Source organism: Fundulus heteroclitus, unplaced genomic scaffold (assembly GCF_011125445.2).
Source record: "Fundulus heteroclitus isolate FHET01 unplaced genomic scaffold, MU-UCD_Fhet_4.1 scaffold_78, whole genome shotgun sequence".
Taxonomy (NCBI): Eukaryota; Metazoa; Chordata; class Actinopteri; order Cyprinodontiformes; family Fundulidae; genus Fundulus; species Fundulus heteroclitus.
In genome coordinates, this window is record NW_023397230.1 from 649374 (window position 1) to 708936 (window position 59563).

The following is a 59563-nucleotide window of genomic DNA, read 5'->3' on the forward strand; positions in this document are numbered from 1 at the left end:
TACCGTTTTCTGCGTAGGCCTAAGACGTTTGTTCAGTGGCATTAGAGAACAAACACCATCATGAAGACCAGGGAACACAGCAGACAGGTCAGATATAAAATGATGTGAAGCTTAAAGCATGCTTAAAGAAACAAACATCCCAAGCTTTGTGAATTTCACAGAGCATTGTCCAATCAGTTTGACACACCTGCAAACCTACCATTTTGACATGAGTAGGTACCTACACTGGCAAGCTGGGTGGTTGGCGAAGCCGCCAAGAGGCCTATATATATAGTAACTCCCAATAAGATGGAGAGACCCACAGCTCAGGTGGGAGAATCTACAGGAAAACTATTAGTAATACAGTTCACTAATCTGAGAAAGTGGTAAAACTTGTTTGCCACAGGCCATAAAAGGGGAAACCGCAAACATGTGGAAGAAGGTACACTGGTCAGACAAGAAATGTAAAAAAAGAGTGGTGGGAGCATCGTGGTGTAATGATGCTGTGCATCAGCAGTGATTGGGAAGTTGGTCAGCGTGGGCGCTAAAAGGCAGTCCTGAAAGAAAACCTGCTAGCAGCTGCTAAAGACTGGAGAATGGACAACAGGTCTAAATATTCAGCCAAAGTTAGAAAGTCATGGTTGGGGTTAGGCCCAGACCTAAATCCAATGAAAAATAAGTGGCAAGACTTGTAATTTGAGCTGTTTTGCACTGCTCTACTCTTAAAATCAAAATCAAATATATTGAGGTTCAAGGTTATAAAGCCACAAAATATTAAAAAAAGAAAAGTTTTAGGAGTATGAACACTTTGTCAAGGGACTATAATGTGCTTCATTTTAAAAACAGGGACACATTTTATGATGAACAAATAAATCAGCAATTTCTAACAATGAATTATTGCCACCACAAATGAGCCAACAAGTTAAACATTTATTTTTAGATATAGTTTTCATAATATACAAAAACACTTGATAGTCACAAAAGAAGGTGATACAGTGAAAACAACTGAAGAGGAGCAATTAGAAGATGCTCGCATGATACATTCAGCCACATAGGAAAAAACGTTGAGCCACATATCATTGCTTTAAGTGATTAAATCAACATAGTTAGGCATAACAATCAAAACGATCACTATCAAAACAACTAAGAAAAAAAATGTGGTCATGCTTCACAGTAAAAACTTTTAGCTGTAATTATGGCACTGTACTTTTCCCCTTGTGTCTGTTAACATTCAAAGGAAAAGTGTTTCACAGAGTGAGAGTGAAGATCCACACAACATTTCACAGTTGACCCCCGCAAAAAATACTCCTTCTAGCTTATTTACTGCCCTCATGCAGTCATGACATCTGCTTCAACACCAGAGAACATCTCCGATTCTCCTCCTTTAAAAAAAAAAAAGACGTTCTCACAAAATCGCATGCATCTGCCTTTCCGAGTACTGGGAAATTACAGGAGGCTTTTTTTATATATGTGTAACACGATCACCATTTAAGAAATAATAATAATAAAATCATGAGAACAATCAGCATAAAATCTTTAGATGGCAGCTATTCACAGACACTCAATTTACATTTACAAGGTACAATGTTTGCAGCTCGTTTCTGTTTTGCACATTTAAACTGCGGTTTTTGTTTAAGTCACAACTGTTGGCTACAGAAGACTTCACCCAACTACTTCATACTTCAGAGCAAGTTCAAATAATAGATACAGTGTAATAATAGCATCTCCTTTGTCTGACATCAACATAGTACCGGCAATATAAGGCTCCAACTCCTTTTATTCAACAAGCAAAGGAAATAAAGCGCTTGGGATTGTCTTTGATGTTTGTGTTGAGTGTTGAACTGAGCCGGAGCTGAGGTGACGTGTGATTGTCCAGCCCTTTGCCCAGATCGAACGGGTCCCTCTTACGGCTGCAGCGGGATCTGTGCTGCTATTACTGCAGCTGAGTGAACGCACAGCACATGACGGTACGGTTTCTGAGCGCTCTCGCTTTTGATGCATGAAGAGGATGGCTGTGGGAATTACACTGACAGGTGCTTAGAGGTGAATGTCTAAAATAATTAATTTCTGTCAGGTTAAAGAATGTAACGATGTTGAAATACATCTGTTTTGGTCTGTTTTGTCATTTTTAGGCTCCAAACGAAAACGCCATTTAGTCTAAAAATTAGCCAAAATATGTATACTGAATACCTAAAACAATCCAATTCAAAACACAGTCATTATCAGACATAAATACATATTAGTAATAAAAACGTCACAATATATCTACTGAATATATGATGTATTTTAACATTTAGAGTTCATTACAGCTCCTGAAAAAGCAGAAATGTCCAGTGAAATGTTTACATATGATAAAGGGAATAATGTGTCTATGTGTAATTGTACAACAAAGCACTGCTTTAGCAAAAAACAATTAAATAGTCGTATTTTTTGACTCATCCTAGAAGATTATTAAAGTACTCTGAAGGCCTCCTTGTTTAAAATACAGGATTTTTTTGCCACAAGCAACACAAAATTGTGTATTAACCCCTTGTTTTACTTTGCAGTTCTGTTTTGAAAGAAAAAAGTAAACTCTTAAATAGTCAACAGAAGTCAGAATACTGGTTTTGTGCTTGAAGGCACTTCTGGAGACACAAAGCAGTGTCGAGCGTTGAGATTCAGAGGACGGAAGGACACATCTGCAGTGAGGGCAGCAGCAAAAACAATCAAACAACTCATTTTTGGAAATAGAGTATTATAGCAGAGTTAAATAAAAAAAAAACATGTTTTAAAATCATGGTAAAAAGGAAAGTACACCCTATATAATTTTGAGATGTTTTATTTGTCAGGTAGCACTAGAGGTGATTGCTCATGTCTGCACCGAGCAAAAAGAAACAGGACCTTTCACATCCAGGGCATAATCTGTTTGAGTTGCTCTCATCAGGAAGGTGCTGCTCCTCCACATGTTTTAAAGTTTTTAACCAAGTGCCATTTAACTTAGCCAAAAATAATATACATGCAATCAGGCATACCTATAGGATAGCACACTGTGCATTATGTAGCACCTCCTGTGTACTATTTTTGAACTTCTAAAAGGTTTTTTATTTTTTACAATATCTGTTTGATCCTTTTGTGTGGATTTTTATTCTGCACATTTACATTGACAAGGGAGGCTTTGAATTGAATTCAAGTTGAATAAAAAGCATAAACTATTTTTAACCGTGTCATAAAAAAATATGTTGCTGCCACATCAGGTGTCAAAAAACACAACAGATGTACCACAAAGTAATTTATCACATAAAGATGAAAAAAAGGAAAAGTGCACATGTTCAGTTTTTAATATAAGCTGGAGTTTCTGCTATTTAAACCCCCTGATCAAATAATCAAGTGTGACCAAATCTATCAAAGCAACATTTTGGCCGTTTGCTCGTAAAAAGCCTGCAGGCGCAGGTTAACACAATGGCAGGGCGGAAAAGCTTTAGCAATAACCCTAAAAAAGCAATTGCTGCGGTCAATCAATCTGGAAAGGTTAGTAGAGCCATTTGGAAAGTATCTGAAGATGAAATCGGTTTTGCTTGTTTGGAGAAAGCCTCTTCTCTCTAAAAAGAACATGACAGCACGTTTCAGTTTTGCGAACCTGCATTTAAACTGTCGAGCACACTGCCAAAAACGTACAACAGAATGGCTGAAAGAGAAAAGAATTAAGGCATTCAAAGGGCTAGCTAAAGTCTAGACATCAATGTAATTGAAAGCCAGTGCAGGAACAAATATTTCCAACCATGCCTAAGTTTATTAGGATTTGCAGATAAGAGTTACCAAAATTTCTCTTTAATTATATGAAAGACTAATCCGGTCGGACAGCAAACGACTAGTGAGAGGAATTGCCGCTAAACTTTGTTCCACAAGCAGCTGATTTATGGGGCGTAGTTAGTTTTTCACACACAGGGTCTCCTTTTTTCTCCATTAATAAATTCTGAAATAATCAAAACATTTTTGTGTTTTTTTTTTTATTTGAGGTTAGATTTAAAATATTTTAGAACCTGGTTAAAGCCAGATCATTTTATTATGTCCTGGTATGTAACGAATTATAGTAGGGTGTACTTTTTTTTAAACCATGACTAAATAAAAACCTTCATCAGGCAAAAAGACACCAAATACCTCAAGAGACAGAAACTGCAAAGTGATTGAGGTTTCTGAGGATCTAGACCTTTTATCTAAGACCTGCAAAATATCTCTGCTAGAGAGCGGCGACCAAAGAATCTTTATTACAACGCTCCGTCTCCACAGCAGCCCGTTCAACAATAAAATAAACAGAGCATCCAGTTGAGGCACTGAATTCTCACAAAAAAAGAAAAGAAGAACTGCATAACAACATGCAGTTCGTTAATGTAAATAAACAAAGTCATTGACATTTTCTGTACTAGGGGCTGTTTTCTGTGCGGCGCTGAGATTTTTGAAGAGAGGAGTTTGTGGTCGTATACAACAAAACCTCAGCGTGGCACAAACATCTTTCAAGTCAGAATCTAAACCTTGTGTCTGTTTTGGCTTTTCACATAACTGTAAAAAACAAAAAAAAAATGTTTTTTCCAAAATACACTGGTTATTTTTCTCCCCCGACATTCCTCTGTCTGCATGAATTTAACACTCATGTTCCTTATAGATCAGTCACAGCTTAAACAGTAGATAATAATACTTCGCTTCATTTACAGTCACTTTATATCATATGGGTTGCAGAGATTTGTCCGCACAAGTATGTGCACAAATACTGCAACCAGCCATAGCCCCTCAGTCACTAAACCAATAAGAGTCTTCAGTTCTCTGCTTCTTTGTCCTTTAAAGGGTCCCTAAAGCATTTAGTCTTGCAGCTTCACGTCGCTATAGAAACCGGTGTTGGAAATCGGTGCAACACGGCCAGATTTATCCTGAACGTCGATGATGAGTATGGAGCGAGCTCTTTTAAACCACACTTACTACATTTCCCTTTATGCAACACCAATAGAATGTTTTCACTCCTCACTAAAGTTTCAGGCATGTCTGCGACACAGGATTTGGGTTAAATTGTACAAGATATGCCGACAGTTACAAAAACATTGTCTGCGAAGCCACTGAAGCTGTCATACAAGGTTTGTTTGTTTTTTTTTGCAGGAAAAACAAGGAGAACGCATAAAGAACAATAATCTCCCGCTTTCGTAATGTATTTACAGCTGGGTCATTAGTGTCTGTCTGCAGCTAGGGCCTAAACAGGAATGCTGAGAGACATTTGGACCGACTGGAATCAACAACTCGAGGACGCGCCTAACTAATGAGCTAGCCACGTCAAGTTGCTCAGCAGCACCAGACAACTTTTAAAACTAACACAATATGCAGAGACAGACGCTGAAACTTCGTAACGTTTCAGCCAGGAAACAGCAGAGTCCAGACTGAAACAGGATCAGCTGCTCCCGGATCGGCGAGTCCTTATTTGGCACGTTCAGGTTCACACAAGAGGCTGTTTGGGGTCACTGGAGTTCAGGTGGGTTTCCATGATGGATTCATCAGGGTCCGTGTTGAAGAAAGGGTCGGCGAGGTTGGTCATTGGGACGAGGGTGGCCGGGTTGGGGTTGGCGGTGGCCGGTCCGGTCGAGGCATCCCCACGGGTGTCACTCAGGTGGCCGGGGTCTCGGCCTGGAGGCTGGACATCCGGATCTGCGAGCTGCTCTTGCTGAGGATGGACAGCTGCGTCCCGCCGTTCACCCCACTGCTCGCCAGCGAAGGATGCCGGTGCTTCAGGTCCACAGCAAAGTACCTGTTCACCGTCCAGCTGCGCCATTTCCTCTTGATCTCCGATTGCACCTTGAGGGATATACTTCACAAGGTCATTATTAATGGACCACGCTGGAAAGAGACGCGCTCGCTACCCCTCACGCTCTACAACTGACCAGGAACAAATATGTGACGAATACAATATCTGCTGCTACAAAAAACGTTTGCATACCAACTTAAATCATGGTAATGTTAGTGGGCTAAAAAGTGTATGAAGTAAACTAAAACAGTAAAGTTTTTTAAAAAAATTAAGATAAAAAACTATTTATTGGTTAGGTCTCTAAATATTTTATTTTCAATTAAAGAAAAGCATTTTTAGACATGTTTGACCATGCAACAAAAGTAATCAATTATTGCATAATATATCATATAACAGACCTAAATACAAAATGTAGACTAATAGGACAGACAAAAACAATATTAAAACAAACGTGTAAAAACTGCAAAATAGTGTAAAAAAACCTCTCCAATAAATAAGTTAGCTAACCCAAGTGTTGATCGAGAAAATGTGGCATTAATTCATATTTCTAATTTAATTTCTGACTAACATTTCCAGTAAATGATTCCCTATTGGTTATTTTTATTTTGCATATGTCGTAATTAGTGGTGCTTGTTGCTGGATCCAGATTACAGAGGCAGAGAGAAGTTATTGGAGGATTTAATGAAAATAACAACTGGAGGATGCAGGAGCCAGAGCAAAAAACAAAACATAGCTCTGGGAAGCAAATGAGTAGGAGATCGGGCAAAAGGTGAGAGGAAAATGAGAGGAGTTTAAATACTGGGAGGATGAGAGCTGGAACAATGGCAGTGGTTGATTGACTAATTGATAGCAGGTGTGGAGAAGGAGCTGGAGGAAAAACTGAGGAGAGAGAGCAAGTGGCAACAGGGGACAAGATAGAGAGAGCAACGAGGAAGATAGTAAATGTAACAGAGGATAAATGGACATAGGGAATAAACTATAATAAACAGAAGGGACATGAAACAAGGCTGATCTAATAAATATAAGAAAACAGGACAACCAGGGGAAAACCTTAATGTAAGGAAAATAACCAGGATAAATAAGAAAAAACTATCAAGGACTAAAACATAATCTAAAGATACTGAAATGCTAAAAGAGGACAAAAACTGAAAACTGTGCAGACCGTGACAGCATAAACTTTTAATTAATCAGCTGAGGTATTTTATTATTAGTTTCATTTTTTATACAATTTATTTTATGTATTTTCTAAATATTTTACCTATCTATTTCTGTGTATATTTGCATTTTATGGCCTCACTATGTATTTCCTTTTATTTTCCAAAGATAATTTCCTCAAACATTATACTTCTGTTTTGTTGTTGTTATGCAACTGCAGATTAAGACATTTAGACATTCAGTTATTTTTTTTCTCTGTAAAACAAGATATTTCTGAAGGGCAGTTTATTCATTAAAAAAAAAGAAATTTTAAGAATTAAGATCCTCATTGGAATACTCTTTACAAACTAATTTCAGCTTTGTGATTTATTTGTCTGGAGTCCTACATTAATTTTTCATTAAATAGTTGGTTACTTTGTCACTAATTGAGATATTGTAGGATGTTTAAGTTGAGACTTACCTCTCCATTCAAGAAGCAGTAGAGGACAGCCACCACAAAGCCCTGCAGGAACAGAGGAGATCACTTGAAAGTCCAACAGATTTCGGTTTAGAAATATGGCGGTGAAGAGACCATACCATCTAAAGAGGTTCTTAGTAGAAACACCCTGACCCCCAGCCTCCAGTTTTAGGGGTGGGGCTTTTAAATGAGCTTTGACCCAGCCAAGTTTGTATCACTTCCAGTTGTGAGAATATATATATATATATATATATATATATATATACTTCAAATTGAAATAAGGATTTTTCTAAAATTTTTGGTGTGACTTTAAACTACTGCAATAAAAAAAAAGTGTAACACGAGCATGTTAATAAAGAAGGACAATAATTCTGCAGGCCAATGTAAATGCATGTCAACACACAGGTCAAAAACAAGAGAATGTAACACATGTAAATATAGATATTTGCAAATGTGTTGTTTCCAAATTAGAAATAATCAAGATAATTGGCTTATTTAAAGCAGAAAAAATCCATTGTTCTATTTAGTCGTTAATTTAGGAAGCCTCTTCACTGACTTGTATTTGTTCAGCTTTTGCAGAACTTTGTAGAACTGAGAGCAATGTGGTGCTGAAGTCAAATATAAAAAAAAATATTTCTTAGACAAAAGCAAATATTTTTGTTTAAAAGGCCAATATATGTAGTCCTAGTTTTGATGTCTTTGGTTTTGGTGCATACATACACAGAAGAAGAAAAACAGTAAAAGCAACAGAGAAGAAAATCTACACCTATGAGTAGGATAAAGAAGAATAAAGTCTGTGATGAAACTTAAAATAAATCTCTACTGACAGACAAAAAAGAAACATATAATGAATGATAAACAAGCAAAGGTGTAATTATTCTCACCACCAATAGGGGGCTACAAAGGTAAGTGCTTTTTAACGTTTTAAAGGTATATAGCCACGTTATATGCTTAAAGCGAGACAAAAAAAACAGTTTAATCATGATAAAATAAGTCTACATACGCCAAGCCTCCGTCCTGATAATGTTTTGATTTGACGTTTTGTGGATCGGGTGTGATTAGCAGATTTAAACAGACGTAACGCCATCTATTGACAGTATAGTAGAACTATCATAATGACAGTTTGGTTAATTAATAAATCAAAATTAAATAATGCCGTATTTTATTTTATTTTTTGCTTTTTTTCCCCATTAGATCACGGAACATTCTTCATTGTTTCGCCTTGAGATGCTAATAGCCGTTTACGGCTTCCCTGTTTTAACCCCTGCTGCTCATGCACAGTACGTACCTCCCGAACACAAAAGGCTTTATTTACTAACAAAAACAAACCATAAAACACCAAAATGACAACTATTACACCAGCAGGATGTGATAAGCTTTTTATAAAAACTTTGTATCTAACCAGAGTGAGGTACTGACGTATAAACAAAATAAAAGTCAAACAATGTGGCTATGCACCTTTAATAAAATTAGCCCATATTCGCTGATTCAGTAAGTCAAAGATTCAAGTCAAGCCTTTCTTTATATAAAAGCTATATGTGCAAATAAGTTAAAACGACATTGTTTGTGAAGTGGGAGGGGTCACCTGAAAAGATCCGAGACCAAGCTCAAAGACAAGGCGTTCTCTCTTGCTGACGTTTTCTGGGGAGAAGGCGAACACGGTGTAGTGGATCCCAAAGAGGGGGATCAGCAGCAGGGTGGAACGAGCCAACCTCCTGCAAATCAACACGCCAACATATCCATACATTAGCGATTCTGCCGTCATAATTTTATGACGCATCTAAAATTAAACACAAGCAAGGGTAAAAGGTTCATTTCACTGTAGGCTGTTGTGGGGTAGTCATGTTTGTATCCCCCAAAAAACTGATTTCTCAGATACGAACAAAAGGTTGGACGTACCAGAGGGTAGTAATTCCCATCTGAATTAAAGTGGCAAAGGCATAATGCCACTCCTGTTTTAATTTCTTCTCAAAAATGTTAGATTTTGAAAAAATGATCACTGACAAGGTTAAATAATAAAGAAATATGTGTCACTATCAACACAAAAGCAAAAATATGTCAAAATAATTTTGTTAATTTTGATTTACATGGCATTACACGGCAGTCTGTAACAAGATTAATCCTACAGTAAGTGGGCAAAATGTGATGATTCCAAAATGTTAATGTCTTTCAGTCTATGGAGGAGATCCTCAGATTAGGTGGCTCCAGACCCACTCTTCCATGATATTCGTCTTTGCACAGGCATATTGACATACACTTAGGAGTAGTGAAAAACCTTCACTACTTCGGTCTCGGAAGGGCAAACCTCCAAAATGTTTTCAGATCAGACAGAAAATGTGAAACAGAAATAACTCACAGGTAAATGCTGGACTCATTCCCACCGATATCTGGGGACTGCAGCTTCTGGACGAGGATCACAATGATACCAATAAAGAGCACAAAGTTGATCTGCAAACAAACACACATAAATTTAAATAAACTTTGTCACTGATTATTGCAGGATTTATAAAACAAAAAATGCTTTGAAGTAATTTGTTCAAGTCAAATCTAAAATATTTAAAAAAAACAAGATTCTTGTAGAATGAATGTGATCTATACTGCCTAAAATGCTCAGTTTAAATCATTATCAGGAGCAAAGTGCAAGTTCCAGGACTTTTTGCAGATGTCTACCCCCTCGGGCGACAAGTTAAAATGACACAATGACACCAGTGTCATGCACACATGGGAGAACATGAAAAGCATCTGCCGCAGTGATTGCACAGGTCTTTTGTTTAGATGCTTGATGTCTTCTGAGGCAAGAAAGCTATGAAAATTGAAGTCAGCCCGTGTTCTCTCACTAAGGCATCGATTATGGCGGAGACTCAACAAAGTGAACGAGAGTATGCAGCACATCACACCAGGCGCACGCCCAGAGGATTCGGCCCAAATCACTCTCTCATGAACTGACTAATGGGGCTTATAGAGGCAACTGTGGTAAATAGAGAATAACTAATTTTATACGTCGGGTAATTGTAAGGGCGTGTAGGGAAAGAAAATAAATTATATTTATCTTCAAAACCCGGACTATGCACCTTTAGGCCTAGTGAAAAATCAATGTCTTCATCTTATTCATAATGCAGCTCAGCTTTTGTAAAAAAAAAAAACTGCTGTAAATAATTTCAAAATTATATTTACTCCATTAGAAATATGTGTTTTTATTTAAGTTCAAAGAAAAATAATGTAAAAACACATGTTAATGTCAAAGTTCTACACTAATTAAACAATATCATGACCCTAGCTCAACTGTGAGAGAGTAAGATATAGGAGATAAGTTTGGTTTACTTTATTTTGAAAAGACTTTAAGTCACTTAAGGTAGTTTATTTTATTTTTTTATTCTTATTTTTTTATTTAATGTATAATGTTTTTTAATTTTTTAATTTTTAATCTTATTTAATGTAGAGTTTAATTCAGGAGATATTATCATAATGTTAAAGCAATCATAAACAGGTTGTTATGAGCCCTTCTAGGTTAACGAGTCAAATTAAGGCTTGAAGGATTTTAGCAAAAGAACAATTACTCAACGGGCAGAGTAGCAATCTTGCAATCCAAACGTTGTAGGTTTAGTTCCAGCTTTCTTGTGACACATGGAACTTCACCCCATGTTGCACATTGGTGTAGGAATACCTTCTCGTGACAATACGTTTGGCGTTTTTGTCATCAATTCTTACCATAATCGAAGCCAGAACGGGTCCCTTTATCACCCACCAGATGGCAGCGTTGTCGTTCATGTCCCAACATCTGAGAGAGCAGTAAATATTCATGACATGCACTGAACGACCTCAGCAAAAATATTTTTCTCATCATATAAAGAACCAACCCTATGTCATCATACTGCAGCCTCAGGACCACCCAGATAGTCACACACACCGTCGGTGTTCCTGTTGAAACACAAACCCTGATGTAACCAGCACAGTGAGGGTTTGACCGGCTAATTCAGACTAGATTTTGAAGATCTCACCCCAGCCGATGACGATGTACCAGTAGAAGTATCTCTTCTCAGGGAAGAAGGTCTCCACCAGCAAAGTGAAGAGGTACAGACCCTCGATGAAGAGCCAGAAGTAGTTGGAGAGGACGCAGTAGTGGAAGAATATCATCACAGCTCGACACTCCAGCTGCAGATGGGATGGAAAGCAGAGAGTGAGGCATCTCTACTAAGAGGAAAAGACCTACATGTGCGTTTGGGTGGCTTACAATGTGTATGAAGCAGTGATCGCTGTCCTCCTCTGCATAAAGCACGCTGTCTTTGATGAAGACAGAAATGGCCCTCAGGATGAACGACACAAAGAGGTTCATGTGGATGAAGTTTCTGGTGCAGTGAAGCTTCCTGTATAGAAACCAAAGGAGACCTTCGCATGCTGAAGATGTTCATAGTTATAGCTTCTCTGCTGAAAAAAAATCTCATCAACAGGTAGAAAACAAACCTTTAGAAGCTGAGAAACAGCTCGGAGAGAAGGTCGGTTTACAAACATAAAAAAGCCTAATACCCTACAAACCTTTTCACAGTTTTTCACGCTGCAACCTCAACCTTCAATATATTTTAACTGTATGTCATGTCATAGCATAATTGTTGAGTGGAAAGAAAATTACATTTAATGTTTTTGTTAAATAAAATCGGAAAAGCTTTTTTTTTTTTCGATTCAGTCGTCCTTATGCTGCTATGAATACATAAAATTAGTGCTGATGTGTGCAAAGGATTTATTAAATCAGGACAGATGGCCATGATTTGTTCTTTGTTTTTTTAAGTTGCCATTATGTACTTCATTATTATCAAACTTACTAGCCTTACTACCATCACCCCTTTGTTAGCAGCTATTGCTAACAACAGCTACTGCTGACAATGGAATAAAACATATTGATAATCTCATAACATTATACACGCTGCACATTTAAACATCAACAAAGAACAGAATTCATTTAGTAAGTTAAGAAATGTATCTTAAATGTTTTGTTTGGGAATTTCAACACCTTGCCTAAAACAGAAGAAAGTTGAGAAGAAACTAGTCAGAGACGTCAATGAACCCAATCTGACTTTGCTGCTTGATCAAAGTCAGAAAAAATGATGCAAAAATCATCAGAAGCAAAGAAACTGAACAGGCTTGTTGATGGACCCATTTATATGGATGAGACCCACATTTTCTTATCCATATTAAAGTATATCTGATTCTGATTTTTAATGTTTGTAAAACTGGTCTCCAGCAACTTGTTTATCAACTGAATCCAAGGTACGGGATTCGTTGTGGATGTTAACACTCACTGCACAATTTAGTTTTTTACTTTTATACAAAAAAAAACTCTTGCCTTTACTTTTCCTTCAGAAATAAAAGAAATTGTAGCAAGTATGGGGTATTTTCCTCGATACTGAAATCCCAAAATCCTTCCTTTTTATTTCTATTTTTTAATAGCTATATGATGTGAATGCTGCCCGTGCCCATTTTCCGTCACTTTTATTTGCTCTAATTCCATGGCTTTTTTTTTACTTTTTCAATCAAAGAAAATGTGAAATCTTGTAGCTTTAGCTTTAGCTAAAATAAAAGTATTAAGGGATTTCTCTTTTTTCGTCTGCAGCAGATGTGCAGCCCATCGGTTACACCTTTTCCCTCCTGACGAAAGTCTCACCTGAATCTGCACAGGATGACCATAGCTGTGGTGAGAGACACCAGAGAGGTGCTGTAGCCCACTGTGTACAGAGCCTTCACTGACACATAAAAATCGTCCTGTGCAGAAACATGAACACAACAAGAACTGAGTTGCAGAAGCTTCGATATGAAGCTCTGAACCGTGCAGCGGGTGGTAAACTCACAGGGCGGCTGCTGTTTCTTTCCTCGTACATGCAGGCATCAATATAATGTGGGAAGATCTCTGACCAGCCAAACTCGGTGCAGTTACGACTCACCTTCCTCAACGCTGGGAGGGCAGACAGCAGAAAAATGTGTTTACACCACGCACAGTTATTTCAAGAAAGGCAAACCAAATGTTGTACATGTGCAACCAATCAAAGGCACGGAGGCTGTGATGTTCCTTTTTCTGCAGTGCTTTGATCTGAGAGACCGCACATTAAGTCTCAAAGTTCATGAAACAACTAGACAACCTGAAAAAGGCTGAACAAGTATGGCTGTTATGAAAGGGCTGGAGGAGAAATAACTCTCTTTGAGATGAAGGCATGGCCTTGGTTTGCAAAGTTGTACAGATCAAAGACCTCTTAAACGATTTCCTCTTTAAAAAGGAGACCAATTTTATGATGTTTGCAATGTTTGAAGAAAACCAAACACAGAGTATTACCACAAACACCTCGAAAAACTGTCAAGCACAGTGGTGGAGGGTTGATGGTCAAAGCAAAGACATATCTCATGCTGACTGAAATGTTGTGGGACCTTAATAGGAGAGCTGTTCGCAAAGATTCATGAATTTAAGGCACATTAGACAATAACCTAGCCTGCAAGAGGAATTCTCGCGGTATTTGTGCGTTCAGAAACACACGAGAATCCGTCTTGTACTGCTCCAGCTTCAACCATTGGTTTCCAAACCAAAAACAGTTCGGGCCAATCACATTGGCGTATTGAGGTTTAAGGCGGGACATACTGGTGCGTCGAAAGCAAGAGCAGCCAACATAAACATGGCAGTGCAGGAGGATGCATGCAAAACTGATGGCATCACATGTGTTTTGTAAGAATCCACAATTTTTCTTTGAAAGAAGAAGAAGAAGAAGAAGTGCTTATATATATATTTATATAGATAGATAGATAGATAGATAGATAGATAGATAGATAGATAGATAGATAGATAGATAGATAGATAGATAGATAGATAGATAGATAGATAGATAGATAGATAGATAGATAGATAGATAGATAGATAGATAGATAGATAGATAGATAGACAGACAAAGGTCTTTATTCTACCAAAATGAGCAATAGGAGGTTTTAATAAAGATAATGATATGAAGATGCTTAGTAAATCATGATGAATGTATATGAGGAGTTAACAGGGACTGACTGTAATCTTCCTCGCTCATGTACTGAGAGAAGAGTTCTGGACAGTTGACCTGGATCATGTCCCCGACCTTGGCCGGCTGCCAACACGTCAGATTGTCCCAAAACCACAGACAGTCTGTGGAGGCAACAGGAGCACAAACACCTAGTTTCACTTTTAAAAGGTCACAGCACATTCACAAATAAACCCAAGTCCACATTTAAAAGATCAGCACAGTTTGTACATATCTGTATGGTTGGCACTCACGCAGATGTTTAATGAAATAAAAAAAATGCTGTCTAGTTAATTTTGATTAAGTGCCATTTAATCATCTGTTGCAAGCATAAATACTAGGAAAACTGAATGTAAATACTTCTCAGTTTATGTACATGTAACACATTTCATTCAAGGCAAAATGACAGAGGTTTATGAGTAAGTAATTGAAAGGGATATTTTTCCTGTAGGGACACTTTAGGAATGATCAGAATTTCTGGTTTAGACAGTAGACCATTAAATAGGGGTCACCTTTATAAAAAAGAAAAATTAAAGCAGCACTGTGTAAGCTTTGACGTAAGTATTAGCTTAATTTGACTATATTAAATTATTTTTCAGGTCAATATGCAGCACTTGGCAGGTATTGATGCTTCGTGCGTGCTGCCCTCCTCAAAGACTGAATGGGTCATGTGACCTACAGCACAACTCTAGGTCACCTGATGACAGATTCTAGGTGACCGCTGTAAGGACAAAACAAAGCAGATATGACTTATCTGATCAGACATATGTTTGGTTCTGTGATGTAGGATTTAATCTAGAGGAGTGAATGTGGCCTTGTCTTTACAATTCATGACTTCTCAATTTGCTGGTCCAAAGGCGTCTGCTATCAAATTCCAAAACATGGAGGCAGACTGTTTAATATTGCGACAGTGCAATGTTGCTAGTGGCCTTCAGGGGCGCTAAACCTGGAAGTAACAAGTCTAGTGCCCCTGGTGGCTAAAGGTTACATGGTGCTGCTTTAATGATTGTCATTTTTATTTTATCTGTTTTTCTGAACCAAATCTGAAAGTTTTTAATTGACGTCACCTTTCTATGATTTCCTCTTTTCTTCCATTTTCTTCCTGTTTTCTCACATGCTCCATGTTGCTAATGGCCTCAAACAGTTGTAGTAAACCAACTTTTAGTTCAACTTCTAATTTCCATCTCTCCAGTCCATTAGATTTAACCACTTAGTTGTTGTTTCCTGTGTTTTTGTGGGGAATAAAGCATTACACTGATGCATATTCCTTTCATAGTGGTTCAATATGTTTGGTATGTGTATATGTTTTTTTAAAGCTCTAAAAAGCTCCTGAAAAATGTTTTATGCTTTATTGGTTAGTGTAGCTTTCAGCCCTTAAATGTCGCTATTGATAAATAGCTTCTTGAAATCGGCTGTTCCTTTGGTTTCTTAAATTACATCTAAGATGTTTTTAATAAAATAAAATAAATAAAAATCTTAGCTGTAAAAGTTTCCTTTCACATTTAAAAAAAACGGGTAATGTGCTCATGCTGTAGTTTTTTTGTCGTTGTTACTGAACTTCTAAAGGTAATCTTGTTCCTGACAAGGAATAACAATTATTTGCCTTTTTCATATAATCAAAACTACAGGACGGTCACCATGAACAGGTTGTAGGAGGTGTTTTTCCACTAAATCAATTCCAGTACCAAACCGGTACCAGTGACTGCTCAGCATCTCATCTTTGTGTTTCCTTTGTTAAAAACATTTCTGGCACAGTAAATGTCATTCTATCTCAGATTACAACAAAGCCACATCTAACCATCTGAATGTTTTAATACACATAAAACTTTAAAAAACAGCTTGTGTGGGTTTCTTATTGACATATTTGAGCATATATTATTAAACACATATTATGTTGACTCAGGTGGGCAAAAGAAAGGAAGCATTAAAGAGAACTGGAGTTCAACACGCCACATTATGAATGATGGTGAATTAAAAAAGTGAAAGGTTGCTTTTTTCTATTGTTAGCAGCTCAAATGAAGGACTAAAAAAAACCTAACAATGTTTTGTCATTTTTTAAAATGATATCTTAATCTGAATTTCTGTTGAATGTTACCATCTTGTGTAGTACAGAAATATTAATATCTCCCCTGCTCTCATTCAAACATTGTCAAGGAGCCAGAATTTTTATTAATTTCTAAAGTAAACTTCTTACTAGAGAAGATTTTTTTCTTTTTTGGTTTTGTAACTTTTTTGTTATTTCATCCAGTTAGCCTTTTTTAATTTGCTCTAAATTTTTACTCATTTGCGATAAAGCATAAACTGTTCATGTGAATTAAGGCAGAATTGCAAACAAATCTGTTTAACTGAACATAACGATTTCAAATCGCATTTTCAGGGCTTAGCACAAATATTTTTTTATGTTTTCAGGGCAGGCTAGGATGCCCTTAGCATGATCAACTAGCGTCTTATTCCATCAGTTACATCAATGCCTAAACCACCCAGAACCCAGGAAAGAGATGAAACCCTGTTTATTCTCTCTGACAATATAATTCATAAAACATGATGAAGAAAAGATCATCAGTTCCCCGTCATCCATCATCTTTACAGCAGGAGAGATGCCTGTCAGTTACTAATCAGCTTTAACTTTCATCTGATTCATCATCACGACACAACAGCCGCAAAATCATCAAGGTGTCTGTAAAAAAGGAGACCGTCTGAAAGGAAAGATTTCTGTCTGCAGCTAATGAGGCGGAGAGAGAGAAGAACTGTGAAGCTTTTTATGATCTCTCTGCAGACAAAACAGGTCAGAGTTAACCACAGCTGGCAGAACTAGCTGCTGCTCATTAGGATGACGACCCTCAAGATGTTCTACTTATTAATCTCGGTGTTATTTTATTTTAATTAGCGCCTTGTTGAAAACTGTTAAAAGAGCGATTAGCATGGCGGTAAGGAATAAAAAATTAAAAAAAAAACCTCACCAAATTCAGAGTCCGAATCTTCCAGAGCCATCATCTCCATACATTTCTCCTGCTCCCTCTTGATGACACAGTCAGAGGGGATCTGTTGCCCCGAAGCCTAGAAGAGATGTTGAAAAAAAAACAAAAACAAAAACACAAATAGCAGAGGTCATCGCTTGTGGAACTGTTTAAGTGCAGTTAAATAAATCACTGCGGAGCTGCTGGCAGCCTCCCCAATGTGAGCTGACCCTGGGATAACAGCATTATTCTGGTGAAAACAAAAGCTTTCAGGCATGCACTGTTGTTCACGCCGGGTCTTGCTCCCGGTCGTTAAAACGCTCAGAGACAGTCAGAGAGAGATGTTTGCTGAACAGTGGCATCGACACCATCAGGGGTAAAGACCTTTAAAGGCAGTTACAGTTATGAGATACGGGGGTCAAGTCCACGCACGTCGTTTTTACAGCTCCTCCGAGAGCTGACGACAGCGGCGCTGAGGGGGGCTTATCAGGATTTCAGTCAGGGTCATTGTATGAATTTTGTCCCTCAGTGCCGGCGCCAGTCAGGAACACGTCACATCAAAGCTTTATGGTGTAGCAGGAGAGCATTTAAACATCGAGTTTTAGCACCTCAATAGAGATGCGCTGCTTTTCTTTGGTGGATCGGGAAACGCTTCGCTGTTTCAAGGATTGATGCAAAGCCACAGCTACAGGTTCAGTGCTGTGCATGGTGGCCTTTATCTTTTCTTTTAACTGTGAATTTTAATCCATTTATTCTGCCTGTTTGACCCTATTAAACTTTTACGTTTTAGGTCAGTTGGGATTACAGAAATGACTTCTATTTATTAAATACCAGAATAGCGAGGGAGAACATTTTTGAGATTGTTAATCACTTGTTTATTCAAAGAAATAATCATAAATTATTACCACCGCATCGTGAAAAAAATCTAATCAAATACAGCATGCTCTTAAATGAATGGGGATGAAAACATCCCTTCCCCCCCTGGAATAAACATAAAATAATGTGCTTAGTGTTCTTTTTTTTTAATAACTCAATGCCTTTGTGATTTTACAGAAAACTTCAGTAGATTCACTGCTCATATTTGTTGCTCAGCCCACTGCATAAAGTGTTAATTTGCACAAGAACTGGTTAATGGAGATCTCATCACTTGGATTGTATTCTTATTTGATGGAGCTTTTGATGGCAGATTGGGAACGTTGAACTTCTTTTCCGTCAAACAGCGAACAGAGAGAAATAATGCTTAGCAAACACTGAATAAATGATGAGAGAGGATCTTTATCCATTGTTCCTGCCACATGCTGATCAATGAATTATTGATGCAGACACTCCATATGGTTACTTTAAGAGTGTGAAAATCAATCCTTATCTCTGCATTTATTCAGCTGAAGCCTGCACCTGCAGCCGAGTCTCTGGGTTTTATTTAAAAAAACGGACACTTGCTCAGACGGAAGACAGCCGGTGTTACAGACATCCGTCTGCTGTTTGCAGTGCAGCACAGTTTTCACATTTAAACTCCTCTAGTGTAAAAAAATATATATCCTCCATTTGCTGCATGTTGACCCAGCATGGGTTTTTGTGATTAACATCTAGGAGGACACAAAAATATTGATCAGATTTTTTTTTTTGGTATGAAGTGAAGTGAAAATGTACCACATTACAATTTCATGACTTATTAATGATATTTATAAGTTGTGTTTAATATTTTATATAAAAAAAATGCTTAACACAGCAATTTTAAGAATTTGATCACATCCAACTTCTAGTTCCTTTTTATGTCAGGGTTATAGCTACCCATCATGGCCAAACATTTAATGATTGATTTGAGACTTTTTTTCCAGGATGTAAATATTAATACCCCTTTACTCATATCTGTGCCGAATGTCCTACAATTCATTTTAAGTTGACATGAACGATAATGATCAACTTCTGATCAATGTTTATAATTGAATGTAGCCACTAATTTGTCTTTGCTGGTATAAAGGGTTTGTTTCACAATGTTTATTTACTTGATCAGTACTCAAAACAGTAGGAAAGCGGAGGGATTTCAGTAAAGATTGATGTAGGGGAATTGTAGGTTTACTTGAGCTGGAAAATATTGTTGCAGCAGGTATACAAGTACAATTTAGTCAATTGGGTCACCACTTTACTAAGGTCTGGATCCCATCTGGGCCCCATAGAAGAAAGGAAATTGGCTCTACCAGTGCTCAATCTTAGCATTAACAAGAAAACGGTGGCTGTAAAATTTGCTGCTAGACAAATCAAATATTGAACCATTTGACCACAATGACCAGAAGTAGGTTGGTGGGAGTCAAAACTTTTACACTTTGGCAGACTGACAACTGTCAAGCATGGCGTCTGTAGCCGCATGCTGTGGGATTACCTTACCTCCCAGTGTTGTTGGTGCACCACAATGGAATAATGACACATTCTTCAACCTTACCTTAAATTCATTGCAAGATGGTTAAAACTTGCAGACAACTGGGTTGGACTGCTTGCAGCACCACAATGATCACAAACGGAAATCCAAACTAGTTGTGAATTAATTTAAAGAGGCTAACGTTAAGCTGATTGAACGGCCTTCCCTCAGTAAATCCTGTTGAAAATGTATGGATGAATCCAGGTCAGGAAACAGCACAGTTAAAGGATCTATCTATATTCTGCCAGGAGGAGATGTTAAATATCCAGCCACAATCATGCCAGAAGCTGGTTGCTGGGCACAGACTGGGTGACAGAAGTTAATTTGGTCAATCGTGTGCCTATTCATACTCTTTTTGTAACATTTTGGTAAACTGGGTGAAGATGTATATTTGGACCTTTATGCGTGTTGTTTGTTGTGTATTTATTATAGAAAATCCACAAAAGATCATAACTTGTCGGCTCAATTCTTGTTGTGTAATCATTTCACCCTGAAAAAATGCTTAAAATAAATAATTAAAAGCCTAAAATTGATATGACACACAATCATCATAAGTTGGAAATTTCTGAGTCTAATAATAAATGGTCTAAATCCATATCATCTAATGTATGGCTGTTGTTGTTTTTAAACTAATTTTACTATTTAATGAGTGTTACACCAGTAAGAAACAGCCTCCTCTATTATTTTGTTGTAAATGTAATTACAACAGATTGATGACCTGTTTAGACATCACTCCTTTGGTAATTTGTTAACATGTGTACTCACACACGTCAGTCAGGCCCAGGATGTAAATCAGATCCAGATCATAAACTGGCTCCTGATTATGACAGTAATGCAGAATATACTGAAACATGGTGGGTTTTTAAAAAAAAAAAATAATAATAACTTACCGAAGGCATAAGTAGGAGAAGGGTGAAGGTCAGAAAGTTGATTTTACCAGCAGACATTTTGGGCTTCAGTAATTTCCAGAGTTGCTGCAGCTGCACAGACACCACACAGCGGGATGCCAGTTCACCTCGGGATCTGAAACAAGTGTGGGGAGAAAAAGGTATTACATTCTCTCTCATCACAACGTTACATCACTTGGCCTTTTTTGTACTGCAACAGCAAATTTAAGCAGTGTAAACCCCTGGCTGGGAAAACCAGTCCAGAATCTACATCTTTGAACAATATTCTTCATTCAACTAAGCTTGACTTTGAATAAGTTTAAAGGAAATTATGCAATTCAAGTTGATACTATGACTGAAAGATTTATTTCAAAATGGATCCAAATCAATACTGTGATAAACATAGTGTTGCATTTCTTATACAAGAATGCATTTATTATACTGAAGTCTTAAACTGTTCCAAAAATAAATAAATTCCAGGATTCCAGAAAATAATTTTAATCTAATAATCTACCCTGAACTTCTGCTTGATTTAAAAAGTTCTTTTCAGTCATCTTGTTGGTGTAAAATATAAGTTAACATCTCTCAAACTGTGTTACTTTGGTATTTTATTCTCTTCAGTCAATAAAAATAGAAAAAGACACACATTTTACTACTATTTATGGAAGTATTCATGATATAATTTTTTGTTTCATGAAAAACTATACATTTTTATAGTGCTGACATAATTTAATCACAGAAAGGCATTGTGCATGATTGTGAACAACCAGAGCCGATGGCACAAGAGCCCCCCATAACCATACGTATCATTAAGCCCATATTTCCATATTTAAAGTTAAATTATTAAATTAAAATCTTTTTTATTGGTCTGATGTAATAATCTAATCGTCAATGTTTAGTTTTCATAAACTGTAAGCAGTAAATTATCCTCATCATATATACCATAAAACATTGTATGAAACATCTGTCTATGTGTATTTAATCTATTGAATGTTTTTCACAAGTTGAATACAGGAACAAAGTACATCTGAGTAAAATTATACTAAAATTGAAGAATTATTTTGAATGGGACCAAATTTCTTTTCTGAGTAAATCTTGAATGATAAGCTTATGCTTCATCCTACTCCTTTTTGAAACATGATGCATGTTTATGAAGCATTCAATGTAAAAATTGTTAAATCACATCATGTTCCAAAATAAAAAAAATTATGAAAGCACAGTAATGCTTGTCAGAATAAAGACATAAATCATAATGTCTGCCAGAATTTCCGTTTGACTAATTATAGTTTTGTCTATAATTGGTGGCTATGGTCCACAGGCTAAATGGATTTGGCACAGGGGGCTTTTAAATCCCTGGGTAGGATGCTGGTTTGTTAGGTTTCTAAGCTAATTGTCAATCAACATTTTTTCCTGACTTCATTTTCTTCACTGGAAAAATGAAGTATAATTTTTTATCGTATGAAGTTACATTTAAGATGTAGATGTTGATATCTCTATTTCCATGCCGGGGAGTTGTTGTGTTGTGCACTGATGCTCAGGAGAAGGGTCCTACACGCAACTGAATTCTCTCTTTTACATATTATTTACGTCTTTGTCATTGTCGGTCGTAGAGACGAATGAAACTCTTGTTGTGAGCGACAAGCGCAAAGTGAAAAGTTGTAAAAAGATAGGGCAACAGCAAGTTAAAACAAAATTGTTGTTAAACCTAGAATAAATAAAGATTAAGAGCATTTTTTTACCCTGACTGGTAAAACAGCAAATCAAGATTTCTGTCGATGATTGAGAAAAAAAAATTAATAGCCAAACTTTGTTTAACTTTAACTTGCCCCAGATTTCTTTTTAATGCAATTGGTTTCAAACCCACACCTATTTCATCTGTGGCTGATTAAGTGAACAGAGCATGACTGCTTACCTAATGTAAGATCTGAATAGTTTTTTTTCTTATATAGGTTCATGCAATCTTAAATTAGTTTGGTCACCAGATAACTCTCTAAAGCTTTAATGTTGTACAATTTGGACAAGAAAAGAAAAAAAACCAAGTATAATGTCAACAACAAGAATAACCCTAATATGTAAACTGCACTCTGTTTTTCTGTGTAACCGATGCTTTCTGATGAAAATGGTCCAATTACAAGCATGTGAATGTGAGTGTCTAATAGGCAAGGGGTGCGTGCAGCATGACGATTCAGACCAGCAGGGTTTTGCTGAACAAAGCCAAGTAGCAGGACTAGGCACTCAGGCCTTGTCCCGCGGGGAGATCTTGGCAGCTTGGCATTCGTACTCCACCAAACCCTGCCAGCAGCAAGCGTTGTCAGTGGCAACGCACGGCAGAGCTACTGAGCTTGGATCTGCAGTTGAGCACGTGGACCTGGAGCCTCCTACTGCTTCTTCTTCTGCTGAACTAGAAATAGAGTCTCTTGGCTTAAACTGTGTTCCCTTTTAGGGGAGCAACAATAAACATTTGACCCTCACTGAAATTTTAATGTTAAAAAAAAAATCCAGTTGAACCTAAACAGCTACCAAAGGTCACAGGATGAAACAACTAAATTACATACATTACAAACAAAGCATCTCGTTTGTCTGTAGCAGTGCAAACACTGAGTGCTAATGGTTTTCCAAAGAACAACTCTGGGTGAGAGCTCATTTCTGTGGGAAACCAAGCCTTGTTACAAACTCCTAACCAACAAATAATTTTCCCTCAAAGGAGAGAGACGAAAACAAAGAACAAGACAGATTTAAACAATAATGATAAAAAGAATCTTTCCTAGTTTATCACCACAGATCCAAACATGATCAGAACATTTTGACTGATCAAGTGAAAACGTTTTAGGTTACTATTTCACCATGGTGGCATCAAATAAAGTTTGCCACAGTTTGTGGATCTTTTGTCCAGCTATGACATTGGCTTTATCTATGTTTTTAGCTCATGTTTCACTTTATTTAGTGGTGTAATTGTTTCTCTTCATCATAGTGGATTATTTATGACACCTGGCCCTCATGAGTTGTTACCTTCTCCCAGAATATAGTCCTGTGTTTTTAGCGGCTTTGCAGTTGCTGGGTTTTTCTGCCAAGCCCTTGTCCCACATCAGCTCTTACATAATTAATCTCCACAACATTTTTATTAATGCATTTCCTTTCGGGAACATTTAGTTTCGAGATTCACGGTTTAAGATGAGATGAGATAATAAATCCTTAATTGTTGGCGTTTCTGATGAAGTTCATCTTCTGCTGCTTTAGGACTAACTTTAGATTATATTACTTTGTTTTTTCACTACTGTAACCTGTGTAACTCTGTATGTGTCTCTGCCACTGTAGCAGTACTTCAAATCGACCAAGACATGGATGTCCAAATACCAAGCCGGGCAAGGAGAGGCTTAATAAAAGGAGTCGCAAAGAGGCCCATAGTAACTCTGGAGGAGCTGCAGACTCCACTCACACACCAACTACTAATCATGTACTTTATAAGTCCTGTTTAAGGTTTGCTGCAACCACAAACCGTGAAGAAACAGCAAACGTGGAGGAAAAACTTCTGGTCACAGAAAAATTAAACTGACCTAATTGGCAAAAACCCTGTGCGCGGTGGAAAACTGATACTGTGAACTCTAACAAGACACACCATCGCCTTGGTGAAACATGGTGGTGGCAGCAACATCTGGGAGGAGGCTTTTCTTCAACAAGGAGAAAGAACCTAGTCACACTTGATGTTGATCTGAAGGTGAATTGAGCTAAATACAGAGTAATCCTGGAAGAAGAAAAAAACTTTTGGAGGCTGTAACAGACCTAGGAATGGAGCAAGGGTTCAGCTTCCAGCAGGGCAGCAACAATTACATCCCGGCTGGTCCTTCCCAGGCTAGACGTGATAAAAAAGTCCCTCCAGCGGGTTCTAAGTCATTCCCAGGGTCTTCCCAGTGGGACATGCCTGGAAAAACCCCAAAGGGAGGAGCCCATGGGGCATCCCAAATCAGATGCCCAAACTACCTCGCCTGACTCCTTTTGATACAAACAAGCATCAGCTCTACTTTGAGCTCTTCCCTGGATAGCAGAGCTCCTCACCCCATCTCCAAGGCTGAGCCCGGCTACTCCCCAGAGGTAGCGCCTTTCAGCCACAACTTTTCACAAATTCGTATTTGTGAAAACAAAAAAACATATATCTGATGTTTTCCGGTTCCCACTGAGATTCTCTTTTCATTTACTCATCAGAGTTTAAAGTGGTGTGTTTTAAAGGTATACTGCTTGTTCCTCGACATACTTCAAGACACAAGTTACCGTATACTGCCCAAGGCCCATCTGAATATAATGTTTTTCACTGAGGCCAGCACAGAAACCAACAGCTTGTCAGAAACAGCTGTGTAAGCAGCTCATCAGAACACACACGTTTAATGTTGGTTAAAAACGGAAATCAGAATGTGTGGGTGTGTTTTATTTTGTCCGTGAGCTCAGCAGCTGCTCACGACCGTCCTCTCAGAGTTGTAATCAGGGGTTTAATGAGTCTCAGTGGCTTTCATGTTCAGCTCAGTCAGCCCGACTGTGTGTAATGTACGAAACTCTGTTTAAAAAGTACTTGATTAAAACAACACACAAACAGGCACGTCCGTCCTCCAGCATAATTACTGGCACATATTTCACGCTGGGCTGTACTCATGTGTGAGGAAAGCAGCACCAATAGAGGAGGCGGAAAAAAGTTTGAGAATGGGAGTTGGTGTTTGTCTCAGCTGAGAGGACTCAGCTCGGGGAAATAAGTTATTTCCCTCAGGGATAAACAGGAAACTCAGTGATAATCAATCACCTGCATAGCTGCAGAGCTGTCAGCAGAAACTCTTTGAAAACTCTGCAATGAGGTGCGGCGATGGACAGAAAAGGAAGATGGAAAGGAAAGGCAGTGTAACCCACTTTTCTTTTAAGCAGGAGCAGTTTTGCCCTTCGGGACACAGTTTAGTCGGGATTTAAAAACCATCCGGACTTCATCATTGAGAGAATTAAAATCGACTCTCCGCCTCAAGATTTATCATCCAATGTGTAAATCCAGCTTCAGACTGTCTAATTCCCTCCGAATATCTCTGCAAGTCACTCAAGTCCCCGGCTCTAAATTTAGCCCAACAAATTATGGGAGGAATTAATACACCGAGACAAGACTTGGTCCTCGTTAATTTCTGGACAGAGAGGGATGGACGGAGGAGGAATGTGAAAACTGGCCTGGTTTCTTGTTCCCATTAGGTTACATCTTTCTCACAATTCATTTGGGATATGAACCATCATAAGTCAGAGGACAAGACACGTTGAAGCAAAATAAAAAAAGTAAAAGGGGCCATTAAAATAATATCACAGCATCCTGAGAGACATGAAAACAGGCAACCACTAAACAGTGTCCCAAAACAGCAGAGCAGCAATTAAATACGTTTTCTTAAGTAAGTAAAGATTCCAACCACACATTTTAGCAACAATTAAGTATGTGATTTGTCATCGTTTGTGTTGATTTTTACAAAGCAATCCCAGGATCTACCTTAGTTCAGTCTAATTTTTTGTGGGCTGTGCAGTGATGTGACAGTTTGACCTGTTGTCTCTTATTGGGATAAAATCTGAGCCTATATCTTTTTTTGTAGAGTTTGCATTACTAAATTTTTTTGGAAATACTTTTGTCTGCTTAAAGAGTTAAAGCTATAGTTGGTGATCCTGTTTAGAGACACCTTTTGTTATACTGGGTAAAATCCTTCTATCCTGAACGTAGTAAATACATTATGTGTTCACAAAAAGGAGGTTTAACAAAATTGTTCTGTGTGGGAGCTGCAGATCTGTAAAAACTAACCAATCTCTGCTGTTCGGTCAAAAGGGCATGGATTTGTCAGATTTTGGTTCCTGCTCTCACACAGACGTTTTACACTCACTCCCCTCTGTCCTTCAGGTACCGGTGTAATCGCTTTATCTATTGTTTGTCTCACATGCCAATTATTCTGATGCACTCATGTAACGCCAGTGTCCGTGCTCGTTCCTTCCTACTTTCCGCTTGCTGGCTGCTCACACCATATACTATGAATATGGCTGAAAGTCGCAAGAAGCGAACCACGTTCATGTTTATGAGAAGAAGAGAAAAGCCTAAGTGGAAAGAAATAAGAACAGTGGATTTGGGAGACTTTGTCATGTGATTCGTTTGAACAGTGGAGGAGCAAGGGAAGATGGTCTTGCACGTGTGCAGTAATTCAAAAAAGGACTTGGGGAAACCTCCAGAAAAATTACCAGCTCTAGTTTTAACTTTTAAACGAAAGTCATGTTTACTCTTTTTTTTTTTGCACAAAATGATCAGCTAATGTCCTTTCAGTACTACCATCAATAGAGTTATGCATTTGAAGCTGTGAAAGAGTCCAGCTAGAATCATTTGGTATATCTGAGTACAATGATTGCTTCAAAAGAGAGAGCCAGAAATGTTTCAAATCTTTCTCTTCCTAAACCTTATCAGTGGCTATACCACAAAAAAGCCTTTAGCCATCCAAATAGTCTCACATGTAGGTAACCGCTGCTATAACAATTCAAGCTAAATGATCAGTTTTCTGGAATAATAAGAATTTCAAGATGAGATGTTCAGACAAAGACTGATTTAAGGTGTCTAAGAGGGTTCCCCAAGCTGCAGTAATGTCTCCTCCTGGTTGCAATGCATCATTGTGTCGCCACGAATGCAGAGCTCTTTAAATGCTTGCAGGACATGGATGTGACGGCAGCTGCAAACACAGTAAGGTGAAGACATTTGTACTAGAAAAGCAGCAAAGAAAAGCAGCAAAGAAACCACAACTGTCCCAGTTGTGGTTTAACTGTCCCAGAAAAATATAAAGAACTGACTGTCATTCTGCAGGAAGTACAGAGATAGACAGCAGGAGACATGTGCAAAGCAACTTTCTAAAACAACTTTCATCTAAACTTCTGATTGTTTTGGGTCATTGAAAAAGGTGAGACTTAATAAGGGCTTACTCTGTGATGTCAACATCGTGATATAATTAAATGTAAAGGAATCAAAATGCCTTTCAAGAGCAACTTCTTCCCACAATCACATCACTAAAAGTGATGATCTGTGTTTTTTGAGCCTAATTAAGCATCATGTTACAAGGCAAAAATGAGAAAGCAGTTTAAACATCAACAAAGTCGATGATTAACTTCGTTCAATGATCTACTTTGTTGTTGTTTCATCTGACTCGCGGCCGCATGTCTTGGACACTCGGGTGAGAGGGGTGAAACTGTCCACCGACCACTACCCGGTGGTGAGATGTCTCTGATGGTGGGTGAGGATACGAGTCAGACCTGGCAGGCCCAAAATGTGAGGGGTTTTGCTGGGAACATGAGATGGAGCTTTAATTCCCACCTCGAGGAGAATTTTGAGCAAGCGCCAAGGGAGGTGGGAGACATTGAGTCCGAGTTGGCAATGTTCCGTGCCTCCATCATCAATGCGGCTAATCGAAGCTAGGGCCGCAAGGTTGCCCGTGCATGTCGCACTGTCAACCCTCGAACCCCCCATTGGTGGACACCGGTGGTGAGGGATGCTGTCAGGCTCAAGAAGGAGTCCTATCGGGCTTTCTTCGCCTGTGGGACTCGGGAAGCAGCTGGTGTATACAGGCAGTCCAAGTGACATGTGGCCCAGATGGTTGCTGAGGCAAAAACTCAGGCATGGGAGGGGTTTGGACAGGCCACGGAAAAAGACTTCCATAACTCTGCAATATTGCGTGGACATTGGGGGAAATTCCCCTGGAACTTGATCTACAGAGGGATCATACTCTTAAGCCTCCCTGGGAAGGTCTATTCAAGGGTTCTGGAGAGGAGGGTCTTTCAGATCATCGAACCTCGGATTCAGAAAGAGCAGTGTGGTTTCGTCCTGGATATGGAACACTGGACCAGCTCTACACCCTCAGCAGGGTCATGGAGGGTGCATGGGAGTTTGCCCAACCAGTCTATATGTGGTTTGTGGATGAGGCCTTTGCCCGTGTCCATCGGGGGATCCTGTGGAGGGTGCTCCGGGAGTATGGAGCACCAGGCCCTTTAAAGGCATACTTTGCAACATTTTTCAGTTAATTAATGTGTTCCATACCGTTTTGGATGATTAAATGAGTCATTTCAGGTCGAACAAAGGTTTTCTCTGCCGCCCTGGTGGTCTGTAGGGGAAATACCGTACTTGCAATTGCAGGAGCCCTCGGCTCGCACCCACAGGCTCAGAAGTCTGGTGCATCGCGAGAGTCGGTCTTGCTTTACGGCGAGAACTGCTACACACCCCCAGTGAAAGGCATGCTCGTTGCTAGCGCAGTGGCGATATTTGTGCAGTTATCATGGCGGAACCAGCGAGAAAACAGCGAAAGCCCATGTCAGAGCAGGCAAGAAAGAGGACAAGGGCTCTGGACAGAGAGAGGAGTCGTACACGGGTGGACATCGGGCAAGCTTTTTCCGAATGGCGAGAGCTAAAAGAAAAAGAAGGCTGCAAGGCTGATGTGGACCTCGCTTTTCTGCTGATGCGATTGTAAGTAACATTGGAATGGTTTCTCTCTCTCTCTGTGCATGTTCCTACTTTCACTGTGTTAGTCATTGTTTGTACTGCCGTTTTTTCGACTTTTTGTTGTGTTCGCCTATCTGCTAAGCTCAAAACAACCGCGCCTGGCTTGACGGAGAAACCAGGAGAACAGCTGAGCATCTTTACGACAGTGCACTTTTACTTTCGCCCTCTGGGGGGAGCCTCGCTGGAAAATCAACCCCGGTTGCATAGTATACCTTTAATATCAGCTGTCAGGTCTCTGAATCCAGATGTGTCATGTAAACAATGACTTTACACGTCTGCCACATAAAAAGGCACTGAACCAACATTGGTGCATGTAGGGTGCATTTCAGGGACCCATTCAGAAAAGATGGTTTTGTTTGCACTCAAGTGTGATCAATGTAAAAAAGTAAAAAAAAAACCTGGCTGCCATTTGTGACTTTATTTGACACTAATAAATATCCAGCTGATGGTCAGGATGAGCAAAAACTAAAGAGCTGTAGTTTATTTCATTCTGCTTTTCATTATCATGGGAGCTGAAATTTTGGGTTGGAGGTAAATTAAAGTTTTGAGGGATTGCAGAAATATAATGTGTTTTAACTGATTCTTTGCACATCAGAAAGATTTCTCATCATTGTGAGTTTGGCTTCTTAAGGAGCTCTTAGCTTGTCTCCAGTCTTTTGCTGCATTGGGCAAAGTCAACAGATGACAACGAGGCTTTTTTTATTTGCTGGGACAATGTTTGTGTGTTTCTGGGTACCTTTATTTTGGACTAATTTAACTGCTGCTTGCATCTTTATAGGATATGTGTTTGTGGTAGAAAAAAATCCCCTGGACAAAAACAGTTATCAAAGATGAGAACACTTAAACAGTTTAATTAACTTGCAGTAAGTGAGAACAGTCAGTTTCACAATAGCAGACAGAGGGATAAAAACAATCTGGAAACCTGCGTCCTTTCCATGAACCAGGACCAGTTCTGCAATTATAAGGTCATATGAGCAGAAGTAATATACTTTTTGTCATTATGGAGGTTAAGAATACATTCTTCTGGCTTAACAAACAGAATAGAATAAAATTTACCTTAACAATGTTTTACATTCTTGCCCTGTAACCTCAGCTTGTCTGTAGTGCCTATTTGCTTGCTTTACATCTAAATTACAGCTCCTTATACAAATATTCAGAACTGAAATTTGTGTTTGACCCAATATTTCTTTGCAAAAAAAAGAAATAAAACAAAAACAAGCAAAGATGCCCCAATATTTATTTGTGGCTTTGGGGGGGACAAACCCTGGACAGGTTGCCATTCCAGTACCTGGAGAGCACCAGGAGAAGATGCAAACTCCTCTCAGAAACAGCCCTGGACTTTCCAGCTCCAAGGCAACACTGCCAACAGCGTTTCCATCATGCAACATAATTGTAATAATTTTTATTGTAAATTTGTAAAAAGAACAGAATAGACATTGCAGCGATCTGCAAACGTCTAATAGCACATATCCAGGATAACTTCTAAAGAGACCTGTCACCATTTAACAATGTCCTCCTCGGTTATCCTCTTCCACAGTAGAAAGCTCTATTCTTAGGCTTTTACTCTCTGTCCAGTTTAAATTTGCAACAATTCTTGTCTGACACATACTTGCTTCTGGGAAACAAAAAGCCAGATGGAAATATGAATGTGTTCCTGGGTTGGAAGCTCCATTTCAACAGAAATCAGAAAATGGCACAAATACATTGATCTCACTTGTTAGTTACAACTTGCTAATATCACGTTTGACTCCCTTTTGCATTCAGAAATGCCATAATTATTCATTGGATAGATTCAACAAGGTGTCAGAAGCACTCAGATTTTGGACCATGCTGATCACACAGTTGGTGCAGATTTTTTTGGCTGCACATCCAAGACATAATTCTACAATTGCCTTTCCGTCATTTTGAACCATTCTATCTATTTAATGTTAATGCAGCCTCCATGCATATTGTTATAGTTTATCTTTCTCCATTATTAGTCTCAAACTCTTTCTAACCCGTTTGAAAATGAGACAACTGAATGAGGTTAAGTTGCATTAAAAAGATGAAATACATTCTTATTTAGCTATAAACGAGAAAGAAAGTTACGTGTGAAAATCTGAGCAGATCAGCAATTTCTGAAATGTCAGACTCCCCCTCCAGCCCCAACAACCACACCATGTTCTATATCAAGAAAATCCCCTTCCTTTCACAGCAAGACAGCAAGACATCTACACTTATTCTGCTCATATGACTGCATTGCTGTCATATGATCAACTGGATTGAGCTCTGTGTCAACAAGCATTCAAACAGAGTTTGAATGCTACCTAACAAAGTGGCTGATAAATGTTCAAAAGTGCTGTGCAAATATGTTTTCAGCTGTCAAGATGTCAAAGAGCTCCAAACATTTTATTTACAATATGAAAAAATATGTAATGGCTGCAATAACTGCTGTAAAACTGTTGACATAAATCTTACTGAGTGCAGCAGGGTGTTAAATGCCAATGTTAGCACTCATTCATTCATCAATGAATCACTATGAAGTGTGATTAATTTTTAACATTGCCAGGTTTAAACATTTGAACACAGTTACTGGTTGATAACATTTGGCCAATATTTATGCTGAAAAGTAATTAAAAGTAATTAGTAACAAAAATATGCATGTAAATACTTATACCACTAAATTTAGATGAAGTGACTTAAAATTTGAAGCATTTTACATGTTCACAAAAATGTGTCCAGCACATTATAATGCAGACACTCTATTTTACAGTTAAACCTTTTCAATCATTCGAATAGCAAGAATGCAAACCTTCATTTAGTTAAAGCTGCAGCTGTCATAATCTGTGGGGGGTTGGGTTTTTGTTTTCTTTAGTATTTTGGTTATTTCTGCCTTAACAGTGGCACAGAAGCAAGGGAGTTTGTCCAGCTGAAGTGTGTGAAGCACTGTGGAGTCCTCAGGACTTGATAAAGCGCTATACATGTACAGGCCATTTACGATTTGTTTTTATTGTTTAGTGTATACCATATTCAATCAATTTCTCTGTGTTCATTTCTCTGAGTGGTTTTACCACACTGGGCCATTCCTTTGTGTTTAGTTTCTTATGTCTTGTGTTCTTTCCTCAGTGCATTTTGGTTTATTCTATTAACCTAGTTTCAGGGTTTGTTTGTTTGGTTGTTGTTGTTTTTTTTTTTGGGGGGGGGGGGGCTGTGGATTACTTTGTGTACTTCATCTCAGTTTGTGTTAACTAGTCTCCCTTCTTCAGTTTCCCTCCTCCTAGGCTATGTTCCCACCGCAGTTCTTAATGCTCATTTACGATTTCTTCTGAAATCGGATTTTCTTTGCGAGGTCGATCCCGTTACTTTTAAAATGCTATCTGACTCCAGAGTGAATTGTTTGCAGCTCCAAACTGACCCGCCTGTGCAAGAGAACAATATTAATGAGTTCACACAGCCCTCTTTGGTCCAGCAGACATAATAGATATGTTTTATCGATTAAAGTGTCCAACAGAAGCCATTTAATGTACTGAGGGGAAAGTGCACAGATAAAAAGAGAGTGAAACTCTGGCATTTTACAACGTTTTGGCTTAACAGAGGTCTGTTTAGCTGCGGAGACACAGCAATAGATATGCAACGTGTTAAAACCTCTTTGGCATTGCAAACTCTTTCATGTGCAGGATTCTACACAAATTTTGCACGGCTGTATGTTACATTCCTCATCCAAACATTTCCTGTACGAGCCATCATGAGAAGAAGTTTTGCTGCATGTAGTAATAATGAAGTCTAACATCTTGCTGTCCCTCCACTGAACAGCACTGTAGTAGGCAGCTGCTGTCTGTCTTGGTGTTGCTAACTGCTATCACTTCCAGCTGCTGCAAAGTTGTGATGTGTGTTGATTGAAAGTGACATCAAAGATACAATAAATCTGCCTCGGGTGTCCCCACTGGCTATGGATCCAATTCAGGACCATGTATGGAAGTGGCTTAATTGTGGCTTGAAAAGATCAGATTTGGGCGAGACCTGTGTCCCCACTGGTTCTATAACATCTGACCTGGTCACTTGACCTGTAAAAAATCTAATTAGAGCCCCGTTTTAGTGCTGTGGATACGAGGCCTTATTCTACCAAAGTTGATCCACATCCCGTCCGATTAGCTCACCCGCTTTCTATGTCATTCTACAACCCTGCCTCAGTATATAAGCTTCCTGGTTTTCATTGTTTATTGCTGGATTCTTCAGTCACGCTCACCCTGGTTACGTGTCCTGTTCTCTTCATGTCATGTTTTATGTCTATATTTTCATTATCAAAAGCTTTAACTTCTTCTTTTTGAATGTGGTCTGCCTGCAATTGAAGAACCAAGCATGGCTAAAATACTCGAGCTGCAATGCAAAGAAATGTGAAAGCTAAGGTGCCAAATGTGGCTGCAATATGTTTTTTTTTTCTTTTAAATCCCAAGTTCAATATTATTTTATATAATTTCAGATTCATTATTTGTATTTTGCTCAGCGTTGTAAGTTGTTAAATAATATAAATCACAGTAGGAAACTGTGCCTTGGTGAGACTGGGAGGTGGGCAGGAAGTGAAGGGTCAAATATGGACAGACAAGGACAGCAAGAATACGCGGTGACAATAAAGACTCTTTGAATCTTTGAACTTTTGAAGAGTCTGATGTTGCACTGACAGAGGGAAACACTGTTCAAAATCTGAATTATTTTTTTTAAAGAAAAACAACAATTTTATATATTTTTCAGAGGCTGGCACCCAAGCTGGTTTTTGAATAGTCACTGATGACCTCAGACAAAGCATTAAAATTTCATAGGTTTAAGTAAAAAAAATAAAAAGCAAATTTGTTTTCAATTTTTTTCAGTTTCTTCTCCTCAAAGTCCAAAACTACCGACTCTTTGTTGGTGCCCTGCAGTTAGGTTTCACCATTAAGTCAAAGAAATATGGCTGGGACTGATGGAGGAGAAAAAGTTTTCTCCTGATGCTCCAGTAACAGCTGAGCCGAGCTGCTTCTACCACTGGATAGGGTTTGAGTTTATCTCATTAAACATTTTTTTCATGTTTACAAAATCCATAGAAGTGAAAATATAGCACATCAGAACATAACTAAAACAATAAAGGGGGCACATTAAAAATTGTGAAGATAAAACTAATTTGTATAAGGGCAACGTGTAAACTTTGGAACAGCTTAATAACTTTTTCTCTTCTTGCGATCATCCACTCCATTAATGTAGATCTCTCGCAAAGTTTTTCAAAGCAGCATTCAATTTTACAACCAACTTTCTTTTAACTTTGGCTACCTTTTCAATACTTTTTTTTCCAGCTATCAACCATATTTCTGGTACAATTAAAAATAAATACGCAAAAAATTCGAGCAAAAATCTGGCACAGGCCTAAGATCCTCACTTGATCATCTGCATTATGCATTTTGTGCCTGAATAACTGATGGGTCGGAGTTAGGACGCAGATCAAGCGAAGTCATTAAAAACACAGAGTAAAAGTGAATGAATGGAAACTGGGGTGTATCACACTTTGTGGTGAGATTATACAATCTACACATGGACTTTAGAGAGATGAGGGTATCATATCAATATGACCCCTCATTAAGCACAGTTTCTCCAAATTCAGGAGCAGCTTTTGTTTGACGGAAGGAGCAAAAAATAAATAAATTTTAAGACAAATCTAACCAATTCTGATCATCTATTTTTGTGTTCTATTATAAACTGTTTTTGTGTGTTTTCTGCAGCTGCAAATAATAATTAAAAAACAACCTGATAAAAGGTGTTTGTTCTATTCCTGTTCATTAGCATTTTTTGACAAACACAGCCTAATGATGGAGAACATGTGCAATATTTACTATATTCTACATGTATATTACATGATGTCCCCAATGCTTCAGCATCCTAAAAACACCTTTGCAGGCGTTGTGTTCATTGTGTAAAGGATTTAGCTTTTTTGAGCTCTGACTGCGTACTTCCTTAAACAGCGTGTCATACAAGTCTAGATTTCAGTGAGTATTGCTGTTTTCTCATTAGAGTGACCAAGAGTCCTCTTTCTTTGGGCTGCAAAGACATTTTCTCCCTCATCCCAAGGACACAAATTTTGACTTGTTCAATTTGTCAAATACCAAAACCGTAGGATGGCAAATAAATACACAAGTCGAAAACTATATATAACTTCTACTTGTTTACTGTATGTACACACGTCATCATTACTCTTCTTTTTTTATTATATTTCAACAAAATTAAAATAGAGAAATACCATGTCCTGCTGTTTTGACAGAACACTTTGACCAGATTGAAGACAAACTTTTGAGGCTTTATTTCATATGGTGAAATTTGCTTTAAAGCCCCTTGGTGGAAATTAGGTTTAAATTTGTTCAAAATTAAGGCTATTAATAAATCCACTGCTGAGGACAGCTTGGGTTAAAATAGCATATATGTCCAGTCTGAGCTAAAACTAAAATTGCTTTAAAATGGTGAGAACCCTAGTTGGAAATATGTATTTCAGAGAATGAAATCATACCTACATCCAATAAACTGAATGATTAGCGAAAGAGAGGTGATTGAATATAATCACTGTGTGCAAAATGTAAAACTGGAGGTATCGAAAACAATAAATATTATTTTGAGAGAGGAAGAAAAAGAAGGTAAGGTAAACCATTTTCACACATGGGGTATAAGCAGATAGAAAAGTCTGTTTTTATTAGTGGATAACATGATATTGTGAATTTGTCTTTATTTACAGTTACACAAAGTTTCCACTACGCTGGAAAATTAAGTAATTCGCCAATTAAACATACACATCAGATGTGAGCTTTAAGGACATTAGGAATTAGAAATCATCCAACAGGCAAAATAGATAATTTATATTCGGAGCTGAAATGCTTTAAACTTTAGATATAATATCCAATCAAATATTGCATTTAAACAGTCCTATTTGATTTCAGTCTTGCAGAAACATATGCATTTATTATGCAGTTCTAGAGTGCACAAAGCAAACCTTCCTTGATTAAAAAAAAAAAGTGAAAATGGCTAAAAGTGAAAGGTAATTTGACACTAACAAAGATGCATAGTGCGGTTGAATAGTTTTTAGGGTTGATCAAAGCATGATGACATGTGTTGTGAATTGGCACTATATAAATACAACTTAATTTAATTAAAAATAGTTTTTATATTATATATATATATATATATATATATATATATATATATATATATATATATATATATATATATATATATATATATATATATACACATATACATATACACATATGTATGTATATATATATATATATATATATATAGGAAATCTGCAATATTCAGACACCGACGCAAATTATTGCTTATCAAAAACAAAAATGCAAGTTGATATTAACTAACAGAACAGTTGCAACTTTTGTAGAGCCAAAATAGCTCAAAGCTGCTTCCCAGAATGTCTTTATCCATGGACACCTCTGATTTTCCGCATGACACACTGAACAGTAAAACATGCTTGTCTCTTGCATGGATGCACCATAATACTTGGAGCACAGTCTCAAATCCACCATCTCCCATCTCTCCTTACAGTCCTTCAGGGTTATCGGCGTAATTTTCCCTAGATATCTTTCATCTCTTTCCGTCTGGCTTTGCTCATGCACTTTAGTTGCCAAAACTAGTATTCCCTCTGTCTCTGTTATGCTTGTGCCCACACAAGTTAAAGTTTTCTTCAAGAAATAGAAAAAAAAAACATGGCATCCCCCAACTAAATGGGTTAGCATAAGGATCAAATTTTCTGCAGAACAGTGAAAATACATGTGTGCGGTAAACATCAGAAGGCAGATTATAATGAACAATCAAACAGAGGGTCTCTCATTGTCTGAAGCAACCTGTTAATGATTATCTGATAATAAAAACCGGCAAGCGTGAGATGACATAGAAAAGGCCACCGATGTTTACACCTTTGAGGCCAAATTACTTGCACCTACATTTTGTTGAATCTGTTTCAACAATATCATTATAAAAGGTGCTTCCTCTATTTAGTAAGCCACTTAACGCTGACCTAAATATCAGAGCAATGCTTTCATACCCTTTGTAATTTATTTTATTTTGCCACATTACCACCACAAACAAAAATTAAAAAAATTTGTACCTTCATGTAATAGACCAAAATATGGTGTTTTATTTTGAAGTGGGAAGCAAATGATTCATGGTTTTAAATTTGTTTTGCCTAAATAAAATCTCAAAAGTTTGGCATACACATGTTTTCAGCCCCTTTTAATCTAAAATCCCCAACTTAAGTCAAGTGTAATCAACTGCTTTCAGAAGTCCCCTAATTAGTAAACAGGGTTTAACCGTAGTTTAATGTTAATATAAAAACAGCTCCTCCACTTTGATTGGAGAACATTAGAGAACAATGTAGCAGATAGGTCAGGAAGAAAGGTTATAAAACAGTGTCTTAAGCTTCACACATCTCAGAGAGCATTGTTTCATCGCCTGAAAATCAAGATGGTGATTCTGGAGGAGTTGCATAGACCCACTGCTCAGGTGGTAGAATCTATCGGCAGGACAACTATTAGCGTTGCTCAGATCTGACCTTTAAAGAAAGGTGGAAATGAGACGGTAAGACAAAGCCAATAAGAAATCCTATCTGCAATTTTCCACAAGCCATGACCTTGCAAACATGTGGGAGTGGTGACCTAATGGTTTGGGAGCTGGGTGTTTGCGTCTTGGAGAGGCCAAGAAAGTCAACGGTTGGAAACTCGGTGTGTCCCTGAGCAAAACCATTAACTACAGATTGCTCGCCGTGCAACGCTCCAACCCAGTCGTGCTGAAAAACGTGTAATAGACATGTTAGTCCACAAGAGGAAACATAGTTTTGTCACTATTTGGTGTCTGATGCCGATAGTCGACAAATGAGCAGGAAGCCTGTTGAATGTGACGTGTAGCTAAAAACAGCTCAGCTCCATTTCGTAGTGCCGCAAACTTAGAGCCCCCCAATGCTATCTCCACTCTTTTAACCAGCATCTTTTCTTTTTGATATCAGTCTACTAACTACCGCCAATATTCTTCCTCGTTGGTCCACGCCTATTTTCTTTTTGATATTGTGAGGTTTTGCAAGATTTCCCATCAGACATCCGCATGACCCCGGGTGAAATCGATTTGTGTGTGGCATGCTGTGCTCGCCGTCTGACCGGACACCACACACTGTACTAGCAAACCTGTGTAATCTGCTATTTTTATTTATTTTTTTGATCGTTTTGTGTGGTGTCTCTCAGGCTTTGAAAATCGGCCGACTATTTTAAAATCTGCCTGTGTGAACCAGCCTCAAACGTGAAAATGTTACATTTTGCACTGTTGCTGCGCTGGTTGTCACCGACTTATGCCGACATCCCCCATACATAATAAAAAAAAAATGTTTAAGGAAAACATCTGCAGTTATCTAAATATTTATTAAGTTGCTATTTATTTTTATCTAGCTGAAGGTTCTCTAACCGAAAGTGATCAAAATATATCTGCTAGGCCTAAAAGCCTAAGACAATGTGGGCCAGAGAACGAATAACGAACATCACACTGAACAAATCCTCACAGTGAAACATGATGTTTTACTTTGTCAAGGTTGAGGCTAAGGTTGGCCTTTCATCCAAATGGTCCAGAACACTGAAACAGAATTACAGTGGAATAGTTCAGATCAAAGAAATCCTCCTCCTGGATAAAAAGACGGATATTTTATTTTAAGTCGCAAGACTGAGCGCCCCATGAAAATGTTAAAACAAGAGACTTCTGTGTGTTTGCTTTGGACTTTACTTTGGTGTTTTTCTAATTAATTTCTGGGAAATTGTCTGCAAGGAACACTGAGAAGTTCCCTATTTGCTTTCAGTCTTGCAACATGAAAGTTATCCTGTCAAGCCCGAGGCAACAATTCCCCCTAAAGAGGCTCATGCTTTAAGTCTTGCAGCTCTTTGCATCAGCATCCAGATCTTCTTTATCGTCAGAGACCCTTAGTCTGTGTACATAGTGATTGGGCAATAAGACTGGGCCCTATGTCCGCCCCTCCTTTATTTTCTGCCTCTGTTCTGCTGTGCAGCGCCGGCCAACGTGAGGCTAATTGGATCATTTAAATGTCAGCAACAGTGAGATCTATGAGGAACTGAAAGAAAACCCTTTTTCATTCGCGGCTGTGTCCTTATTCTCCAAAGGTTTTAGCATCAGTGTCCAAATCATGCATTTGGATGTGTTTGTCTACCACAATTTGAGCGGTTCCAAACAGGATTCTGCGGTTTCTGGAGCCAGATGTGGACAGCATATTTAAACAAAGGGGAACTGCAAACACTGTGTTTTCCTTTGGTATAAACAGGTTATCCATTCAACATTTCTCAGGTTATTCTCTGCCACTTTGGACATATCGTGAACTTGTAACACCTGTTTGGCACAAGGATGCAGGGTGGACGTGCAGCTCATTCATCACCCTTTATGAATGAGGCTGCAGCTGAGCACGCAGTAATGTAAACAAATAGCTCAGCAATGGCACATTTTTTTTCAAACTGTGTAATCAAACCAGACGGATGTGGGGTATTACCAACAAACTGGAATACACCCACACTGTTTTTCTTTTTTTAAGTACACAGTAAGAGGCGTTGAGGCGCTGAAAGAAAGCAGACAGAAGGAAGCAGCAGAGAGGGAGGATAGTTCATGTATAACCACCTATGTTGTCTATAGATAACAGAATGTCTATAGATAACAGAAAAGGTTGTCACTGGCATTCAGTGAAAGCAGGATGCATCGCAAGGTCACATACAGCATCTGTGTGCAAAGGCCTGAGATGCATACCTTAAATATTCAAACATGTAATTTTTTAAAGGGGAATCCTGCAGGTATGTTGTAAATGCACCTGTAATAACGCATGCACGGAAAGGAATGTGTGGCATTTGCAGACATTTGTCTTTAAAGATACACCATTGATGCAAAAAGAAACCTTGCAGTCCTCGTTCTAATCAGGCAATTGCACTTTCTTCGCATCTCTCTAATTGCCTTCTATGATCCCATGTACAGAGATCAACCGCGCAAACTGCGCTCACCATCCAGCCACTGACGGGAAACCTACTTGCATGAGCCGACACACGCCGCACGATCCCAGCAGACTCGTTTCCGTCGGTCCCCACTTGCACCACCTCCTACTCCGCAGAGCCGCTGTTTTCACCCCTATACAATGCAGTTCTGGTTCCTCCTTTTCGAATATATCTCACCATGTACTCCACATGCTCCCAGTGCAGCTCCTGTGCGCTGGAGACGAATTCACCCTCTCCGGGCTGTGACGGAATAGGAGTCCTCCTCGGCGCTTCCAGGCGACACAACTTGAGGAAAATAAGGGGAAATAAAAATATATATATATATTTGTCGCAGACTAACAGTGGACCAATGTTTTTGGCTTGTTTTTTGCAGCAGAGATTTTTTTTTTTTTTAGAAAAAGCAGAAGCAGATCTTCTGTCTCGGTGATTATTTCGAGCCAATGCCTCTGCACCCCCTGATCGTTTCGTCCTCCAAGCAAGAATGCGCTGCGCATTTCAACTAAGTCCCCCCGTCTTCTCCTCACAGCCTCTCTCTCTCTCTCCCCCTTCATCCACAGATACACACGCAAACAGCCACTCTCCCACATGCGCGCAAAGGCACAGAGTAATGCTGAGAGATGAAGGTATGACTCAATCGGGTTTAGTGATCTATTTTCACCAGATCCAACACCAGAAGACCGTATGGGTGCAACAATGCGCAGTAAACGACCAGGTCCTCGCGTCCTGGGGTGATCACGAAGGATCCTCGGGTCCGAACGAAAGACGTAATGATCGTTTTATTGACGCCCAAAACGGAAGATTTAAAGTATGCTGCAGGAGAGCGTCTACTACGGTGGCACCGTAGTCTAGCCTGTGCACATCAATTCAATTAAATGTTATTTATATAGCGCCAATTTATGAAACATGTCATCTCGAGGCACTTTGCAAAGTCAAGTTTAATCATATTATACAGATACATCTGATCACAACACCACCGGGCGCATCTCAATAAACTCAAACGTAATTGAAAAGTTTATTTATGAAACTCATACGTTGTGAAAATGTGTTATAGTCAAGCTTCTGTTAGCTTTCATGAATATGAATGAAAGTAATGAAAACCCAGTTTAATGTGGCTTCAGCTTTTAATTCAGCTTTGATCTAATTTGTCAGAAAATTAGAATATTATCTAAAACAAATTTAAAAAATATATTTTTTTATTTATAATTGACATAGCAGTTGTCGATTAGACAGTTCCTGCAACCCTGTATGTGTTCGTGCATATTAATGGAAAGTTGAGTGGAAGAAAAAAGTGTGGTAAAAAAAAAAAGGTGCAGATGCAGTAAGAATAACTGCAGCCTTGGGATGATGTTGAAGCTGTCCTGGGATAAAGAGAGCACTGTTGCTCAGTTCTCTTTTCAGGTTAAAGTAAAGTTTACATTCCATTTGGTGGGAGGCAGACTAAAGAGGCACAGAATCCAAGCTGGTTGAGGTCTAGAGAGAAGTTTCCAACATCATAAGAATTGGAGAGCCATGACTTACGTTTTATCAAGACCAAAGTCACCACAGCTTTCTACAAGATAGGTTTGAGCATTACAAGCTTTCTTATGCTGACAAGCTTATTTTAGACCCTAATTTCTAGAGCTGTGCATAAAAATCAATACAAATATTAATATAGATTTTTTTTTAATTATTTAAAATCGATATTCTGGCTTTCAATATTGATATACCTCCCAACCCATAGGGGGCGCTATTACAGCGCGTCATAACTGTTCACAGCGCAGAAGTGCAAGTGAGATGAATTTGCGGAATGGCCAACAGGATTTTAGAAGCGCCTTCATCCCTAAAATCAGACGTTTGGGCACGTTTTTGGTTTCTGTGATACGTTAAGTGCATTGAACCAAATGCACTTTGTTTTCCTGTTAATATATCAGTGTTCAATGAATTTGAACATAAATATAATATTTGGCTGGTTTTGTTAATTCAATGACTTTGAGCATTTGAAAGTAATAAATATCGATATTGGAGTCAAATGAAATCAAGGTCAGCGATATCGAGAATCGAATTGTATCGTGAGCTATGTATCAAAAATCGTATCGAATTGGCTCATCCTAGATGATACCCAGCCCTATTAATTTAATTTACAAACAGGACTTGCCACCTGCCCACACTGCCAAAAGTATTAATGCCTGAGTTTTTTTTAATGGAGTGATGGCCTAGTGATTAGAGAGCAGGGTGCATGAGTCCTGGGAAGGCTGCAAGTTCCCCAGTTCAAATGCCTCAGACTGCCACTATCGGCCCCAGAGCAAGACCCTCAGCTACAGAATGCTCCCTGGACACCGCACAGTGGCAGCCCACTGCTCCCTAAGGGATGGCTTAAATGCGGAAGACAAATTTCATTGGAATGCAGAAGTTGCAACTAAAGATGATTATTATTAATGACCATGGTATCACTGTGCACGATGGGACAAAACCAAAGTCCTAACTAAAATTATTAAAAAAAAGAAATTATGAAGCATTGTCTAAAGGAAGAAGAGCGACACCAGACCCCACAATGCATTTGACCCAGAGCTGAGCCCCTCGATGCCACATCGCATTGATTCATGTAAGTCGAGCCACGTCTAAGAATTGAGTGCATGGACTGCACACCACATGGATGTTCTTTTTTAGTAAGCCCACACGACTGTTGTAATAATTGTTTATAATTTGTCTCATATTCTACATTTCTGAAAAACTTATTTTTTGTATCAGTAGAAGCCATAATCATCATGCTAAAGAAAAATAAATGTAATATATCACTCAGTGCGCAATAAATCTGTAACATAACTTTTACCAAGGGATTTGGGATGGGGGGTTATATATGTACACAATATGCAAGTTATTACAATTTACTCAAATCTATCAACCTTCCAAATACATTTGAGGAGTTTAATTTTTCCCCTGCTGGATATAAGAGACCTACGCCATTCACTTCAAGCTACTGTTGCTCAGTTGCTCAAGCAACTAGATTTTGTAATATAATGTATTTGGTTTTAATGTGATCTTTTCTTCTGAGACCCTTTTTAAACCAAGAGAACTGTGATTCAGACATCAGAGTTGTTGTCCAGAAGGTGTACCTGTCCAGGTTGTACCCCACCTCCCGCCCATTGACAGCTGGAGATAGGCACCAGCTCCCCTCGCGATCCCAACGGGGATAAGCATGTCGGAAAATGGATGGATTTTTTTTTTTTGTCAAATGGCTACATGAGACTAAGTACTCACCTAACCTCAGTCATAGCAGTAAGTAGAAAGCCTAAAACAGCTGGAACTGTGACCAACACAGCTGGACAGCGACTTGTTTTCCCCACACACACAGCTTGGAGGGAACATCACACTTAGAGGACTGTAACAAATAGAGGATTCTTGGGATCTGAACATTACAATGAATATACTGCATATCAACAGCATTGGCCGTCTGGTTCTTTGGAAGGCATACAAAGTAGCCTAAAACCTTGTTGTGTTCTGTCATTACAAAAAAAAAAAAAAAAACATGTAAATGTTTTTTTTAAACTCTCCTGAGACTCTAACTTGGGTTTTACTCTGTCCCTGTTTAACTGTAGAGTTGCCCGCAAGCTGAATTATGGCTGTATTTTTTGCTAAAAAAAAACAAACTTTGGTGAGCGGGCACTAGGTGTTGTTTAACACAATCAGCTCAGAAAGTTTTGCTTTCTCTCCTTGTCCACATAAGCAAGACCTACAGTATATCAACCTTTCCTTCAAGACTCCCATACAGCCAGTGTTTTGTGAAAGGCATTTGATTCTATAAGCAAAAACAGAGGAGAAAGTCAGCTGATGTATAATACACCAACCATACCCCACCCCCACACATCTGCTGTTATTTATGTTTGCTATTATTGTTGTTGAACTCAATTTTCCTGCAGCAGAACAAAAAAAAAAAACAACAACATCCAATGAAATGTCAGCAGATCAGGCAATGTGCATCTAATTCCAACTGTAAAGTGAAATATGTCTAAAGGCAGCACTCAGTACAAGTTGGAAGAAGCCTCTGTAAAGTCAGTGCTGTTTGATCTGGTTTTTATAAGGTGGAAAAGGAGAGATAAAGAAGACTTTTATCAGGTTTGCCGAAGTAGGTGGTGGGTTATTTCTTCAATTTACATATCGGAAGCAGAAAAGGCAGAGAGAGGTCTATATTTCACATGCCACACTTTTGCTATGAGAGGCTTTCCACTGTCCCTAATATTGCCAGTATATATATATATATATATATATATATATATATATATATATATATATGTGTGTGTGTGTGTGTGTGTGTGTGTGTGTGTTTTGTTTGTTTGCTTTCATTTTATCCATGTTGGAAGCTGTGAATTAAATTCCACTCTTAATCCCTGTCCTGCAACCATCCGGTCCTCCTACACAGCGTGGAGCGGTGACTCAAACACCCCAGGTCCGCTTTTATCTCCCATCCTGAGCTGAACAGAAAAAGAACAAATCTTCACTTCTTAAAAAAAAAAAAAAAAAAAAAAGATGCAAGCAAGCACGCAGCTGCAACTAACTGCTTTTGATGCCATCATGATGAAGATCTAGGCTTTTTGACGCAGTGACATCATTGCTAATTTATCCTTGTTTGATGTCTGAAAGAGGAATAATATGCTGCTGTATGGGGTTGCTATGGCAACTGGCCCATTTCAGTGCAAGGGGATGTGGAGTGCTGCTTGAGGCTCTGGGGTGATTGGGGATGCTCTGGTAGAAAAAAAGCGAGTGTGTGTGTGTGTGTGTGTGTGTGTGTGTGTGTGTGTGTGTGTGTGTGTGTGTGTGTGTGTGTGTGTGTGTGTGTGTGTGATGGGACGTCGTTAGCTGGCCAACAGACATACAAAGAGAGTATGTAACCAAACTGTTAACAGTGAGAGCCAGAACACCTACGAGCCAGCATTAGCACGATCCATAAAAATATAAAGAGCAGGGAGGGAAATCCAAGAAAACAAACATATCTGAAGATGGTCAAAACAGGATTTAAGCAACTAAGCTATTGAGATTTAGATCAATGAGAAAGGTTGTTTCAGGCTATCGACAAGGTACAAATACAGTGATCCATAACCACAGGAGGTCAAGAGGGGCAAAAAACACCAGGAAAAGAACAACAAAAATCAGTAAAATTACACAACGGTTTGTTATGCACAGCTTTAGCAAACCATTACAAGAGGAAGAAGCACTGTGAGGCTGAGAAAAATCAAAGGTTAATTCAGGAAGCCAAAACACAAACAGCATTTCTGAAATAAACAGCATAAACAGGTGAAACGTAATAAAGTAGAAACAAAAGTGTCCAAGTAACGCTCCTTTGATAGTTTTCCTGACAATTCTACAAACTGGGATGAAACTATGTGTTTTTTTCAGTTGGTTGATAAAAGTAAATAACTGTATTTAGATGTATTATTAAAGTTAGCTGTTAAATGTTTTGGACTTGTGGCCATTGACAGGCCATCCCAACAGCACAACAGCCCACAAAGTTCCCTGGAAAACTACGGTGAGTCTATCATGTGTAACTAAGCATCTTCAAAATCTTCTAAGTCAGAACTCTTTAGATTACATTGTAAGCTTGTCATGGTATCGCAGCTATGGGGGTGGGACCCAAACGTCTGCTGGAAGATGGAAAGTGGCAGAGGTAAATATTTACAGGAAAACAATTAACTTTTATATCTTTGTCCCTTTAAACAGTCTGCTTTATGATATTGCAGTTAAAAAAAGTCTCATATATTGAATTGCTAAACAGTTAAACTTCATGTTTTTATAGAGTTAATGCCAAGAGGAGGCCTTCTAACCCAGTGGAAGACCCACCCAGACACATGCTTTCACATATAGCAGTAAAGAAAATAAACCAATTAAAATAAATTAAAACTGCATTGCCATTTATCTGTGCTGTACATGTGTTGTTTCAGTGTTACTTTGTTTAACAATCTGACGACATTGTCCAAACAAGATAACAGCCTCACTGTCAAATCTTAAACCCTCAGTGTTAAATTTGTAATTTAGGAACACACAAGTTCAATAATAATACCTATATGCTGTTTTTCCTGATTGGTCAATGCCAGTGTCTTTCATCATCTTACAGGTTCCATCCAAACAGAAATGTGAATGAAAAAGAATGGCAATTATTTTTTTGTCATAAGACACAAGGAAGGAATGCTGCATTACATGTGCAAAGCATACTAAGTACAGTTAAACCTGAATCGATCATGAAAAGTTCACAAATCTCTTTAAATTAATGAGAAGCAAAATCATGCATATGAATCTGGAAAGAAAATCTAGTGGTTTACTCACTTCACTTTCCAAAGAACGATCTTTGGCCACAATGGCTAACTCATTTCCCCCCAAGTAGACAAAAATTATGGTCCAGAACTTTATTACTTTATCCAGATTTTTCTGCACATAAACTGTTGCACTTTATCATGATTGGAACTCCTACTTGTGAGATGAGTGATGACCGAATCAAGTTTCTGACAAGCCGAATGAACCGTGGAAGTGCCTTGATAAGAATAGAATATTGGTAAATTAGACTGTAGTTTTTCAGGGACAATGATTACTCCTAATGCAGTTCACGGCACACTGAGATTTGGTGACTGTAGCTCAGTGGGTAGAGTAGTCGTCTTGTGGTCAGAAGGTTGTGGCTTAAAACCCCACCCCCAATTTTTAGATGAAAAAAAAGGTTGCTTTAATATCCTCTCAAATCAATTAAAAGGGGATTTAAAAAGCAATATGACTTCTGAAAACATGCCTGTAGCGGAAAGCCCAAAACACACCCAGTTCTGATCTGAAAGATCCCACAGTTTAGCAAGTCATTGAGTTCCCCAGTCTGAACAGCTATCAGTTAGCATAGATTTGATTTTTTTATTGACCTGTTGTCACACCATTTATCCTGCCATATATGCTGGGATTACAAAAAACATGATAAATAAGATAAAATTTATGGATAAGTCCAAGCATGTTTTTGACACATGCATGCCACTTTTGTAGTGCTCATATTATGTATACTCAAATCTTTGGGTTGGACATTTACAGCGTTCAGCTGCATCATGATCAGGTATACTATTTTTCTGCAACTTTCCCATCTTGATTTTTTCAATGTTTATGTGTATGAAAAAAATCTCAACATATGAATTACATGGCGGTGCGCTCTAAATTCCCTCAAATAGTGAAGTAATTATCAGATCAAGTAATCATCACATGTCCCATGGTGAGTAAGCATGGAGTGAGGTCCGGTGATATTATTATTGTGTTGTTGGTAAGACATCAATTATTTCTGCAGCAGTGAGCCACGTGTGCTTTGAACCTGATGTATCTGAGCTAGAACCCATTTTGACATGTCCAAACGCTGGTATTTAGCCAAAGAGACATAATCTGGGAGTACCGCAAGGGCTCGCCAAGTCACTGTTATGCAGGCTAGATGAACTTGGATTGCAACAAACACACATTAAGATGAAGAGCATTTATAAATCTTTCAAAAACAGAGCAATAGCTCTAACATTCAGGTGCAGAATGTAATTTACTGAAATTTTAAATGTGCCCCAAAGAAAACAGCTTGAACCTCTCTGCCAGAGTACCACTTAAAGCACAATGCATTTTTTCCCTTAATTACTCTAAAATATTTTTTTTAACCAATGGGATGCATTTTTTTCATAAAAAATAGGAGTGACATTTTTGCTTTCATGGTAGACCAACAATACCAGTCATGGAGCTTCTGATTGTGTTGTAATCTTACATGAACAAAATGACAGCTGCAAAGAGCTGTGCATTTATATAAATTTTCAAGCTAAATTTACCCTAGATCATCCTTATCAGTCTTTACTGTAGCATAAGAAAGAGACATACACCTTCCAGGTTGTTAATACTATAGCTCCCACAAACCACTAATGTGACTAATATGCAAATCCTTCATCCTACGCTGTTGATTACACAGTATATGGCACTGAATCATAGTGCGGCTGGATATACATCCTGTCAAAGCAATAATAGCTGCCACAAACGTCCACAGGGAATATTAAATATAACTTGTTTTCTTGCAAAAAGTCTTTAACATGCTGTAGCAATGAGTAATTGAAAATACCATGAAAAATATTTCTACTTAAAATGGAGAGGTTGGAAAAAGATGGACAGAAAGAGAATGAAAATGCAAAACGATTTTTGAGGTCTTTACATGCTCTTGAAATACAAAAGTATGTGACTCAGCAAAGGTTAGACTGGCATTCAGAAATTGCAGGTGAGTCACTTTTAAAGAAAAGTATCTTTTTTGTCTGAGCGTAATCCTTTTAGCAGAGATGTTGACTAATTCATTCCTGAATATTTTTTTAATTGTTTTTTTCACTTTTTGTGCTTTATGAAAACTCCCTATCTGACAGGAAGCAGCATGTGAAGCTGGGAAAACAAAACATGTCTCAGACTCACAGCTCATCAGCACTGGTTCCCCCCAGGGCTGTGTTCTCTCTCCTCTGCTCTTCTCCCTGTACACCAACAGCTGCACCTCCAGTCATCAGTCTGTCAAGCTCCTGAAGTTTGCGGACAACGCCACTCTCATCGGACTTATCTCTGATGGTGACAAGTCCGCCTACAGGTGGGAGGCTGACAATCTGGCGACCTGGTGCAGGGAGAACAACCTGGAGCTCAACGCTGTAAAAACAGTGGAGATGGTTGTGGACTTCAGGAAGAACTCAGCCCCAGCTACCCCCATCACCCTCTGTGACTCCACCATCGACACTGTGGAGTCTTTCCGCTTCCTGGGAACGATCATCTCCCAGGACCTAAAGTGGGAGCTGAACATCAACTCCCTCACCAAGAAAGCCCAGCAGAGGATGTACTTCCTGCGACAGCTGAAGAAATTCAACCTGCCAAGGACAATGATGGTGCAGTTCTACTCCTCCATCATTGAGCCAATCCTCACCTCCTCCATCACCATCTGGTACGCTGGTGCCACCGCCAAGGACAAGGGTAGACTGCAGCGTGTCATCCGGTCTGCAGAGAAGGTGATTGGCTGCAATCTTCCATCTCTCCAGGACCTGTACGCCTCCAGGACTCTGAGGCGTGCATATTGTGGCTGATCCCTCGCACCCCAGTCACAAACTATTACAGACACTTCCCTCTGGCAGGAGGCTGCGATCCATCAGGACCACAAGAACAGTTTCTTCCCATCCACAACCAGCCTTATCAACAAGTCCCAGACACTACACACTGCCTCTCTCCCTCCCCCGTTCAGGACCTACAAGTTACACCAACGTAGCATCTCTAGACCTTCTGCGTTACATTAACTCACAGTCTACAGCTCTAGATTCTGTACATATGTCTATTTTGTCTGCACCATCGACATTGATTCCGAAAAACGCCAATTATTAAATTTTGAGCAACTGTTAAAGCCCCAAAGTTATAACTTTTCTGATTGTCAAACATATCTTAACTTTGTAAAGTGCCTTAGGATTACATGTCTTGGGAACAAATTGGTGCTCCATAAATAAACTGAATTAAATCGACAACATTACATGAAGTTTAGACAAAAGTTCAAGCTGGGAGACTCACCCCAGCGCACCCGTTTCCACTGATCACCTCGTCATGCGTCCGTGCACCAGCTAATCCGCGTCAAGTCCTCATCCTATCATGCCACAAGACTCTGCTTATAAAGTGCTCCTTCCACGGATTCTCCTGCTCTTCAGCTGAGCTTTGGCCCTCGTCCACCCCATCTCCTCCTTCGCACTCTCAGGCTTCACCTGACTCCTTCTCTCCTCTGGCCTCCCCCACGATTGCCCAGACCCCAGGAGGAAGACTTCACAAATCCTAATCCTAAAATGAACATCCAACCTCATAGACACTCACACCTTTCACATCTTCTGCCGGGGTCCAAGCACCAAAGCACCTTTCTTATTTATGTCAATAAATCTAATTGTGGGCTGCACAGTGGCGCAGTGGGTAGCGCTGTTGCCTTGCAGCAAGAAGGTCCTGGGTTCGAGTACACCCCTGGGTCTTTCTGCATGGAGTTTGCATGTTCTCCCTGTGCATGCGTGGGTTCTCTCCGGGTTCTCCGGCTTCCTCCCACAGTCCAAAAAACATGACTGTTAGGTTAATTGGCTTCTCCAAATTGTCCTTAGGTGTGAGAATGGTTGTTTGTCCTGTTTGTCTCTCTGTGTTGCCCTGCGACAGACTGGCGACCTGTCCAGGGTGTACCCTGCCTCTCGCCCAGTGAACGCTGGAAATAGGCACCAGCAACCCCCGCGACCCCATGAGGAATAAGCGGTTTGGAAAATGGATGGATGGAAATCTAATTGCCTTTTTTTGTCTCTGTGAGTCTCCAGATTGAACTGTAGCTGTTCAAATTGAACAGCAAGGGCAAATAAAAACTGACTGAAAAAAGTAGAAATACTCTCAAATGGAACACTTTAACTCCCCATTGCACTTTTGCCTTGCAATTTAATTGCGCAGGAATGTATGCTGTGTTTCACGATTTAAGGTCCAGCATCACCTTACAACTCATCTGATACTGTGAGATTCGCAGTAGGATCACCAATTGAGCCAAGTTGCCACAGATTTTTAGATATGTCAATAAATTTCATAGTATATGCATCAAAACTCTCGTAAGGAAAATATAGGGCATTGCTTATATGCATCATCGCTGCAGATATCACTCAAATGTGGCAGTGATGAAGTAGTAATACCAGTACCTGATCCCATAATTTAGATACTCTTGCAGCACTGATGAGGATTCACTTGTCACTGGCATCCTGGATCCTTGGAGTCTCTCTAACTGAAGGCAGTCCAAACTTCTTGCTGATTGATTGTGCTAATAATTATCACACTACTTGGGTGACCTCATGGAGCATTGCACTTTTATTCCCAGTGGTGGCAGCAACAAATAAAAATGTTTTGCTGAAGGATGAACTGGTGCACTTAACAAAGTTGATGTTGTTATGAGAAAAGAACATTTTGTGGAAATATTGGAGCAACACCTCCAGACACAAGACATGAAGTTCCTTTAACTCCTAACCCTGGGAGTAAATATATCTTCCAATGACAATGACTTGAGCGACAGTTAAATTACTTATAAAGTAGTATAAACCACAAAGATGTATTGGAGTGGACATGAAAACCCTTATTGGAGTCCCAAGGAAAAGCTATGGGTAGATCTGAAAGGATTTGTGTGAGGAAAACAACCTACACCTCTGACTGACAGTTAAAAACACTTATAATCAAAACAACACCAATTATTCTGGCAGTCAGCAAATAGAAATAATATTGGTGTTCTTAACAGACCCAAAATGGGATGGTGTAATGTCAGTGAGAAGGTTGTGTGCTTTTTGATGTCATAAAAAAATATTTTAAGTATATGCTCTTCATTTCCTCAATTTTTAATATGATAACTTGCATGCCAAGATCTATCTTGTCATGTGTCTATCAGTGTGCAAGCAGCTTTATGGGGAATCTGGTGCTGCCATATTATTAGTGCTATTTGCTTTATGAATGTCACGCTGCAATAAAGCAGACAGCAGCTGTAAAAAGATGTGCAGGGCACGGTGTTAATTTGCTTAACATTTTTCTTCCTTTGTAACAGAGACAACCATGTACACCTGTGGATCTTGTGCCTATATTACCAGCAGATAACTGTTGACCCAAGAGATTAATGGGATAACAAATTACTAAATGGTTCATTGGTCTGAAAAGAAAATTCTCCAATTATGTGTGAAAGAGTGATTTTAGAGTTTCTCTATGAAAAGCTCGGCCCTCTCAGATGTCCTTATGTTCTCACTTCTGTGTGTTCTTGTTTTCTCGGCTGAGTGAGTGAATCATCTTCTCCAGCTCCGGTCTCATCCAGATCAATGGAGATCTCCACATGGGTCCTCACAAAACACCCCGCTTTTCTGCTTTGCTTTCCCATTGCTATGGAGACTCCAACTAGTGGCCTTGCTAAAACTTGTCATAGGCACATAAAGGTTTGTACTGAAGACAGATGTAACAATACTGCTTTGTCTGTAAAAGAAAAGGAAAAAAATATTTGTCCTTCCCCTGCTTCTTATTGCGTCACTGCTCTTCGTCTTCTTCCCAATCAACAGTGTTCAAACTAAAGCCCTGGCATTTGTGCTGGGTAACTGGTTTCAAACTAGCTCACAAAGTGACAGTGAAAGACCAAAGGGATATTGGGGGTGAGGGGATTCACAGACAGTAAGCTGAGAAACTCACAGTGAGTAGTGGGTGATAATAAGGCAAGCAATGCAATGGGTAATTTAAAGGTCTGCTTTGAGTAACTAATGCTAAACTGTGTGAGCAAGCTTTTATTTCTTGAAACAGAGAAAGATAGAAACATAACTGTATAGTTTAAATTTAAATAAGGGAAAAAAGCAAATTTGTAAAAAGCAGATTTGTAAACATGCGCAACACATTTTCAATAAGATTGTGTCACAATATCCAGGTGTTTGTTTTGGATTGGTTCTCTCTTTGTTTATTACTTTTTAGTGTTTTCTTCACTTTTGTGGATTCTATTAGTTCATTTTGATTGTTAGAACAGGGAGGAAACACAGGAACAAATCTATTACTGTGAATTACTACTTCTTCCTCTTCTATGCGCCCTCATTGCTCCAAGCTGCTGCCCATCACTCACCTGATTACTGACGCCTGCTCTCCATGCTTTCTCTCCTTATTTCCCTCTGTACATAAGCTACCCCGTTTTCTCCTCACATTTGTTGATTCCTCCGTTATACTACTTCCTGTACGTCCCTCAGCTTTTGTCAGTCCTCTGTGCTATACCCTCCCATTGTTCTCGTAAATTTACTTTGGTCTTCATTAAATCCTTATCACTATGCTGGTTCTGAGTTTGTGTCTGCATTTCTGTCTGGTAACAATCTCATGAAGCATGGAAGATTGAGGTTAGGGTGTTGGGATGATTGTTCTAGAGTTGTAATGCTAGTCCTTGTTTATTAATTCCAAAGCAAGCTTGGATGTGTTTGCGATTATTGTCCTGTTTTAACTATCTAACTAAGTTGCAGAACTTGGAGATAGTTTTCTTTCTCCATTATTCCATCACATTGGGCAATTCCCTAGTACTGTGGATGATAAAACAGCAGCATTGCATGATGCCACCACCACAATACATCAGAATCTATAAAGTGTTTTTAAAAGCTTCATCTTAACTCCTGAAAAACTTGATGTCATTGTAACAGCATAGCTCCATCTATGGTTAGTCTGATTATGAAATTTCTCTAGAAAGAATTTTGATTGCCCATGTTGAGTGGCATGTTTTAATCAAGCTTGAGCTACTGATTTTAGAGCCTGGCATTCTTTCTTTGCCAGCACCATCTCAGTCCTTAGTAATGTAAAACTTACTTCACTGTGAATAGTCACTTCATGTGGGGCACTGTGCAGGATTAGTCCTCTGACCTATCCCTACCCTTTGGTGTGAAGGGCAGAGATTGGTTAGAGTTTTTACAGGCCTGCAGCTCTCACAGAGATCAAATTTTTTAACCTCTTAATGCATAATGTATTGACTACCGTCAGGACGGAGGGACCGTTTCACCCAGTATAACAGAAAGTGTTTCTGAACAGGATTACCAACTATAGCTTTAAGCAGGCCACTCATTCCTGAAAACCTTCCAGTATGTCTGAATAAAAACTGTTCCGCAAAGAATTTCTTTTAGCAATCACAGAGGTGTAAGACACATGAAAGGAGGCATGGATCAGACGGTTAACTGAAGGAGAAAAGAAACAAACCAGAACATGAGAGAATTTTGTTGTCAGGTCCCAAATCTGTTGTGACAGCAGTTAGCGGAAGCTCCTTTACGCATTCAGACAGAACAAAGCAGCGCTAACTGGTGCACCTACATTATGTAGAGAACATCTGCTCGACATGCTGTTTAGACATGATCCAACCTGAGAGAAAAAGCTTGAGGGCAAGAGCAATCACTATGAAGAAAAATAGGGTTCTTACACAGAGACAAGTTCGACATTAGCAGTACTCACAGCACAAGAACTATCTCCGCCATGATAAATGAAACGTCCAACATTTTCATTCAGCCTCGTCACCAGAGGCTCGACGGCCCTGGATAAGAAACGAGGAGAGAATTTCTTCGTGACTCCGTGCGTTGTGTGTCTGTGTCTCTCAGCTCTTTTTTTCCTGAAGCAAAGTAATTTATTTATTCTCAGCAGACAGGGTTAAACCTCTTTAGATGACAGGCACAAACCTCTTACAAATACATTTGTGCTTTTTCCTGTGACAGTGAAGCCTCGAAGCGCTGCACGCCAAATGTGTCAACTGTCACTCAGTCAGGATATGCTGCTTGAGAAGATCCAGAGCACATGCCTAAAAATATAAATGGTCAAAAGCAAAACAAGAAGCTGCAGAGCTTATTCAAGCCAATCAAGCTGTGCTGCTTGATAAACCTCAGAGAAATGATACCGATTTTATCGCTTTTCTTCAAATGCAATTTGTTTCAGTCCAAAAATATTTCTCTGCAATTTTCCTTGGGATGAATTACATCTAGAAGAATGAAAATCACAGCATCTGTGCATGTTCAGCCACAACATAATTACTTCATTAATATCGGGTGAGCCATTTTCTGCCTCCAACACAGCTCTCACTGGGCATGGAAACATGACCTTTGTGGGTGTCCTGTGGTGTCTGCTACAGAGACATTGACCGTGCATACTTTGTGTGGGTTTTTGAGCCTGAGAGGATCGAGTTTGTTCCAACACTTAGCGGATGGTTAAACAGCCTGGGATCTGGGAGCTTTGGACCGAATAGTGCATCAGCCTCCTGGGGAAGATTGCTTTCCGTTCTTTTCACAATATGGCCAACCTGTTCTTGTTCCCAGGGTGTCAAGTACCTCCAGTTCGTGAAATATGCACAGGTACCAGTTGGAGCATTATCACACTACATTAAATGGGACAAATGGTCCCAAACAAGGAGTTCAAGTCGCTTTAGAACAGATAGATTGTTTAGTTCCTTCTTAACATTGTCTTTCACACTTACTGGCTCCCCTGTTAAATATGTGGAAGAGGTCCTAATAATCTATCTTTTTTGAATCTTTATTGCATTGAGACCTCAATTAGTATTCTTCTGTACTAACTTTAAATATTTATAAAACATCATCAAAATGTCCATTTTAGACCTGTCCCGTCACCAAATAATAAGTGCTTTAAATCTTTAAAAAACTTAAATCTTTTAAAAACAATACGTTTTTACCCTGAAACGGGTGCAGAACTGAATAACTGGTCCCAACATGTCTCGCTGAGCACAAACATGCCTTTACACAAAGACAGCTGGTGGTTGCGAAGCACTCGAGCCTGTGCCTGACAAAAAAAACCATCAGCTCCGGCCTACTGCAATGAAATTACTGCCTTTATCAGAGTGTAATCACTGGTATTGTTCAGTCTCCTCTTTCACTGTCACACAGCCAGGGGAAATGGCTGCAAGTCTATTTTCAGGCTCCCTGCAGATGGCAGCTAGCAGTTAGGCTCTTCTGTTTGAACAACTTTACATGTAATAGCCACTAGATATACATGCTAGCATTAGAAAAGAAGAATTATGCTGAGTAAATGTTGACATATTAAACTGTTGTTGTGTTTTCTTTAAGGTTTTTGGGGTCATAGCTTTAACTCTTTCCTTCTGTCAACTGAATGCTTTATATGCAGAACACAATTTCTCAGGCTGAATTCCCACTTTGGACAAATTCCCGATAGTAGTAGGCTTAAAGTAGTAATTTTCATGCCCTGTTTACGCGCTTTATATCCTTACCATGCCATTTGTCTTCTTTCAAGCAGTAGAACACTGAGTGATGAGTTCATTTTAAGAGCCAAAGGTTCTGTTGGGAAGGACGTGGGCCTCTGTTTATTTGAAATGTAGATTCTGAGCTGCGTCTGTTGCGCTTTCATCCTGTCCATGAAAAATGCATGCTGTGATCTCATTATCTTGCTCTTCTCTTGGAACGCCACATAAAATCAATCCAGGGCAGAGGAGGGGTGAGAACTCTACAGATTCTTCTTCTCCTTTCACCACGAGTGAGAAGAGGCCCCACAAGTTGGGGGGTGCTGGAGGAGTGAGTGGGTGGACTAAAGTGATGGTTCGGCTTGAATAACTCATTCACTATGGACCTTTCTTTTGTGTGTGTGCGTGTTAATCCACATTTTGAGAGTTTCTATTTTGATTACATACATACATACATACATACATACATACATACATACATACATACATACATACATACAAGTTGTAAAAGACAAAAGAAATAATTAAAAGTAGTTTGTGGATTAATCCTAGGGGAGGAAATTATTTCATACTGGAGGAAAAAAAATTATAACCAGGAAATTGGTTTGCTTGGTGATTTGGGCCTTCTGGGTTCAAATGATTCATGGTAGAAAGACAGCAATTAATTATAAAATATGAAACTAATGAGAAACGTTTGTAATGGGCTTCACAGTTTCTACTGCGTCATGCGGCTCCTGTCCAGGATACACCTAGATCAGAAAGTCAGACGTTCAATTTTCCTTCTGTATACGTGAATGCAGAACAGATCTGTAAATGAAATGAATAAAAAAATAAAAGTTAATATAAGCTAAAAGTCCTTGAATCATCTCACATAATATTATGAAGAGGAAGAAAGAATGACGCATCAGCTAAAAAGTATGCATATTTATAATATCCTCGGGGTCCAAATACCTGCACCTACAATGCTTCTAGGTATTTCTCAGGCTGACTAGAAAACAGTTCAATAGGCTATGATAGACTGAATTTCAATGAGATGCACAATAAATAAATAAGAACCCTGAGATTAACTGGTTTCATTTCTGCACTGCAATAAAGTTTACTGACAAGAAAAAAAACAGGCTTTGTTCTCAAACAGAACAGAGAGTGGCATAACAGACACAAGGTCTCTGGTTTGCTAAATGCCAAAGACTCCGTTCAAAAAAAAAATAAAAAATCACCAATGCACCAGCAACCCCCGCGACCCCATGAGGGATTAAGCGGTTTGGAAAATGGATGGATGGATGGATGGCCTACTCATATCTCCTCACTAATGTCTTTTCATAAGTATCATATGATCCTGAATCCAGTTCTTGATCCAGTATTGTCTTTGGAAAGACAGACATCTGGTCATTTTTAAATAGCTTGACGTTGCTAAAACTTGTGTCATTTAACATTCTTAAAACTAAATTTGCATCTCTTAAGATATTTTCAAATGCATAGTTTTGCTTGCCACAATGTTTCTAACCTGCCCAACCAGCCGCCTGTTTCTCCCCATTGAGACAATGCTATTCTCTCTCAAAACCAATGGAAAGATTTCAAAGTGAAGTTAATCATGTCTTTAGCATCAGCAGTATTGTCCTAAAGATTTAGAAACATTTGGGAAACAGAAATAAACACTAATATAACAATAGGTTTCAGACAAGTGGTGGCAAAAAGCCCTAGAAAAAGTCAACAATACTCCCCCTTGCGTGTGGTGAGACTGGATACAGTTTAGGATTCTGCATAGGATTCATTTGACTAAAGCTTAGCTTTAAAGATGATTCAACACAAGTGAAGCATGTGACAGGTGTTCCCTTTCACCTGCTAACCACACACACCCAACACACACACACGTTTTGTCCTGTCCAAACCTGGGCACATTCTGGTCTCGCTTTATGAAGTAATGTCAAAACCATTTGGCAGACCCGTGGATCCCAGGCCTTTGGTCTCACTGTTTGGTTTCCCAGAGCAAATCTGACCATTTTACATCCAGAGATCCAAAACAAGGTTCCGATTTCTTCTCTAATAGCATGCAGCTATCAGAGGATAGCCCCTGATAGCATGCAGGCGTATACATTTTGAAAGGAGGGAAAAGAACCCTCCAACCTCCCAGTCTGGACTGACGGACTTATTGTCCTTCCTCTATTTGCAAAAACTGTAATACAGTTTGAAGGGGGTCTCTGAGCTTTCCACCAAACCTGGAGTTCTGTGTTGTTCAACTTTGAATCCATTTCCTTTTTGGAGGATTGATGAGATTCTGCTACAAACAGGACTAGCTCGGCACAGGTGGGTTGGACCATCCTTTGTGTCACTCTGCGACCGGCTTAGTTCTACTATTAAAGTACTATTTGAATCACCCAATAACTATAAGATGTATGTAATATAAGATTTTTTAGGTTTGCTGGGGGGGGGGGGGGGGGGGGGGGGGGGGTCTGTTAGGGTATATTTAATGATGGGGAAATGAGTGAAACTGATCACATTATGTAAAGTTGTGACTGTGTTGACTTAATGAAAAAAATAATTTAAAAAAAATCCAATATGCACCAGAGGGAGTTTTCCCAACTAGAAAGGTAATGGAAAACTGCAGGATTGTATTTGTTATACAACATAATAAAGGTTTACTTTGGATTCATTTCTATGCACAGTCTCTAAAACAGGCAACATGGGCATAACAGACTTGGGCAAATAAAGGAACCAATGTTCGCTTAACAAGATATGTGTGCTCGCTAACGTAATCATGGGAACTGCAAAGTCACAGGTTCCAATGTGCGGAACCTAAGGCAATATTGTAAAAGTAGGTTTATACTGTTACAGTTGGTAAATATGGAAATATTTATTATGTACAGAATTTCTGTTATTTTTTAATCATTGATCAATTTGATTATCCTTTTTTAAATTTACGTGATTTTTGCTTTTTCAATTAATATTAATATTAACATGATATTAATTTAATGATATTAATTAATATCATGTCCTCTTGCTAGTTGTTCTGGAAAACAAAACACTTTTTAAAAGCATTTTAAAATCTCTAAATTATTTTTACTCCAATTAAATAACATATTTGGCCAACTGACCTGTTTAAGACTTAAAATTATAAAGTTTTAGACTTTGACTCGACTCTAGACATGCCTACCTTTACTCTTCTGGATTCAACTCTGCTACTGTTTTTAGATAGTTTAAACAGCCAGCACAGGTATTTTGTGGCTATAAAGCATGTCCAGCTTTTAGTCAAAGCTCCCAATAGGGCCTTCAGGTCACTTTGAACTTCTCAGTTTTACTCTGGAACTTTAGGATCAAACACAAAAAAAGGTCACTAAGCAAAAACAATTATTATTATTATTTTATTATTTTACTACTACTTCCATTCCATTTTAGGGCTTCAAAAAAAAAAAAAAAAAAAAGACAGTTTTGGTCGATGTCTGGATGGGATAATTTATTACAAAGCAAAACCTGGGGAAAAAATCTAATTTGTACTTCTCTCAGAAACTGTCATTTAAAATAAAAACATCGTTGCTGCAGATGTTTTATTGGTAAATTAGACACAGGTGGGGAGCAATATATGGAACTTGCATTTAACCAATTATAGGGAGGATGGTTCAGGCCTGTGTCTCTTTTCCACTGTAATGGGCTGAAATGAGCACACTTTACTAAAAC

The 59563-nt window shown here is 38.8% G+C and overlaps 1 protein-coding gene across 3 annotated transcripts; it reads right to left on the bottom strand.

The window, feature by feature from the left end:
• Positions 1–5090: 5090 nt before the first annotated feature.
• LOC105932886 (pituitary adenylate cyclase-activating polypeptide type I receptor) lies at positions 5091–40739 on the bottom strand. 3 transcript variants are annotated; one of them, XM_012872195.3, is made up of 14 exons: positions 40366–40739; positions 20638–20770; positions 17335–17431; positions 14386–14499; positions 13193–13296; positions 13009–13106; positions 11584–11716; positions 11351–11504; positions 11210–11270; positions 11061–11130; positions 9709–9800; positions 8938–9067; positions 7356–7397; positions 5091–5803 (listed from the first exon to the last, which is right to left on the bottom strand). In XM_012872195.3, exons 2-14 carry the CDS (start codon positions 20692–20694, stop codon positions 5435–5437), a joined length of 1521 nt encoding a protein of 506 aa, XP_012727649.2. In that variant the 5' UTR covers positions 20695–20770; positions 40366–40739; the 3' UTR covers positions 5091–5434. The 3 variants fall into 3 exon arrangements, with proteins under 3 accessions (XP_012727649.2, XP_012727650.2, XP_012727651.2); XM_012872196.3 differs by having other exon boundaries at positions 40224–40739; XM_012872197.3 differs by having other exon boundaries at positions 5489–5790.
• Between the last annotated feature and the right edge of the window lie 18824 nt (positions 40740–59563).

Excerpts from the sequence above, each read along its gene's own strand:
- LOC105932886 (XM_012872195.3), bottom strand. The coding sequence starts at position 20,694 with ATGTCTGCTGGTAAAATCAACTTTCTGACCTTCACCCTTCTCCTACTT. Across the intron at positions 9,068-9,708 it reads AATGAGTCCAGCATTTACCT|GAGGTTGGCTCGTTCCACCC; the intron begins GTGAGTTATTTC and ends GTTGATTTGCAG. Across the intron at positions 5,804-7,355 it reads ACTGCTTCTTGAATGGAGAG|TATATCCCTCAAGGTGCAAT; the intron begins GTAAGTCTCAAC and ends GACCTTGTGAAG.